We start from the raw sequence: 72,089 nt of genomic DNA, 5'->3' as shown, positions 1-72,089 counted from the left end.
CCCGTTCCCGGCTTGAGCGGCGTCGGCGTAACCAAGGTCATCCCAAGGTCACGTGACCCCACGTGACCCCCTGAAGGTCACGTGACCGTGGGGGTCACGTGACCTTGGGGTCACGTGGGGTCATCTTGGGGTCACGTGACCCCCAAGGTCACGTGACTCCTCCAGGTCACGTGACCCCTCCCAAGGTCATCTCAAGGTCACGTGACCCCAAGATGACCCCACGTGACCCTGTGAAGGTCACATGACCCCCAAAGTCACGTTGTGACGTTGCTATCCGTCACAACACCTGAGTGTGTGTATGTTATAGAGGGTCGTTTCAAATTAGGAGACCCTGTGAATATGAACAAGTTTTACTTTGAGAATTAGAATAAAATTAAGAAATCGGGAAGAAAACGTAGGAAAAATAAGAAAGTAAACTGGAATAAATGAAGAAGAAATACTATCTACACGAAGCAAGAGTAAATGTCATAGTCCGTAGATATCCACAGATCAACGTAGGTGACTCAGTCAGTGTTCGTCAGCATCACTCACAGTCAGCCGTCTTCCTTCTGTGTCTGCTCGTCGCGGGAGAAGAATGGAGGTCGACGTCGATGGAGGTCGACGACTCTTCGCAAAGTCGCGGGAGAAGAATGGAGGTCGACGACCCTTCGCAAAGTCCCAGGGTCGATGACGGCGTCTGTTCAGGCTTCCGAAGGTCGGCTTCCACCGCCTGCCCAAACGGCCCTTTTTGTTCGGTCCTCTTCTTCCTTTTTTTTTTCTCTTCTTCTTTCTTCTCTACCCCCACCGTCGCACCATTCTCGCACACCACACACGCTCAACCCAAAAAAAATTTTCCTTCTAGAAAACTTAGACATCTAGAAACAAGAATCCCCTTTGTACCTTCAACTAACCGCCTAAACATTCAATTAAGTTCTGCGGGAAACTAACTTTCACACTAAGAATTCAACACTATGTCGCGCCCTAAAACAACCACGGGTAACTAACTATCTGTCAGTATAAGAGAACTCTGTTCACACTGGTCCCCGACTGCGGAGGGCGTAAGAATGGGACATTCCAGAAGGTTCTGGGGGTGCCATTGGCAACTCTTCTATACGTTCAACCGAAGACATTGGGGGCATTGTCTGCTGCACATTGGTGGTCATTCTCCTGGTCACGTCGAGCTCTTCGAAAATCCCCGGTGCGATCTGCTCTCTATCTGGGTACCCGACCGTTGTTCCTTCGTTTCCGGCAGGTCCCCGTGGCACCAAATTGTGAGGTAAGGATGCGAAAGAGCATCCCTCGTCTTGAGAGCGTTTGTGGTGGTTGTCTGCTAACTCCGGGATTCGCGTTTCGCCTGCCGTCGTTTTCCTCATCCTGTTCACGTGGAGCACTTTCCGCTCCCCAGTGCGGGCATTCTTGACACAATACGTAACCTCAGATAGTTTTTGAATCACGTGGTACGGGCCTTCTCACTTAGGAAACAGCTTCTTTGATATTCCTCGTTTAACGGCCTTTACTTCAATGTACACGAGATCGCCTATGTTGTAAGTTGCTCTTTGCGAATTTCGATCGTACAGTTCTTTTCTGTGTTCAGCTGATTTGGCTAGTTTCTCTCGTGCTGTTTCATGAGCCATTGTAAGTCTGTGACGTAGTTCATGGCAGTAATTCTGAGGTGTATCGTAATTGACAGGTGGTAGCTCATATAAGAGATCCGGCAAATCAGCGTTACGTCCGTATAGTAAGTAGAAAGGCGTCTCATCTGTACTTTCATGTTTGGCTGTGTTGTATGCGAACATACAATATGGAATCCATTGGTCCCAGTCTTTCTGGTCAGCACGCACATAGTGGGATAGCATTGAGACCAAGGTTTGGTTAAGTCGCTCTACGGCTCCGTTGCACTGGGGATGATATGCTGTTGTTTGTAGCTTCCGTATCCTTAGCAATGTGCATACATCCTGGAACAGTCTTGATGTAAAATTAGGGCCTTGATCTGTCAAGATTTGCTGAGGCACCCCATGGCGAAGGATTACGAGTTCCACAAACTTTTTAGCAACAGTTTCGGCTTTCTGGTCTGGCATCGCGACGACTTCTGAATATTTGGTAAGATGGTCTACAAACACCAGAAGATAACGATTTCCTTCCGTCGTAGTCGGAAATGGCCCCACAATATCCATTCCTGCCCTTTGAAATGGGTGTGGAACCTCTTCGAATACTTGTAGAGGGGCTCGCCTTCTGTTGTGGGACGCTTTGTGACGTATGCACGACACACACTGGGCACAGTAGTTCTGTACCTTCTTTTGCATTCCGTGCCAGAAGTACTTTTCTCGGACCCTTTCACTTGTCTTGCCCGTCCCTTTGTGTCCGGAGTAAGGTGTGTCATGATATAGTTGGATCACGTAATTTTTTAGCGATTCGGGGGCAACAATTCGGTTCTTCACAAGGCGGTCTTGCTTCAACGTAGTCTGCTCTCTCCGACAAAGAAGGCCTCGAGAGTCGATAACATAGCATCCGAACGTCTTATCCGGTTGCTCTTCGCACTTGGAGATGAGCGTGATTAACTTTCGATCCTCTCGCTTTGCACCAATAAAACGATCGCCATCACAATGTGGTTCATATTGAATAACTTCTCTGACCACAGCTCTGCTTAATGCGTCCGCGTTCTGATTCATTTTTCCAGCCCGATGCTCCACTTCAAAGTTATATTCTTGCAGCAGTAAATTCCAGCGTGATAAACGAGAACTGGGGTCACGGGCGTTCATCAGCCATTTGAGTGCACGACAGTCGGTTAACACCTTGAACTTTCTTCCATACAGGTAACACCGGAACTGCTTGACTGCCCAGACTACCGCCAAACATTCTTGTTCCGTTGCTGCATATTTTTGTTCGGCCGGATTCAATTTCCTGCTTGCATATGCAATGGGGTGCTCGTTTCCTTCGAACTCTTGCGTCAACACGGCTCCCAGTGCACTTTGAGAAGCGTTCGTTATCAGAATAAATGGTTTCGAAAAGTCTGGGAACCTCAACAGAGGAGCTTGCGTCAGTTCATGTTTCAGAACCTCAAAAGCCGCTTCAGCTTCCGTGCTCCAGCTGAAAGTGACCTTCTTTGACATGAGCGCAGTCAAAGGTTTGGCTTTTTCGGCAAACTCTGGTATGTGACGCCTGTAATATCCAATGAGACCAAGAAATTGGCGAACTTCTTTGACTGTTGTTGGTCTTGGAAATTCATTAACACAGCGCGTCTTTTCTGGATCTGGTCGAACCCCGTTTTTCGACAAAATGTGTCCGAGGTACTTCACTTCTTGTTTAAGAAATTGACATTTTGAGGGTTTTAATTTCAGTCCTGCCGCTTGTAGTCTCCTCAGGACAGTCTCGATATCTTTAAGATGTTGGTCGAAGCTCTGGCTGAAAATGATGATGTCATCTAGATAGACGTAGCATGTCTTCCCAAGAATGCCAGCCAAAATTGCATCCGCCGTACGCTGAAAAATGGCGGAGCTATTAACCGATCCCATTGGCATCCTCTTCCACTGATAGTGCCCACTTGGTGTATTGAAAGCGGTCTTCTCTTTATCGCTCGGTTCCATCTCTATTTGCCAGTAACCGGCGGCCATATCTACGACAGAGAAGTAGTGAGCAGACCCCAAGAGAGCAAGCGTTTCCTCAATATTGGGCAGTGGGTAAGGATCAACTCGAGTCACTTTGTTCAAATCTCTGTAGTCGATCACAAACCTGAATGACCCATCTGCCTTCTGTACCAACAAAGCAGGAGCGCCCCACGGGGATGTCGAGTGTTCAATTATGTCCTTCTCCAGCATTTCCTTGACCTGCTGTTCCATATCTTCTCTCTTTGCATAAGGGATTCTATAGGCTCTTCTGTATACAGGTGCGTCTACTAAGGTTGGCACGCGGTGCTTTATCACGTCGCAACGTCCAAGGTCTAGTTTATGAAGAGAGAATGCGCTCTTGTACTTTGTAAGAAGATCTAGGACTGACGTTTTTTCTTCCTCTTGCAGATGGTCAAGATCGAATTGCTCAGTAGGACGCCACCCTTCTCTTGCCTGTGCGCTGCAACGCAAAACGGGCTCTCCAGTCGACCCTTCGTTCACAATACTTATGAAATCTCCAACTAGCTGATTCTTGGCTACACGAAGTTCCTGTAATGTCAGGTTGGCCATTCTCACCGGTACCTCGCCATCGCTATTGATTCGAACGGCCACATCTGCTCCTAATAGTCCGTGTGTACCTATTTCGCGCATCTCTACAACACCATCTCCTGAAATCGGCATCAAATGCTTCACTCTGGCAAGCGCCATCGTCTCCGACATTGGTGGTATTACACATTCCCTCGTAAGAAATACAGGAGAACGTACACTTTCGGTTGATGGTACATCAGATAGTGCGGGGTGATCGTCGTCTTTTCTCCAGTTAAGAATAGGGACGCTTTGCCCTCCTATCCTAAGAATGCCCTCCGATGCCAGAATATCTATGCCATACTTTCGCACAACATCTTGGCCGAATATTCCAGCAACTGGAAGCATAACATCGTCCGCGCATGCAAAACAGGGATGTTGAAAAGTAGTGGTTCCTATCTTGAAAGGAACGTCAAAACAACCGCTCGTTTTCAATGGCTTCCCCGTAATTCCAATCAGTTCGGTGTGGGCATGCGCTTCTGAAAGGCTGAAAGGAGCACCTCCCTTAAGATTTCGTAACACAGACTCTTTCATGAGCGTTACCTTAGATCCAGTATCGATAATAAATTCGGCCACTGTTGTTCCTACTTGGCACTGAACCATTGGACTGCTCTCACCACATAATCTAACTAACCCCGCTTTCGTATCGGCTTCCTTCTAGATGGGGTCATTTGAGAGGAGCCGTTCTAGTTTTCCTGGCGTCTCCCCGTGACTTGCCCACCTTTTTTTTTGACCCCGTCCTTTTCCCGTGTTTCCATCACTTCGAAACATCAAGGCCTGACAATTTCGTGCAATGTGGCCTAGTTGTCCACAGTTGAAACACCTGGGAGAGTAACATCTCTGTGCATAGTTCGAACTACTCTGGTCCCTAGTCTCCCGAGCTGCCGTTCCTTCCTGCAGCATTGCTTCGATTCGTTCAAGACGGCTTCGCACTTCTTTAAGTTCAGAGTCATTTGCAGCTACTGTCCGTACCGCTTGGTTTGATGTAACCTGTTGGTCATTCCTCTCCTCCTTATGTGCTAACGCTGACAGCCTCCTCAAAGGACTTAGGATCTCTAGAGAGAACAAACCGCCTCACTGGATCTCTTAGGCCATGCACATATTGCGTGAGCATTTGATCTTCCAACAATTCTCTAGCAGCGTCCTCCTTCTGTTTGGCCCGTTCACCTTCGTAAAGGACCAAAGTTCGCTGCCCCAGTCTTTGCACACGGGTCGCGAAGGCTCTGACATCTTCATCTGCTTGTTGACGAGCCCCCATAAACTTCTCAAGTCGAGCGCTTCGTGATTCGCTATTGAATCGTCCAAGGAGCAACTGTTTGAAGTCTGTAAATGATGCGACGGATTTCATCCTCTCTTCATGCCACGCGAACTCGTATGCCCTCCCTGACATTTTGCACTTGGCAATTCCTATTTTCTGCGTGTCGTTCCAGCCACCCACCTGTGCGACCTGTTCGAGCACTAAAATAAAATCGTTTACGGAGGTTCCGTTACCATCCCCGGAAAATATGGGCACCATTCCTCCCAATGCCAGTACAGTTGCCCCCAGAGATCCTGTCATTGCTTGTCCATTCCCTTCTCCAGGGCCTGAGGTTGCTTGATTCATTTTCACAAGGCTCGCAAGTAGGAGGGTTGCTCCCACCACTTTAGGATGTCGAAATTATTTGAAGTATCCCACCGCTGCCAGCATTTGTGACGTTGCTATCCGTCACAACACCTGAGTGTGTGTATGTTATAGAGGGTCGTTTCAAATTAGGAGACCTTGTGAATATGAACAAGTTTTACTTTGAGAATTAGAATAAAATTAAGAAATCGGGAAGAGAACGTAGGAAAAATAAGAAAGTAAACTGGACTAAATGAAGAAGAAATACTATCTACACGAAGCAAGAGTAAATGTCATAGTCCGTAGATAGCCACAGATCAACGTAGGTGACTCAGTCAGTGTTCGTCAGCATCACTCACAGTCAGCCGTCTTCCTTCTGTGTCTGCTTGTCGCGGGAGAAGAATGGAGGTCGACGTCGATCGGGACCCCTTCGCAAAGTCCCAGGGTCGATGACGGCGTCTGTTCAGGCTTCCGAAGGTCGGCTTCCACCGCCTGCCCAACCGGCCCTTTTTGTTCGGTCCTCTTCTTCCTTTTTTTTTCTCTTCTTCTTTCTTCTCTACCCCCACCGTCGCACCATTCTCGCACACCACAACGTGACCCCCAGGTCACGTGACCCCTCTGAGGTCACGTGTCCCCTCTGAGGTCACGTGACCCCCGAGGTCACGTGGTCTCCTCCCCAAGGTCACGTGACCCCTCCAGGTCACGTGACCCCCAATGTCACGTGACCCCCTGAGGTTACGTGACCCCTCCCAAGGTCAACTCAAGGTCACGTGACCCCAAGATGGCCCCCACGTGACCCCCCAGGTCACGTGACCCCTCTAAGGTCACGTGACCCCCGAGGTCACGTGGTCTCTTCCCCAAGGTCACGTGACCCCCCGAGGTCACGTGACCCCTCTAGGTCACGTGACCCCCTGAGGTCACGTGGGGGTCACCTTGGGGGTCACGTGACCTTGAGGTGACCCCCACGTGACACCCAAGGTCACGTGACCCCCAGGTCACGCCTCCCCGAGGTCACGTGACCCCCCTCCCCGAAGTCACGTGACACCCCCCCACGAGGTCACGTGACCCCCCCCCCGGAGCATATTAAAGAATGGGGGGAGGAGGAGGAGAAGGAGGAGGGGTCTACCCTCCCCTCAGTACCCTTCCCTCCTCCTCCTCAAGAGCTGCGCTCCAATTCGGCGTTACAGGGATTTGTAAACGGCTTTCACTTTTTTTTTAGCTGCTCCTCAAGATACTTTTTATTCCTCAAGGATTGCCTGCTCCGTATTGAGTGGTGTTCATTCGACAATTATATTTGTGTCACTTGTTAACAGTAATACTTTTTAGAGCGCAGCTCTTAGGGGCCCGTTCCCGGCTTGAGCGGCGTCGCCGTCGGCGTCGCCGTCGGCGTCGGCGTAACCAAGGTCATCCCAAGGTCACGTGGCCCCCAAGGTCATACCAAGGTCACGTGACCCCCAAGGTCACGTGACACCCAAAGTCACGTGACCCCCCGAGGTCACGTGACCCCCCCGAAGTCACGTGACACCCCCAGGTCACGTGACCACCCCCAGGGTCACGTGACCCCCGCCGAGGTCACGTGACCTCCCCGATGACGTCATCGATGACGTCACCGGCATCCGCATCGTCATCGTCATCATCACTGATGACGTCATCAGTGACGTCACTGATGACGTCATCAGTGGTGATGACGATGACGATGCGGATGCCGGTGACGTTACTGATGACGTCATCAGTGATGATGACGATGACGATGCGGATGCCGGTGACGTCATCAGTGACGATGACGATGACGATGCGGATGCCGGTGAGGTCATCAGTGACGTCACTGATGACGTCATCAGTGATGATGACGATGACGATGCGGATGCCGGTGACGTCATCAGTGACGATGACGTCATCGGGGAGGTCACGTGACCTCGGCGGGGGTCACGTGACCTGGGGGTGTCACGTGACTTCGGGGGGCATCCGCATCGTCATCGTCATCATCACAGATGACGTCATCGGAGTCCGCATCGTCATCGTCACTGATGACGTCATCAGTGACGTCACTGATGACATCATCGGCATGGCCACGTGACTTCCCAAGGTCACGTGACCCCCCCGCCAGGTCACTTCACCCCCCAGTACCCTTCCCTCCTCCTCCTCAAGAGCTGCGCTCTAATTCGGTGTTACAGGGAGTTGTAAACGGCTTTCACTTTTTTGCTTTTACTTTGCACCAAACTGTGAAGTTTAAACAAAATACAGGGCGGTCGAATCTTGGAGAACTTGAGAACGACACTCCTGTGAGACTTAGTTCGGCTATCCCCCTGAGGCCACTAGGATCTTTCTTTTCAGGTATCCCTCCCGTACACACTAATAGTTCTATGTAACGTCGGACTAATATGTCACATTTAGACCTTTCAACACTTCTATTCTCGGAACAACTTTCTGAGGCAGTCCAGCAACAACGAAAACATGTTTGGGAGCCTCAATGGTGTGTATACATGTAAAATGGGTTGTGCAGCATTTTTAGAGCGCAGCTCTTAGGGGCCCGTTTCCGGCTTGAGCGGCGTCGGCGTCGGCGTAACCGCGCGGTGCATCATGGGAAATGTCCCATAATGCACCGCGCGAGCCCCCCACTAGGGTCACGTGACCTCGTGGGGGGCACGTGACCCCCCGAGGTCACGTGACCCCGGTGCATCATGGGAAATGTCCCATAATGCACCGCGCGAGCCCCCCACTGGGGTCAGGTGACCTCGTGGGGGGCACGTGACCCCCCCCCCCTCGAGGTCACGTGACCCCCCGAAGTCACGTGACTCCCCTGAGGTCACGTGACCCCCGCCGATGTCGCGTGACCCCCCAATGACGTCATCGTCACTGATGACGTCACCGGCATCCACATCGTCATCGTCATCATCACTGATGACGTCATCATCACTGATGACTCACCGGCATCCACATCGTCATCGTCGTCATCACTGATGACGTCACCGGCATCCACATCGTCATCGTCATCATCACTGATGACGTCACCGGCATCCGCATCGTCATCGGCATCCGCATCGTCATCGTCATCATCACTGATGACGTTACCGACATCCGCATCGTCATCGTCATTATCACTGATGACGTCATCAGTGACGTCACTGATGTCGTCATCGGCATCCACATCGTCATCGTCATCGTCACTGATGACGTCACCGGCATCCGCATCGTCATCGTCATCATCACTGATGACGTCACCGGCATCCGCATCGTCATCGTCATCATCACTGATGACGTTACCGACATCCGCATCGTCATCGTAATCATCACTGATGACGTCATCAGTGATGATCAGTGACGTCAGTGATGACATCATCGGCATTGGGGGTCACCCCCAAGGTCACGTGACCCCCCCCCCCCCCTGGTTAGTTTAACCCCCTCCCCAGTGCCCTTCCCTCCTCCTCCTCAAGAGCTGCGCTCTAATTCGGCGTTACAGGGAGTTGTAAACGGCTTTCACTTTTTTCACCTTAAGTTCAGTAGATACCGCTAAGATGTAATCCTTGACGTTGAAAACTTGCAAAAACATCCATTAGTTTGCCTCTCCGCGAAATGGGAGACGCAGTCAAAAGAAAGAAATGAAACAGCTTTCCCTCCTCAACTCGCAATTAGAACTATCAGCCACGTGATTTGATGCTAATATATACACCGTCAGTGTTTTGATCATAGTTATACGCAGGGTTGGCAAAGCATAGAGCATGGGCTGATCTTCAGACATAGTTTAAGTTGGGCTATAATGCCCGAGCCCCACTAAAGCGACAAACAGAAACAAACGACAGCGGAAAGCCTTAAACCAGAGTCTTTGGCAATTTGACAGCCTTTGTAGGATAAAGTAAGGCTATGCTCAAACACGAGCATTATGCACACGAGCGTACCATTTGCAGGCTTGTAAACACACGTGCTAACTTCACGAGCACCGAACAACTCAAAGCCGTATAAAGGTACTATCGCGAGCATGCTGCATGAGTCTGAGGTTGTCGCTGTCGTTTGTTTCTGTTTCTAGCTCTAGTGGGACTCGGGCCCATTATGATCTTTGAGTTGAACACGAGCCGTTACCCGAATGTTTGGCGATGCTGGTTGTCATGAACCAGAGAATTCGACTCAGGATCATGACAATCGGGTACATAATGGTGTCACGTGACTCTCAGTGCGAAGTTCTGATGTCATGTGACGTCACGGTATCAACAACGTTAATAGATCTAGCGACGTCCTCAATTTGAATCGACTTAACGTGGTGAGTCACGTGACGTCACGGGGTCACGTGATGTGACATTACTTGACATCATGACGTCACGTCACGTGACGACGTGACATATGGCTCATAGTTCCAATAAGAAAGCGCCGCAAAAACCCAGGAATTTATACATTGCAATTCTGTATATGACGATTTGATCAATACGTGGAGGAATGCATGTGCCAATTTTTTCTTCCCAAATATTAAATTTGTAATACAAAAAAAAATACCGTGAACCGTCTTGAACCGGTTACCGTTATATTTTTTTCCGGTTCAGTTCCGGTTCAGTTCCAAGATGGCGGCAAAGATTTCGGTTCGGTTCAGTTCCGGTTCGGCTCGCAATAACGGTTCGGTTCCGGTTTTCGGTTCGGTTCAGTTCCGGTTCGACACCCTGGCTGCAACGTTAGCGCGCGCGGCTCGAGAGCGCTGCCACGTTAGAGCGCGCGCGACTCGAGAGCGCCGCGACGTTAGATTCGGTGTCAGTAGAGCGCCGGTCACGAGACCGCACAAGGAGTCCAGCGCGAGTGGCCCGACCCGACCGACCACTGGTTCGGACATCGCGTGCTTTATGTGAAATAGGCGGGGATTTATGCCGCGGAATTCAGAAAGGACATTACGAATGAGTCGACGAAATTTTGCATGTGACACCAAGAAGTGTTACAAAAAGCTGCCAACAGAAAAAAAAAAAAGAAAAAAGAAAATGAATACCAGTAGCATTCATTTCCGCAGTAAAACACGTCGCAGCTGACCTAGCTTCCTTAGTTCGTTGATTTTAGTTGATAAAGTTCACCACCGACCTGACTAATTTTTATTTGAAATTATTTTAAAACGTTCAAAAAGAAAGAAACCTGTAACATGCTTAACCGTATTTTGGGGTTTTCAAGATCAATTTCGAGACGGGAGCTCTCGTGCAAGGTGTCATACGCCAACCATTCATACTGTCACCAATGAAAATTGTACTAAACGCTTAATACGGGAACCCGTGCCGACAATGAAAATGAAATATGCGTAGCAGAGGGATAGAGCGCAGGAGCGAGACCGACAGCATCCGGTGTGGCAGGCACCATTTGATATGCGCCTCTCGGAATCTGGCTGCTATAGATCTTGACGCATTGGTTGTGTCTCTGGAGACGTTTTTTTGTTAGAAAAAAAGCTGACCATCGAGTTCTACAATCAATCCTTTAAATTTACTACCTGTGGCATTATCCTTTTGTAGAAGTTCGGTCTCTATTCATGTCCAAAACTTTTCTGTTCGAACTTTTATATATGTTAGCGCTGCGGTTTTTTTTCCGGTATTCATATATTTCTAATATCTTGAGTATCCGTTTATTTCTGAATCAAAGCACTCTCATTGAGCCCTAGAAGATCGGACTACTTTCTAGGAACGAAGGTGGAGAAGCTACGGTTATGTGGAATGCAAAGAACGGACAAAGCGATAGAGAAGTCTTTTTTCTTTGTGGACTGTTTTCTGGGACATACAGAAAGGGCCTTTAGGTTGTGTTCTATCAACAACAGAAGGGGACGTCGTCACCGTACGAATGAGGATTTTGGCAAAAAAGTCTCAAATATATTTTACTGATTTACAGGGAAAATTTTCCTGTATCCTTCATAACGCTGGAAAGCTCTGCATTCGATAAATATATGCTGAGTTTCCCTTCGATGAGTTTTTTACTGATAGTTTTTTTAGCGCTGAGCTTTCTTCCTTACGGTCATGTGCGTCACAATACTATTTAAAAATTTGTGAGGGTCGTCTAAATAGCCACGAAATAATTCAGAGCCCGAACGCCTGTCAGGAATAGACTAAATATAGCAAAAAGTAAACTATTTATAGTATATCCGAGAGGCGCACAGTAGCACAGTGGAGAAATATTATACCGCATTCACATGACCGTAAAGGTACCTTTAGCTAAGGGACCTTTATTCTCTGCGGCCAATCAATTAACGATCTTCCGCGCGTGGCGTGTGCTCGCAACCCAAGAGCACGGGCTGATTCGCCGTTAGCAAAGGGACTTATGTTAAAAGTACCTTTATGTTGACCGTGTGAATAAGGTATTAGACTCGCTGCTCCACCCGACTGCTGACATTTCCGGTACCTACATGTCCCACCCCACTCCCATGCCCACTTCTCTCGCCCATTTCAGTAAACAATTGGTTAAAGAGTGTCGTACCCGTTCTATTTTTTTTTATTAAAGGCATATTTAATCAATCCAAAATCACCAATACTCCGATCCGATTAATCGCACAATTTGGTTTTGTCCGTGGAGCCGCGGGTACATCCCATATTTTGCGATGTTCGCTCTACTGGGGTGCGCGCTCGTGTCGCGCGCTCTAACGTCGGCGCTCTAGCGTCGCGCGCTCTAAAGGCGCGCTCCCTGGCTGGCTGAGCCTTTTACTTGTATGGCTAGGCCTCTCCCATATTGGGCCGCCATATTTGTTTTAGGGTGTTAGCAGCTACATGATTTTCTTGAGCTCCGGTAGCAACACCCTTACACGAATAAAGAGGTTAGCCAGAGGACGAGTCATTTACACGAATAAGGGTGTTGAAATTTTAAGTGTGTACGACGGGGTTTAAGGGAGTTGCGAATTCGGAAAGCTTCTTCCGCGGTGCCATTGTGACGAAGGAAAAACACATTTTTCCGCGGTGTCATTGTGACGAAAAGAAAACACTTTTTCTTTTGACGAACTTGGGCACGTGTACGACGTGAAGGAGGTCCGTTTCGACGGGCAATTGTATGTCACAGCACGCTGTACTCCGCTGACGAAATTGAGCGCGCCCGCAAAAAACGCTGGGCTTCGTGGTCATAAGAGTTTTCTTAGTGGACGTTGAGCGCACTGCGCTAATGGTGTACGTTTATTGCATTCTGAATCAGCTTGACAGCAACCGGGCGATTGTTTTCGCGCGTTCCGCGATTCCCAGCATTACTCTCTTCTTGTAGGCTGATGCAAAGATCCTAGGGTGGTTTGGCTTGTGTGGGTGACCTCGTTCTGCTTCTCGTTCCCGGTGAAGTGTTCACTACATATCTTAGAGTTTCTTTTTTGTACGTGTCTATATTGTTCCATTGTCTCTAGAAAGAGTTAATTGTATTATTCGCCAGCGGATTAAAGCAACACGCGAACTGCAAGGTGAAAAACGCCACTAACTTGCATCGACGCACATGTCGCACCCAGGTTGCGCGGCGCTCTGCATCGAAGAGAAGCCGGTAAACTTCGTGCCGTGAGCGTTCTTGCACGTTCTGTTGCAGCCGACCACACAACAATTAATGTGGCTTTTTTGGTGCAAAATAGCAGTCTCAGAAACTGCAGCGGAAACCTGCTACAACTCACAACCTGCGCAGCTACTGCAGATGCTTCCCGATGAAACCCACCCGTTTGCCGCAAGGGGCGCCCTGGTTGGGGCTTGAATTACGTCCGCACGGTTTTTATAATGCGGGTGGATTTAATTTTCAGTTATGCCTCCATGTTTGTAATTAAATTAACGTATTTATATAAATTATAAAGTTAATTACTAAAAGTAATTCTGAACATAATTATATCAAACACTTATTCTTTCTTAAATTTACCCCCTTCGCAGGAACCAAAATTACACCACCCCTTATCTGTGCCATACGTATATTTCACAGGAACGATTTGGTCCGCCTTTCGTAAAACATCCTGGATGTAAAGCTGAGTGCACCTCCCAAGGATATGCCTTTCATATAGTATGTATTTTAAAGAAATATACAAAATATGACCCGCATCATTATCGTATAAACTGACATGGAAACCCCAACAGCAAAATTATTGTGGTTACCAACTTCTATCTGGATTTCATTGCACGGTGCGCATGGATACTTAGAAACTGTAGGCTGGTTTGTTTTTCGTCACATAATGTTAAACACCAAGATACCGACTGTCCCTTGTTACGTTTCTCCGGGAGAATCGACGAATCCGGAGACCGACGTTTATTTGGCAGCGTTTATTGTTCGGCAGCCGGAACCAAAAGAGCGCAAAGCTTGCCGGCGATGCCGCTTATATCGGCAGCAAGCACCAGAGGTACGCCCCCCTGACTCAGCAGTTCTGCTGCGGCCGCGACAGCGATAAGCGATAACATCGCATCGTAACACCCTATACTACTCCCATGATCTTCTTTCGCTTCGATAGACCTTCCTCGTGGGAGGGCTTTGGGGTTTCGCGGTAATGTGCTGCATACTGCTCTTAACCGCCGGCAGCAGTGGCGTCCACCGATAGTCCTCCGTGAAAAAAGGGCAAGGGAAGGGGGGGGGGGGGGGCGTATCAGGAAGCAACGCAATGAAACGCAAATATCAAACTAAGGTAGGGACAGCATGACCTAGCTTCTATGCCCTACGACAGAGCATCACCGCTGTACAGCAATTGTCAGTTGTAAACAAATGTCTCCTTGCAGCCGACTTTGTGCGGCAAACCCTCTTTAACGAAAACAAGCTAGCTCAATTTAAGTAAATCTTTGCTGTCGTTCATCTCTTAAAGGGGTACTCCGCCGATCTTTCGAGCTACACCAACCAACTCTATTTTCAGAATCACCGGTCTTTACGATTTCCTGTATACTAATTCGTACCGCGGAACTCAGAATAGTTATTGTAAAATCGGCAAATGAAAATGATGACATATATCCAACAATCAAATATACCCTCGTTTATTCAGTGCCGTGACGTCAGGGGAAGGCATGGTTGAATGTTGAGCGGACAGTCTAAAAATATAGACTACGCCGAGAGTTTGTCTCGTGCTGCTGCGCGGGTGCTGGAGGAAGCTCACGAAGCGCTTATTTGAAACCATAAAACTGCTTGTAATCAGTGGGAACAAAATCTACATTCCAAAGGCTGAACCAATGCTTTCCCCTGAGGTCACATTTTCATTGTTGCCAATGGAGGCTCTCATTTAGAAAAACAAGGTGACGACCAATATTGGAAATTCAATAACTCCGGAAAAAAATATTCGGCCTAAAATTTGGGGAATTATCTCAGAGAAGTTTGTTGGTATGTTGAGCAAATGTTCAGGCAAATTGGGGACTGCGAAGAAAACCCCGCAGTACCCCTTTAATGGAGGTTACACGTTACTCAATGTTTTGCCATCAAAAGTTAGTTCGTCACGGTAAACGGTTAAGGAGAAATTAAAGAAAATAAAAAGTGGAGTCTTTTTTTCAATATTGACGTGCAATTAATTGCTCCACATTTAAAGAAATTAGCTCAGTCTCTTTATTAATTACAAAACTACAATAAAGGCTCGGCATATTTTACTTATATATTCGTACAGTACATATAAAGATGATCATTTTGATATTTTTTGCTTCGTTATAATTATTGGGAAGTAGTTAATTGAATTCATCTGTCCTTAAACGGTGTTTCTTTGACGTGTTTAGTAACTTTGTTCACATTAAATTTTTTTATTGTCGGTTTTAATATTCTGTGTACATGTTCTAAACCTTTCATAAAATGAATCAGAAAAAAGATAAATACTACATGTACGCTTCGATGTAAAAATGACGGCTTGGCGAAGCACCATAGCGAAAGGCATGGCAATCCCCACGTTTCGAGCTTCGAAGGTTTATAACTCTGGAAGAAAACTTGCTACGGCGTTCGCATATAGCCCAATGCTCCTTCCAAGAACATGGCTTCAGCATATATGTTTTAGATTAATATAAAAATATGACCCGGAAAATCAATGTACGATCTGACGTGAAAACACCTAGAGGAAATATGTATTTCACTCGTTTATATATAGAATGCTTTCTTTTTACATGTAACAGATAAAAATAAAAGTGGGTGACCTTTAGATGGGTGTTGTGTTCACCCTGCATTGAACGCACACGGCGGGCGCAACAAGGAGCAATATTCATCACGATCCGTCAACTAATTAACTAAAATTGCCTAATGAATTTTCTTAGTATTGGTTTTATGATTCGTGTTCCAATTCCATATTTAAAGTCAATTACTAATAATGGCTAGACCCATTTATACAATTCGCGAAAAGGGATTACCCTTTGACAGATTTAGCGATACGTTTATGAATGTTTGTCGGAAATTCAAAGAGTGTGTGCATGGAGCGCACTTCGAAAGGACCTTTAGCAAACCGTTAAGGCAGGTTCACACAGCGCCGTTTTTTGACGTCATGTTACGTTACGAAAGCTTACGGACAACTCACCGGTACATCTGTGCCTCATAATGCGCGTGTCTACCACGCGTTTCGAGTTTTGGAATAAGTGGATTGGAGCATTACTTATAAAACCAATGCTTAAAAAGCTCATTAGGCAATTTGAGTTCATCAACCGATGGTTCGTGATATAAACATTGCTTCGTTTAACGTCCGCGGGGCACGTTAAATACACAGTGAAGACAGCACACAAATAGGGGTCACCAACGTTTTTTTTCTCTTTCGGTCTCTGGTAAAATGAAATGGCCTTTATATATCACAATGAATGGTTGCGTCAACCCAAACGGTGCAAAAATGTTTACAATATTCGCAAAAAGTGCAAGACAAACAAAATAAAGAATCCAATAGCTTTCAAACGTGGTTTATTGTCGTGACATTGCGTCCCTTCACCCACTCGCGTTTCAATTAAACCTGCTTTTTAAAACAGCATTTGTGTTAGGTTGTGATCCCTCTGTGCATGTAGGAATGGGAACCTCTTTACAGCCGTCAGTGGTGGAAATTGCAAATGTTCTTGATCCGCAGAGCCTTGTAAACTGATCGTTACATTTCCTACCGGTGGGATCAATGCTTGCTCTGACCATATCGCATGATCTCATGGCTTCATCAACTGAAAAAAAAATAATTAAAGTTAGATCATTCGAATGAAGTTTCCAAGTAAAAAGAGCTAAAAATTTAATATAAATATATAGTTAAAAAGAAAAATTGGGCGTTCCTAATGCACCATTTCATTACGCGCTTGTCTTGTTATTTTTTATGCCGCGCGCACTACTATAGAGAGGTAAACCGGTTGTCAACCAATCTGAAAATAATATATTTTACTTTTGCAGTCCACTTGATATGTGGTAAAATAAATATTTTTATAATATGCATTCTTACAGATTGTTTGAAGACGCGAACAAAAACAGAAAGGGTGACCAATTTTGTCTTAAAACGACGAATTGTTTGTATATAAGTCAAGCAACATTAAAACAAGCACAATATATAATAAACCTTGAGCATTGTAGAATATTGTGAATTAGGTGGAAACAATATGTAATATACCACATGACTCGTTAATCTTAATTAAAGAGTAAATATTTAGATTTTTCTGCAGGCCAAGATAACATCTATAGCTGCGTACAACATGTCTGCTCGATGCTCATGAATTGCAATGTTTTTGAGTGTTACATACTTTTATTATTTAGATTCTAAATAAGAGTGCAAGCTTCTCTTGTCATTTTTAATCTCTCCAGCACCAAGAACAAGTACACAAACAGAAGTAACAAGAAAGACTACATTCTGCTACGTCCAATGGAAAATATTAAACGAGTAAATAAATATTAGCACGTTATAGTGAACTCCTGCTAATGAAACTCATCCCATGAATTGCAGCAAATAGAATAACTTATTCATCTAAACTTCGTGTCATAAATAATCGGGAATTAGAGTCATACGCATTATAATCTCTACATATAGCTTCACAAAAATCACATTCTTATAACCTAATTGTATTATAGGATGTACTTCTTAAAACTATGGCTGCAAAGCTCTTGTCAAATTACTTTCTTATGTAGAGGAGGTCATTCTGTTCTAGTCTGGCGCCCCGAATAAAACTTAACTTCGATTCAAGTTTAACTGAAGTGCGAACAGAACGGCATTTTAGATTTAAATAATGCAACAACCAAAAAATATATGATTCCCTACAGTACTCTGCAAGTCCTTTAAAATTAGACTAGGCGACGCAACGAATTTATTTGCATCTTATGACTCCAGCGAGTTCACAAGTGACTGTAATGCCCTTATTTGCTAAGAGCACTAAAACGTTTATTAATTCAGATGGCTCACATATTTTCACAAACCACCTGACCATCAGGTTTTCACAATAAAGCTAAAATATGTGTTCCATTAGTTTTCACGGGTTTAACTCGTAAAAAGCGAAAATAACCGCTTTTTTTCCTCCCCCATGCGTTTTGTTTATAAACCCGTGTCGGGACAGACGTTTTCCTGACTAAGAATGATATCCACGTGGTTTAAATAGCCTTCGCCAAAAGGCTTAATTTTAAGAAATAAATTGTACGATAGTGATTCACTTAAGATCTATCTCTGGTTTCAAAAGTTTAACTGCATTTCTAATTTCTTTTCTTGAATCTCAGAATAAGCATTTTTTATATTAATGTTTATTTATTAACACTGCAATCCCTAGCTGGGATTATAGAACGTGAGTACATCGCTTCAAGTAGAACATGTCAGAAAAACACAAAGAAAGCAAACAGCAAACAAAATATTTACATTGGGATAGAACTAATTTAGATGGGAGGCGAACAACGACAATGATGCCTGCGCTACTATATTGTTAGTAAGGTTATTCCAGTCGTTTAGTGTTCGCGGGAAGAAGGAATCAATAAAGCAGTTATTACTCTAGCGAAAAGGAGTTACTCTTCGGCCATGCCTCTGCCGAGTGGCATATCCAGGGAAGAAAGTTATGCGGAGTTTAAGTTCGTCTGCTTCTTGGACAGGGGTTGCGACAATGTCAGGACGCTGAGCCCTTATTGGCTAATTGAGAAAAATAGCGAGTAGTCCTCGAGGCACCTAGCATTGAGGTCTGTCCATTATCCTTCCAAACAAAGCCAATCAGAAGTCGACGTCGTTCTGACGTCACCGCAACTTTTGTGCCAGAAGCAGATAAACTTCCTTTCCGCATTAGTTCAGGTAGGTCATATACCCTATAATGCGCATTAAATATTTGACACAAAAACTTCAGTCGAGAATGCCGATTTCTTTGGGATAAAGGCGGTAAGTTTACTCTGGATAAAAGTTTAGTTAAAAAGTACGTCACAAAATCATTAGAAGTAAAGAGAGTGGCCAGTTCTGCACGCGATCAAGCTTATTAATGTAATCTTATTGTATGAAACCCGAATGATAGCCGAGTAATGTAATGTTGGAAGGACTGTAGTTTTATATGAGAGGTGACGCAATTAAGGGTTAGGAAGTTTAGCGCCCTTCTAAGAAAGAGCAACTTTCGCTGAGCGTTAGATGTCACGCAATTAATCTGCCTTGTTCAGGTAAGATGTTGATTCATCAAGAGTCCAAGGTGTTTATATTGTGCTTCTTCAAATATAGACATATTTTTGGCATTGTAAAGAAATTTTAATAAACGTTTTGGTAAATCAATTTGTTTTAAAAAAGCGTTTTTATTTCAATGTTCTAATTTATTTGCCACTCCGTATACCATGTAGCCATATTTAAAAAAAGCCCTATTTAGCAATGGTTAATTTTTAGGTACAATTTACCTCCGAGTAAATTACACAATCATCAGCATATAACTTGATTTTCACCGGAACATCTTGTAAAATGTTATTTATAAATAACAAGAAAAAGAGAGGCCTCATTTCAGAGTCATGGGCAATGCCAGAGTGAACAGAAAGTCTATCGGAAGTATGGTCACCCAAAACTACGAAGTGTCGACGGTTCGAAACATACGCTGAAATTTATTTTACTAACTCGGTGTTCCTACATATTCTTTTCTAATTTGTACAATCCATTTTTGTTTTAAACCTTCTCAAATGCCTTTGAAAATTTCCTAAAACATCGTCCATTTGTTTACTGATATTTATTGCTGAGGAGAAGTCCTGAACAAGTTTAATTAATTACGTGCACACAGAGAAACATTTCCTGAATCCATGCTGATTTTCTGTCAAGATATGGTGCTCGTATAGAAATTTGATAAATTATTATGTATCTTATTCTCAAGAAGTTTGCAGGCTGTTAAAGACAATAAAATATGACGGTATTTTCAAGCCACTGTCTGTTTTCATTTTTATGAAGCGGTTTGGGTCTCTGGCAGTTCTCCAGTCATCTAGAATTTGATCCTCTTACAATGAGTTTCGAAGCAAAATGAACAAGTATTTTGAGACACATTCAGCATACCTTAATAATTAGTCATTGAGGATATGGTCAGGACCTGGAGATTCCTTAAAAGGGGGGTGGAACGATTTCCGGACTTCGGTCAAAGATTTCTGGAAGTTGCTCTATGACACTTGTGAAGTAAAGAACAGAAAAGGTATTTCGCCTGTGTGTTCTAGTTGTTGCGTAAAAAAAGATAAATATTGGCATTTCGGGCACCCCTCAACTCACTCCCAGCTTTCAGGGTCACACCTGTTCCCCCTCCTAGTGACGTCATTCGGAGTGCCGTGTATGTTCCCGTGTGCTATCTCGCAGGACGGTTCCTTTCACTCTCTCCGCTGACATTACCGGGCGTTATGCTGCAGCTTAGAGCCGAGCGAGGTCACGTAATCTTCTCGCCGCATTCCCCTCGGCTGCCCACTTGGGGCTGCAGGTGGGGGAAAATGCTCGACTTTTGCTTTGCGATTATGCAGTGGAATCGCGACATTTTTAATGAAGGAGGTGTTTTTTCTATCCTCCGGGACACGATAAAAAACGTAAAAATGACGAGATGCAAATTCTTTTAGTCATAAAATTGTTTCACCGCCCCTTTAAAATCGAGTTTCAAAAGCATATTCAATATACCATATTCACTCATTTAAATATCAGGCAGGCCCGGGGGGGGGGGGGGGGGAGGGGGGTGGTGCGCATGAACTGGGTAACACATCATTGTCGTGCGTAAAAACCGAATTTAAGCGTTCATTAAAGGTATTCGAAATTATTTTTGACCATGTGTTAGATTTCGACTATTTTCAAAAGTATCAATCATTCTAAACAATCGCCAAAAATATTTTGGTGGCGTGGATATAAAGTTTGGCAATGATTCGCCGAGATAACGATTTGTTTCTATGGTTAGTTGGGCGTGAAGTTGTGAAAAAAAAGAGCAAGACATATTTTATTCAAACCTAAAGGGTTTGTGCAAGTTTTTATAATTTTTATCGTTTCATTTGTCTTTTCACCTGTAATGTTTTCCTAAAAATTCAGGGATTCTCGTCATTCTGCTTCTTAACACTTAGTGATACAAAAAGTTCAATACATTCATTTGGCGTAACCTTAAACGAGTTCCAACTGTAGTTGACATCCCCAGTGTTATTAGCAAAATCATCAAATTGAAAGAAAGAAAATCGTTCATCGAAACATTTTTTGCAGGAGAGAAATTGGGATAACACGGTGGAAAGTCTTTTGACCGTTTTTGGTGATGTCCTTGACCCCCTTTAGCTCACGCATGAAGTACCCGTAGAGACTGTTATTCAATTTTTAGACATTAAGCTCACCCTCTCTGAACAGCAGATGTGTTGGGCATACCACCCAAGGGCCAACAAGCCGTTGTTACCATTTAACTCTTCCCACTCTAAATTAGTTAAAAGAGGAATAGTTAATTTGTGTTTTACGAACGCCCTCAAAAATTTTTGCCACCATGCAATGTTCTTGAGCCTGAGTGAGCAAAATAAACGCTTGCAGCCTGCCGGGTTTCGAAAGGCTGTGAATGTATCTGTAGCAGAAGGCGTACATAAGAAAATAAGAAAGGACGTTAGCCCGCGCCCAGAGGCAGGTCAAGCGAGACTGAAAGTTGTGGATGTACCTTACATGCAGAGAACAGCGCACCAGTCTTGGAAAAATAGCAAAACGTGTAAACGTAAAAGTTATTTCCTCTGCACCCGAAAAGCTCGCAAAAATGTGCAAGTTGACAGACCCATTCCGCAAGGTACCAACGGGCTGCCCAATCAAGCACAGGAGTCCGTTTGTCGCGTGTACGAAAGGGGTGGTGTATCGGAATCCGCTTTCATGTGGCAAGATATATGTCGGCCAGACAGGCAGATGTTTAAATGTAAGGCTAAGGAGAACACTACCAGAAAGTGAACGGGTTTCGGGATGGCCATCTGTCATGTCACTGTCATGACTGCGGGTGCTTCTTCTACTGTTCTCGCCAGCCACAAAGATAAGACTGTCAGAGAGATTATTGAGGCAGACGCCATAAATAGTCCCGACACGTGTTGTGCTGTGCGGCTTCAATTGACTTCGGGGAAAAAGAGTTAGTGTACTTGCGGTCCGTGGCGGGGCCACGGATTGGTTGAGATGTGGTGCGGTGACGCAGTGCGTTTCTACGCTGAGGCTCTTGAATTAAATCAGTTGAAAGTTAGCGCTCTGTGGTGTCTGTTCTTCCTATGTTCCTGTCTTAAAGCACAATCATGTTTTCTCACGCACAATACCAACTCGCCCAACAATCAGCACTTAACACTTCAACTTGTCCTTTTTATTTACAAAAAAAAAATCTGTTAAAATTAGTAGCACCGCATTGTGATCGGAAATAACCGGAAATAGTTCACATTTAGCTTCAGAAGACTGGCGCCACTTTTCCTGGGATAGAGGGATTTTAATACCATCGCCCTATTCGACGTTTTGCGTATGGCGCGTACTTCGCTCGCTTTCCTGTAATCCGTCTTACACATGTCTGCGGTAAAGACAAAGAGACAGGCGCGTCAGCGTCCTTCCACCCTTAAGCAGAGACTGTTAGATTAGAACTCGATTTATTATCCAAAAATAAAAAAAGAAAAAAAAATGGTGATTGGATTGGAGAGGGCACCAGGTGAACTGAATTCGAGGTTTGGGTGCTGGGAAATCAGGTTATATGAAAGAGCCTACTTTGGCCACAGTGATAAAGTCCAGCAGGCTTCTTAAAATTTTTCTTTGTTTGTTTTCATTCCCAGGAGGGTGAGTCCGGCCTTTAAATGAAACCGCGTCTTGGGGTCTATATTTTACTCTCATGTCTTGATATTTCAGACATTCCGAGATCGAGTGTTCGGTGTCCTTGACACTCAGGTCGCGGTGCTGATTATCTACTCGTGCTCCATAAAGCGAGGCGAGCCGGAGATAGGGTGGCATCCGTTCTTACTCGTGTGAGCAGCACTTCCCCTCTGGGATCGCACCCCTTCGAAAGGAGTCCGAGAAGATCCGGTTCGGATAGGCACTCATCTAGCCTCGCTTTTATGTCTTCTTTGATCATCGCCCTCTCCTCAAGCGGGTCATAATCCTAATGTTCCCAGTCGACGGGTGACAAAGCCCGCTCCTCAGAACGTGTTGTCCGGTCGCACCTGTGATCGATGCGTGAATGCGGCAGCTCTTCGTCTCGTTGTCCGGGGAGAGCTACAAGAGACACGCTGGAGATAGTGCTGCGCCTATATTTGCGGCCCCGCCGGGGGCACCTGCGTCAGTAGGTGTTTGGTGAATGAAGTCATTACGTACCCCGGGCCATGCGGGTACGCCCGCCCACGTCTGGCTGTGCGTGGCTTTCCCGTGTCTGGGGGAAAGGGCCTTCTGGCGGTTGAGCCAACCCGCTGGAGGTTTGGACCCTTCGGGGTCCCCCGGGTGAGGCAATACACCACTTTGACCCCTGCTTCTCATAGATGGGTGTACGGATGACGCAGTCAGTCGCCTCCTCTTCTACTATTTCCTCCCTTCTTTCACTTTAACTTTTAATCCTACTTTCCCCTCTCGTTTCCCTCCATTCGTGGCTTTTCATTTTTTTTTGGCGGCAAGGTCCAACCTTGAGGGGAGAAGGGCGCTAGTCTAGACCCACCCTTGTGTATCGCATCAGGGCATGTGCTATTGGAGTATCGTGCACAACAAACCCATTTTTGTTGTGCTGTTATCCATTCCCATGTTGGGGTCCATGATGGGCGGCAAACCGGAGATATCGAATATCTCCCAGTTTTCTATCAGTTTCAAAGCAATATGTTCTTCTGATTGAACGAAAAGAGATCGCACTGAAGACACCGCCCAGCTCGAAGGAAGCGCTCGCCGTGGCTACCTGCAGAGATCCTGGATCTTGGGGGTCTTACGTGCCGCCATCTATCGGTTGTTAAGCCAATTAGACGCCTTTCGTTCCGCTTCAGGATCTCTGATGCCATTCGTTCGTAATGGCCTCTGACATTTTTCGCGCTGTCTGCTTCGGCCTGTCCTAACGTTCGGCGCAATCGCCCGAGAAATCTAGGTGTTCATACTTTCGTTGAGAGATGAATGCCGCAGTTAGGTATTTCAAGATCTCGATTTCAAACTTTTTCCTCAGCTAAGTCTGTTCAGTGGAGTATGTAAACCTTGCTGCACGTTCTTCTGCCATCTCTGTACAATATCTTAGCTCAATACGTTCACAAACCAATTTATGCGGTCTCTTCAAACAGCCATCGTTCCCTTTGCTTCGCGCTGTGTACCTTTCAACCTACTAAGCTTGTCATTGAAAACACTGCGATGATTCTAAAAAAAATTAGACTAATCATTTGACCGAACTCTATAAATAATCTGAATGGGCAGGATTACGTGTTCTAACAACTGAATATGGGGAAGTTTCTTCAAATTTAACATATCATTATTAAAGCATGACCTCAAAGTTAGTTCTGTTTTTCTGGTGTGTTGTTTGAATCTAAATTATCTGCGCGGTAACAAAGTTCAATATATAAAGACAAACAAATAGAACCGACAGTACAAATTGTTTCTGGGAAGTCTCAAACTTTTCAGACAATCAGCCGTAAAAAGGTAGAATAATCGTCACCGGCTTCTTATGGGGATGGCCTCAAAGAGCGGAAAAACCCGATGGGCAGCCTGCCCCAGAAACCTTCAAGAACGTAAAAGCAATATAATTACTGGGTTAGACGTGATAACTCCCTCTACAGATTAAGCATAAGGCATTAACACTCCAAAATGTATATAAAATATGTGTGTTGTTTTAACTTTCTCAACCACGCTGCTTCTAGTATATCGTGTTAATCTTTTTACAGGAAAACTTCGAGTATTGGAACAGGAGTACTTGTTATTTAGATCAGGTTTTTCACTTATATTCGATGTCTGCAAACGCACAAGACACAAAAAGGATTTTCACCCAGAAACCGATAAATATGCCAATTGTTTCCGGATAAATTATTTATTACGAATAATGAAATGTGCTTGAAAATAAGACAAATGAAAGCTGCTTTCAAGTTAATGCAATTTCATCTGCTTCTTGCTCTCTATAGCTTGACATTGCGCCACATTGTAACACACTTTTAGTTTCTCTTTGTCTCTTTTGGGCCCATTTGCTTACGACCAAGCTTAGGACCGTTTGCTTACGACCAAGTTCTTGTGAACTCTTACGACGATAAAACACATCGGTACGCTAGAGATATCCACGATGCAACCATGGAACTGCATTTCACTGAAAGGGGCGGATTGGTGGCCGAGTGGTCTAGCGCACACCAGCTCGGATCACGTGGAGCGAAAGTTCGTGCTACAGAGCCCAGGGATCCTGGGTTTAAGTTCCATCCCTGCCCCTTTCGATCTGGACGAGCATCGTACCGGCGTGCGGTCGTGTATAACTACTGCTTGGTGCGCGTTAAAGACCCCAGGTTAGCGATTGTACTGCACTGGCTAAATTGCTCATCTACAGCTGAGAGACAAGTCGCGTGTTGAGACAGACGACTTGTCTGTCTCAACTCTAGGAGGTATAAACATACACACACCCCAATTCTTAGTTCACTGGAACGAAGATTTAGCTGTATTTACGAGATAAAATGCACATACTTACTATGTATGGGGAAGGTTCATTTATTACATCGCAAGATGTTTTTCAAATTATAAATGAATTATATAAAAAAAATAAATGAATTATATAAAAAAAATAAATGAATTATACGGAAATGACAAGTGTTCCAAGGACACCCAATATATGGCGCCAGTGTATTTTCGCCGTGAGCGATTTTAAGAGGTTTTCAGGCACACGGTCGTAAGCAGTCGGAAGTGTCCGAAGCAGCCTTAATTTTACATTAAAACAATGTAAACCACTGGTGATTTAATTTTGAAGCATGATCTGTGCAGGGCAGGCGTCACTTTTCTTAGCAGGATCAATGCACATATTTGTTCAGATGCATGCCGCAATACGTTTATCCCTTCAGCAAGTAAATTACGTTTTGAATATTTAAATTAGAAAGAAATGGCGCGTGTACTTACCTGGGGTTTTCCCTGTATGTTGAACGATGAGACACTTTTCTTCCTCGTCGACATATAGAACTGTCATGCTACCAAAACCTGCGAACGGAACAAGCTCACTCACAGCAAGTTTCATCTTTCTTACCAACCTTTCAAGTTACGATCGAAATATAGATACATATATCTGGGCTAATATACTCCTCAACGGCTCAAGACCCAAGCATTATACGGGAAGCCAAACCAAAAATGTAGCCGAGGCTCAATCTAAAACAAGCAGTAATAGTCGCCACCTGCATGCAGGGACGGACGCAGGTATTTCCAGAGGGGGCCGTAGGGTTGGGAGGGGGGGGGGGGGGGGGAAGGGAGGTGTCAGGTGTTGGTAAGCGTACCATATTTGTAGGTTGTATATGTAACAGTGTTATATCACTTATTCATTTTTCTCACGCTTGCACTTCGATGATATTTTAAATTGAGCATCTGTCTCCTTAACATAAGGCTGTGGTTGAATGAGGTAGTCAAATGAATTTTCTTCAGATTAGACGCCTTACACCGCTGTGATTGCCTAACTTGCCAAGTGATAGGCAGCCATAATAAATACTAACCCATTATAAGGGCGCTCCACTCCACCACAAAGGTATTCTTGGACTTTCTACTCGACTTTGTCGGGGAAGGCAAACTACAGGATTCTATTGAACCGCGAGAATTCCCAGTTCCCCCATCTCTTGTCTCACCACCCCATCTCCCCCCTTTGCCCACGTTCCTTTCTGCGTTGTCAGTAGAAGAGAATTTAGGGAGAGCCATTTCACTAAAGGAATGTTTAATAATTATATTCATATTAAATTAACCAATCTTAATAACTGTCGAAACTTACAAGTTAAAAAGCATTGAATTTGCAATGGAAGGTTGCCAGATTCACACTTCATTCCAATAGTTATTGTATGCAAATGGAGAAGCTTAATTTATTGAAGTATTGCCACGGCATACATGAGCTGAAACTTCACGACACGTGGAGCGTGGTACCAACAAAGCCGCTTGTCGCATTTTTCTGGAAACTGTGATGTGCTCTAAGAAGACAATTCACTCATTGCGTCACTCAGCACGTGCGTGTAACTTTCGCTCACTCTTAAAGGGTCCAATGAAGCGATTATTCTGCTTTCGCTGAATACTACTCTAAATAATTTACTAATGTTATTGTGGGAATAAACTTTCCATAGTTTTTCCTTCGGGGCAATGGCAGTCGCCATTAAAATTCGCCAAATATGAGCAACGTTCATCCCCTCAATTCGGAGCCAAAAACAAGCGGTCAGGTGGCCTGGTGTCTATCCCATGGCGCCAAAGGTAATCATACCCACGAGCTGCGGTTGTCAAAGTAGAAAATAGTGCCACTAAATAAGCTAAGCTTCAGAGTAACGACACTTGCCAATATTGTGGCTTAAAATAATGGTTACCAGTTATCTGAAGCTTTATATGAAATCGCAGGAAACACGTTTCCGCCCTCCAGAAATGTTTAGGCAGTTTGAGACAGAGCAAAGAAATATTGCATGAGCTTCCTGACACCGAATGTAATGCCGAGGAAGTCGCACTTTTGAATGATGACGATGGGCAGTTGCGTTTGCTCTGCACACGAACCAAGATGGCGGTGCCAAAACAATGTCGGGGAACAGAGTGCCGATACTCCAAGCGCAGCTCATTTAGTGACTCTGGAAGAAAAGGCGCGCTGAGCTCCAGGCATTTTTAGAGTTCGGCTGTCCTCATCACCACAGTGGTTGGACACGAGCCACTACCCGAGTGCTCGCCGAGGAATTCATTGTTACGAGCCGAAGTCGAGTGCTCACGCAGTTCTTGTCCATAAGACGCGATCGACTGTTATCGGGCGGGTGATTTCGATCCTACAATTACGTCATCAATCTGTGCGAAGGAAAGACTGGAAAACGATAGTCCCGTTTTATCTTCGAAATTTTACCGCAACAAAGAAGCTTGTGAATCAGAGGCGATATGTTCGAGTATACTTGGGCCGGACTAAAACCAGCACGCCTCTGTAAAGTCATGAACATTCCACCTTGATATCGTTTCATGACCCCTTTACGCTGAGTCTACAGCAGCAGCTACAAGCGCGAGCTAGCCCGCGCTTCGGACTTTTGAGGCGTGCCAAAGCCTTTTCTATACTGACAAAGCCTGGCAGATCACCACGAGAAGCGGCCGCCAAATTGAAAAGATAGAGCAGCAGACAACGGACGAGAGGAGAACTACGTGACGGGCGCCCCTGTGCGGCGAGACGCCAAAACACACTTCTCCCGAGCAATTGAATGTCCGCCCGTGCTCCTCGCTTTCCTCGCGCTACCGCTTCGTTTCTCATCGGGTTTGAAAACCAAGTTTTGGGTCATCGCCGCTGCAAAAGCTGTGCTCTGACTTCCAGGTTCTTCGAGAAATGCTATGTGCTACCAGATCCTCGCGCACCAAATCTGCGATTGGGCACTCTATGGCTCCGTCATTGAGCTGCCAGGCTGCGTGAGTATAGAGGAGGCTATGGACGTGCCTCTCTATGGCGAGAACTCGTTCTGCAGAAGAACGTTTCGAAGCCTCGACCTCGTGCTCTCGCGTTCGTAGCATAGGATACAGTATCGGCTTAAAGGGAAACTGAAGCAGTTTTATATTTAAGGAAAAGCACCTAAATTGTCATTATGTGACCTGCAGGATTATGAATATTGAGATTATTTTCTTTTTGGTGCAGGGGGGCTTCAGAAAATCATTTTCGAAGTACTTATGAAGCCCACCTTTCCCAGAGCGCGACGTCATATCCAGAGTTTTCGGGATCTCAGCTATGGCATGGATCCAATTGTACGCGCTGCCAACACCAGCATCACGCGTTTGGTGGCAGGAAGATCTAAGTACGACGTAACGGCTGATCGGAGGTTTTTGGTGTATCTTCTCGTTTAGTTACATATTTGAGGAAAACGAACGTGAAATTAAGATACACAGAACTAAATTGCTTTAGAATTCACTTCTACCTCGTTTTTTTTTTTTTTTTTTTTTTTTCCAAAATCTTTTTAGGTTTTTTTGAAGAAAAGTCGGAGTAGAGTTGGAGACAGTACTGACAGCACTTTCCGGGTGGATACCTCGAAGCTCGTGCGCCAGTTTGAAATAATTAACATACATAGCTGCGATAAGCGGTGCTCGTCTTACGCACTTTTAGCTCCGGAACGTTTTTTGCTGAGGGACGAGCCCTAGGTTGACCTTCATCCCCACATAAATTATTTATTTAATGGTCGCGAAGGGCCGTTTAGTTAAGTCTACTTTTGCCTCTCTAATGATGATATGTATGGCGCACTTCTTCCGGAATTCTCGACGGTTTCGATAAGTTAGAAATTACGGCCGTAATTTCCGGATATTCCGTAATCTTAGTGCAAACGGATATTCATCCGTGTGCACTAAGATGCGGACTAAATATTGTGTGAAACTGAAGAAATCATTTCGAGGAAGTGATCGATAGATATATGCTGTGTCATGCATAGGTTTTATTTTTTGATGAAAGAAGGGGTTGTCACCTCCACGTGTTCGCTACAAGACAACACGGAAGTGCAGAGTAGCACTACGGGCGTAGTTGGAGATTCATCCTGGCCACAGCGTGCATCACAGTTTGCAGAACAATGCAGCAGGTGTCTCAGTTTGTTCTATGCGCAACGCGCCGTGACATTTCAGCTCAGGTAGCGGTCTATAATATTTCATATGAGTTAGTATCTAATCATATCTTTGCTTGGGAAATCACAAAACCAGTAGAAATATTGAGCGAGGTGGGTTGACTGAACAAGTATGATGTAGTCTACGTTTGCGACATTATTTCTTATGCTTATGTACACGGTGTCAGAAATCCTGAGGCTAGCTCTAACATTAGCCATAAAATTGGGTCCTGCCTATAGCGACCTGAAGCTTCCATCAAATCTGCATATTAATGGGGCATTTTAGTTTATCAAATTTGGAGACATAGCTCTTTTTCTGTGAAGAGGGGGACCAACAAAACTGTCAGGATCAGCGGCAGATGTCTACGCAAACGTCCGAGCAAAGCAGGGAACGCACCCGCGATGAAACCGAGCGGTACCGCAGAGCAGTTTTCAAGCAACCGTCGCTGACGTCCCAACATTATTTTGACCTATGTACGTTCTGTATCTCACATCCTATTGGTTCAGAAAACTTCGCGCGGTAAACCTTGCCGCGAGCGGCGGAAAAATAAGGATCGCGACCGTTTGTTTGACCAGTTCGGTTTGTGTTCAGTTCTGTGTGCGACTCGAACGCTCTTCTGAGTACGTTCCAGTCGTCTGCGCAGTTATTCGAAGCCCTGTGAGTGACACAGAAATTCTGATTTCACCACTACCTCAACCAGCAACCGGCAGGTTTTCATGAAGGACGGCGACGATGCCGAGAAGCGGCGCTACGACGCCGAAGTCGGTTTAAGGGTCCGAATTCAAACTTGAAGGCTTGCCAGGCTGTTTAGGGTCCATTAAACAGTCAACAGCAGGAGTGTAGAAAAATCCTGAGACGGTACACTTTGTACTGGAGAGACTTTTGGCGTCGTCGGATTTCTCGAGGCAGTCATTTGATGCCGCCGGGATATGAAGAAACGTGAATTGTGTGTGGGTCGGAATTTCGGCTTTGCCGGGATAGTATCTTGGACTTTATCGATGTGAATTTACTACCATGCATATTGCTATTATAAAGCTGAGTGGCAGCACTTTTCACAGAGCTCGTTTGAATGTCACGGATATTTTCACCGAATAACTATTTAATTCGGTGTTACCTACTTTCCATAAATTCAATAAAATATATCCGTGTAATTTCAAACGAAAGCGCTCAAGTGTCTGTTATAAAAGCTGGTCACGCCTCACACAAGCGATTTGCGGTAACCTTTCTTATCCAGTTTGGGTCTCTGTGTAAACCTTACCTAGAACTTCGTACTACTGTTTTTTTTGTTTCACAAGTATCACGCCGTTTGTTTCCAGTCGTCGCAGCGAAGTTGAACATATTGCATTTGAAATTTTCAAGGACGTTTTGTACAATATAGTACGTATCGGGACAATTCAAATATCTTTAATTTCAGAAGGGACTGGTAACTTGATTGAGTATAAAAGAAAAGCAAACACGGCGTTGCTAGTGTTCTTGACGTACCTTTCGGTAAAATGTTCTCTGCGAGATCATTTCCTAAATAATAATACGGTGGTAGTACAATGACGTATCCGCTGTTTTTAGAGCGCAGCTCTTAGGCGCCCGTCTCCGGCTTGAGCGGCATCGGCGTCGGCGTCACTGTTGGCGTAACCGTAACGCGCCGGCATAACGCGTCGGCGTGACGCCTCGGCATCGCCGTCGCCGTCGGTGTAACCGCGCGGTGCATTATGGGAACCGCCCCATAATGCACCGCGGTGACGGGCGTTGCATTATGGGACGTTTCCCATGATGCATTGCGCTGGAGGGAGTGGAAGATGGAGGAGGAGCAGAAGGAGGGGAAGGAAAAGGAAGGAGGAGGAGGGAGGAGGAGAAGAAAAGGGGGAGGAGGCGAGGAGCAGGGAGGAGTAGTTGAGGAGGGAGGTGGAGACTCATACCGTCCTCTCCTCCCCCTCAAGAGCTGCGCTCTAATTCGGCATTACAAGGAGTTGTCAACGTCTTTCATTTTTGTTTGTTTTATTTATATCTGAATACTTTAATTGTACATATTTGTACATATTTTGTGCATATTTTGATACATGTGAAAAAAATTATTGGCCTCGCTATTACGTTTAAGCATCACAGTTTACTTGACACATGCACCGTGTCTGGTGCGTTAAGCCCAACCTGATCTTGTTCAATCTATTATTCCTTGTTTATACAATCTTCAATTTAATGTACTGTAATATATATGCACTATTTGGGTTTCGGAAACCCACTGGTACTTACCAGGTTCAACTACCATTGTTTCAGGGCCCGTTTTTTTGTATGTAACCACAAAGGGATCCCTGTAAAGCAGATATCACCAATGACTGAAAGCGAGTGCAGGCTATTACAAAATTCAAATCACAAAAAATAAAGGTTTCAGTGAAATTGTGTAGTGTAACTCAAGAAGTAATTTATAGAAGTTTTTTTTCGAAGCTTCGCACGCCTTTAGGGCATGTGTCGGCGTTGTTTGAGTGCAGTTGACGTCGTTCAGATTATTTTCAATCCGCCAGGACTCCGACTGCAATTTTTCACCCCTACGCAATTTGAATGCATATATTTAAATTTGACTGGGACCTGAATATAAAGCTGTCATCAAAATGTTCCGGTGTTAAAACATTCTATGAAACATTTCTGATATAGAAATGTATCGCTCTTTTTGTTGCTGCATAGGTGTTTGGATATTCTGAAAAAATACATTGGTGTAACCGATGAGTTAAAAAAAAAATGAAAGCCGTTTACAAATCCCTGTAACGCCGAATTGCAGCGCAGCTCTTGAGGAGGAGTAGGGAAGGGTACTGAGGGGGGTCAGGTCACCTGCGGGTAGTCACGTGACCCCGGGAGGGTCACGTGATCTCGGGGGAGGGGGGTCACGTGACCTGGGGGGTCACGTGACCTCGGGGGGTCACGTGGTCTCGGGGGGGGGGGGGCACGTGCCCTCGGGGGGGTGATCTCGGGGGGGGGGGGGTCACGTGACCTCGGGGGGGGGGGTTACGTGATCTCGGGGGGGGGGGGGGGTCACGCGACCCCCCCCCCGGTTACGCCGACGCCGACGCCGCTCAGGCTGGAAACGGACCCCTAAGAGCTGCGCTCTAAAACATATTACTCTTACGTTAATTTAAATGTAAGCAAGTCGTCCCGTAAAAACTGTCTAAATTAAGAAAAAAATGGACATGTTAGGATCATCTTTTGGTTTTATATTTTATCAGTCTGGTGGCCCCATGAAAAATGTAGTTGAATATTTTGTATTGTGTGGTAGAACAAACAAATTATAACCTAATAGAAATACGCATTGGCAGATTTAAGCTGATGATTAATGAAAAATAATTTTTAGTTTTCAATTTTTATCACCTTTTTAAGCACTAAGTGGGCGATTTTCGAAGAATTTCATAGAAATATTATTTCAAAATATCACCATGCGCGACTTCGAGCAAGCATGCCCGTGGCCGAATAGTTATCGTGCTTGGCTCCCACACTAAGGCACGAGGTTCGGTGCCTAGGAGCGGACGTACTAGATGTCACGTGACATGACCGTGGAGTTTGACACCACGGTCATGTCAAACTCCTGCAGTCATTGACTCCACAGGGCGAGACGTTCTGAGGGGTCGTTTAGATTCGCGGGCCAGCAGTGCGAGTGGTGGTCCCTAACAACCCTGAACGGACTTCCGTAGAAGTACGGGCGAAATTTGGTAATGGCCGAGACGACGGCCAGGTATTCTTTCTTTGGCGTAAGTAATGACCCTCCACCTTGGGGAGTGTTCGGCTTGCATAGGCGAGCACCCGCTCTGGTCGCTTCAGCATTTGGACCAGCACCGCGCCAAGGAATATGTTACTTGCGTCCATGTGAATTCCTGTTTGTGCATATTGGTCCAAATGAAAACAGGGGGAACCGCACTTCTTTGTCCCTCTAGGTGTTCGATGGGTCCTCGCAGTTCAGGATTATCTTTTAGGGGTGCTGCCATGTCAATGATATCTAGTGAGCCGAGGAAAGCCGAGGCATATTGGTCCAAATGGTCCAATGTGCAAGGACGGAAAGTGTTTGCAGTCTTCGTTTAATGTCGTCGAACACTCGCTGGTGCTCTTCTGGCTTCTGAAACTTTACAGCATATTTTGTAAGGTAAATTAGCGGCCCAGAAAGCTTCGAAAAATATCCAACGAGGCGCCTCTAGTAGGCACTGAGGTCTGGAATATTTTTTCGACCTTCTTGTCCGACGGCAGGGAAAATGCGGCAATGGCGCGCGACTTCACGGGGTCAGGACGAACACCCTCGCTGCTCACGACGTGGCCTTAAAACTTGAGCTAACCATAAGCGAACCGATATTTTGCTGGCTTGAGATTTAATCCACCAAGAACAGCTCCAAAAAGGATTTCCTTCCAAAGCCCGGCGCGTCGGCTAAGGTGTGTGACGGCTCACGCGAGAGTGATGACATGCCTATGCTCTCCGTAGAGTATAGTGATGTTACGGTGGCATATTATAGCAATTCATAGACGAAACATCATTTCCCCAAACGACTCCTTATATTGTCGAAATAAGTTAAAACAATCTATACTTAAATGCTTCATCCCATGCATTATATAAGTGTGTTCATAAACATTCCTCATATTTTTTTGTATATTAAGTACGATTTTTTAAATTCTGGTGGCATAAAATTATCCACTTTGAAGATTTACCTAATGGTTAACGCAAACTTGGGAGTTTTTTTTACTTATTAAACTACTGTGCGGGACCTCTAGAAATAGTTTTATTATGATTTTTTAACCAGACAATGAAAATAAAGTTGTATTTTATTAAATTGGTAAATATTGTGATTAATAATGTTCTGTTCGAGTTATCTCCCGGTACCTCGGAGAAGCCGTTGGAAATGGCTGCTGCGATTCATTTAAAAAAATCCACGGCCTCCTTGATCGCCACCGAAATCGCATCTCCGGCACCACTTATAAGGCCACTTATCTAAAAAGTGAGGTGTAACAACCTGAGCAACCAAGCTCCTGTGCGATATCTGAATGTTGTATAACGACTATTACTCTAGTGTGAATCCCAGCTGTTATGTGATGTTTGACTTTAATTTGTCATCGCGCACTTCGTTAGCCAAGTAACGTCAGATGGTCTGCTTTTCTTTGTGTGTACAATCCTCGAAAACATCTTCGTGTTCCTGGGTTCGCGAAAATGAATTTCACATCGACGAGCCTTTACCGGTCCAAATATAGCATTAATTGTCCGGACCATATGCCAAAGTTTCAGAGCTTGTCGGCTTCTGATTAAAAAGTATGAGACAGTTTTCAAAAGTTAGATTACAAATACATGGAGAAGGATGGCGTCAGCTACCCGGACAAGTAGGGTTTCCGTATTAAAAATTTCAATAAATCGGCCATAATATAGCATTTCAATCAGTCAACGGTTTTCTTTGGTAGTTTCGTATCTTGTTCGAATTGTTAGTTATATATGTGGTCAAAAAAGAAATGTACAACAATGCGTTTTTTTTTTTTTTGCTGTACATATTACACTGTCTTGTGTTCTTTTTTCTAGGGGGGGGGGGGGGGGCGCGGGGCGGGGAGACGCTGCGTTTATTTTGATGTCAAGTGTTAGTGGGAGCTTAGTTAGGCACGATTTTTCTTGTTTTTCTTAAAATTTGATTAAACATGCTATATAAAACGTTATACAAAACAGTTATTGACCCGTGTTTATTGCGAAGTCCTAATTACTTTTCGCACAAGCCTTCTCACACCCTTCTTCCGTATTCTACATTGTGATAGCTGGGCTAGAGTCTACATAATACTCTGTTTTATGACTAACCTTGCTTTGATGTCAAAACAGTAAGATTGTGCTGATTTTTAGTACGAACTCTTACGTAGGACAAAAAGAAAGACACTAATAATGCCGAAATATGTCGGCGTCCGGTTCAGCGTAACAAGGTCATTTCTACGCAGTCGACTAATCGACATTCATGAAACCGCACACTGTATTAAAAGAAAGTATTTCTTTACGTGTGACGCTCTTATTTTTAGTATCTTTGCCTGAATTGGATTTATATAGTGGAGCAGTCAAGAAATCTACTATCTGGATGGATCACCTGCTTTTCCGTTTTCCAGGATTGCAAAGATAGCCGTTTTTACTAGGTGAAATCTTCTCCAATAGTCTAGAAAATCCCTGCGAGGTTCATTTTAACTTATAGTTTTTTCTAATATTTATATCACGTGAAATTAACGTAATTAGTGTTGTTTGTGATTCCATTAGTTGTGGAATACTTACGTAGCAGTTCCGCCAAGTGTCTTAAATATCGTGCACAGTTGTGCAGCATTTGCGGTGGCAGATATTCTTGTAGCCTTCACGCAAGTTTCAGTTTTACCTTGAGTAGGTAGGAGATTGCTATCATAGGTGCGTTTGATAGTGTAAAAAACCGTACCCTCTTCATGAGATTGAAGAAACTGTAACGAACCAGAAAAATTTAAAGCAAAATTGTGGCAATTCGAGTTGAAGATACGTACTGAAAAAAAGAAAGGCTGCATATGTTACGTCGCGATTTTAAATATCTCTCTCTCTGGGGCTGAGAGTACAATTACGCGTTTATTGCGCTGTCTCAAAAACCTCTAGTTTGTTCTTTACTGCATATTTATGTAGTCTACGAATAACGCTGGTTTGCGTACTTCAATATTCATCTTGTTAAGGTTTTTCGCAAGCGTTTTTTCTCCTTTCATTTTGAAGTACTTAGATGTACTGGATATATCTAACGCATTCCACTGATATGTTTTACCGATCCCCATTCGTGGCTTATTGTACGATCTTCAAAGTTTTCTGAATTTTATGTGTTTGTTAACCTCCCATAGATGTTTAATACACACTGCAACGCCAAGGACAAGGACAAGTTAAAGACGTAGACAGGACAAGCGCTGAAGTTACAACTGAGGTTTAATGAAAAGGTAGTAATTGAGAAGAAAGATGTAACGATTATTAAAGCACAGTCGAACTACTTTGTAATTAGCCTCCGACGTGTTATTCATTTTAAAATTGATACATAATACTGATCACTTATTCTCAAGAGTATAGTGATTAGACTAAATACATGAGACATTCAAAGTTTATGCGTAAAATATGAAGATGAAGGTAACTCTTAGACGATATTTACACTAAAAAAATGTAAATCAGGGACACCAATTGGAAAAATCGAACTTGTTCGTCAAGAGGGGAATCAATACCGAAATTATGCAGACCTGCTTTTCTGACATATTCACTTGAGCCTCATATACTTCTCTAGTCGTTTGGTTATGAAACTGTTTTGGTACTTTCGTGACAGAAAAAAAAACTTGGGTGTAACCACAGTACCCCACATTCACGGCTAAAAGGAATAGAGCATGCTCCCGGAGTCTCACGCTCACATACCTCCCTGACTTCCAAATACACTCTTCTGCGTGATAACGGGATTTTGTAAAAAATGCTGCGGCGGCAGTCAGCAAACTTCAGTGCATGATTGATCTTACATTCGTCAGGATATTCTTGTGGCTTGCTGATCTTTGGACACAGTCGTCTAAGTTTGTCAGGTGCAGTAAGGAGGATTGGTACCTCCAACCTCGCGGCTTCTCGTTTTAGGATGCGGGACACGGTGAACGTAGGGCAATACGACAGGTCGGATTCATTTTTGGTGCCTATTTACGCTTTTATATGGTTTCAACATGCTCTTGACGACATTGGACATTACTGCTATCGGATATCCTGGAGCTTTAAGTCTTTGAACCTTGTTGTTGAAACTCTTTCCTGCCATGTGTTGGCAAGCCTCTTTTAGTGTTGAGCCCAAGGCACTAGCAAGAACTCCTCTTTCAACAAGTTTGGTGTGTTCTGACTCATATCGAAGTAGTCTTTTCTTCGATCGTGGGAAATACATCCACCACACTTTTTCTTCGTGGAATGGTATTCTTAGGTCAAGGAATTCCAGGGTCTGGTTTTTCGGTAATTCGTGTGCGAATTCGAGTCCCCCAGTGTGTTTGACGAAGATATCTTGAATGGCTTGAAACACGAAATAATAGAACACAGATGGATGGACACACACACTCACGACAGTTTTTTCAATTAGCAACCGACGTTTATGATGCCTCCTCTATAGGTCAGCGCTACTCTAGCCCAACCCTTGAAAAAGAGGAAGAAACCAGCGAAAACAAAGAGGATAACCCTGTTGGAATCAAAAAGAAACGAGATACTTAAATTAAAATGAAAAATAAAAAGCAGGTTTCATATCTCCCCTAGAAAAAAAGGAAAAAAAAAAAAAAACGCCACCGGAAAGAAAGAAAGAAAAAGCGCAGAACCAACTTGAGCTCACCGCCTCAACTCCTCTCTCAGAAACTCTACCTCTGCCTTGGTTAACCTAAGGGAGGGTGAGACATAGTTCAAATCATCTCCGGCTATCCTAAGTGACTCAATAATTTCACGTCCTAGTCTGTCCTTGTGCCTCCCAATGACTCGCGAAGCTTGGAAGTCTGGCTCACAATTTGAACAAATGCGGTTGTGCACCACGATCCGATGACAGTTCTCTAAACGCACAGGATATCTCGAGGAATTGTTCCTGGAGGTGAGTGTTGAGGCACCTACCGGTCTGTCCAACGTACCTATCCCCGCCCCGCAGGTAGAGGGAATACGGTACACAACCTTATCGTTGAAGGGGCTGAATGGGTTGGCAGGCACTGTTGTCGTTGACCTTATGGCATAGTTGTTTTAGGCGCGTCTTGCACGAGAAAATAACAAAAGTACCATACCGCGATGCGATGGTCTTCAAGCAGTGAGAAGTGCTATGGACATGAGGTATAGTAACTATGTGAGAAGTCCTCCTTCTCGGAGACCGAGAGCTCGCGGAACCTATGATTAGACAAATGAGGGTGGTCGAAAGAAGATATTTAGGGTACCCAGCCTCGAGGAGGCGTTCTTGCTGCATTTATAAGCTGAACTCAACAAGGTGGACGCAGGACTTAGCACGGGAGGAGAGAAAGAGTGACCAGACCATTCCATGCTTGACCATTTTAGAGTGCATACAACAGAAGGGGCTACAGGTTCTTTAGAACGTTGCTGGAAAGCCCAACATAAACCGGAAGGCAGAAGATGAACGCGAAGATCTAGGTACTGCAGACCTTCGTGCGTACGATCTTCTCTTGTAAATTTGAGACCTGCAGTATACCTAGAGTACAAATATCTAGGTCTGCAGTACCTAGATATTCGTCTACATCTTCTACCTTCCGGTTTATGTTGGGACCGTGAAACTGCTTGTAATCAGTTGGATAGAAAGCCTATAGTTCAAAGAGTGAACCCCTGCTTTCCCCAGACGTAACTGTTTGATTGTTGCCGGTAGAGTTTAATTTTGAAAAACGCGGTGAGGACCAAGATTGCAAATTCAATTACGTTGGGGAAAAAACCCTTTTACCCCAGTATTTTAGTTGCTATTTAAGCGACGCTTGAGGGTGCGTTTAAGACATTTTCATGCCAATCAAGGACAAGGAAAAAGACGCCGGAGTACGACTTTATACTCCGTTCACTCTTAAAGGGTTACTCCGTCGTTTTCTTCACAGTTCCCGATTTGCCCGCAAATCGGCTGAATTACCAGAACATTATCGCTGAAAGAATAAGCCAAATATTGGGCTAACGTAAAAATGTTTTTTCCCGAAGTTTTGGAATTAACAAATTTGGTTCTCACCACGTTTTTTTTTTTCTTTTAAAGTTACAAATTTTACTGCCAACTATTCAAAATATGACATCAGGGGAAGGCAGGGCTTCACTTTTTGGACTGTACACTTTGTTCCGAACTCTTTACAAGCATTTTCATGGTATCAACTGAATGATTTGGAAGCACCTTCTAGCACACGTGCACCAGTACAATACATATGCTCGGCATAGTCCATTTCTAGACTGCTCGTTTTGTACTGCAAGCCTATCTTCCGCTGACATCAAGCCACTGACAAGCGCGGGTATATTTGAATGTAGGTTTTGTCATCATTTTCACTTGCCGATTTGACAATACCTATTTTGATTTGCGCAGTACTAAATAACATACCGAAAAGGGTAAAGGCGGATGATCCCGAAAATATAGTTAGTTAGGGTAGCTCCAAAGTCGCACGGAGTCCCCGTTTAAGCATAGACTTCAACCAAAGCTACAAGCGCAAGCTAGCCCGTCTTTTAGAGAATACATGCATTCCTAACGCGCGTACTCGTTCTGCGGAAGAACGCTTCAAAGCAGAGACCTCGAGCTCTCGCGCTTGTGGCAATTACTGCAGTCTCAGCTAAAGGATCAACGGAGTATAAGTGATGTGCAAGCAGATCCAAACTAATCATTTAGAAAATAGTTCATTACTAACGTTCATAAAACATTTCACTTATCCCATTGGAACTCACAAGACAGTTAGCAAGTACTTACTATTTTTATCGGTCAGTACACAAATTGTTGCAGCCAACGTCCCTTAGAAATTAGTATTAGTAGGCTCTTAACCTTACCGACCGGTATCAATAATCCGCACTTACCTCCAGTGCATTATCAGAGTACTCATCCCATATGGTTTTCTTATTCATCATTCCGAAATATAGAATCTTCTTAAAAAATGCAGCCCCGCTCCTTAGAAGCCCCCATATAGCGCCACACGTATCTACAATTCGTTAAATTTAATGCAACTCGGAAATAGAAATATAACTGTACAATTTTCACTTTCGAAGGATTTACTGCGGCCCTAACTTTGTTCAAGGTTCATTGTATCATTTGATTGGTTATATACTTGCACTAATTACCCGGGCAAAATGACTTGTATTTGTCGAAAATTATCCTTGGAGGAGGGGAACAAGAGGGACAAAGGACAAACATAAATCTCCAAACACAGCTAGGTGACTGGTTCTTGACCGAAAAATTCTGCCTGATCCGGGTATCGAACCCGGGACCTCTCCATTTCCATTATTTTCGTCATTCTTCTCCAGCTCGCTTGCGCCTTTGAACTTAATTGCATTATTACTTGTATTTGTGTTCGTTACTCGCCCGGAAAAATAGCCTTGTAGCAAACTGTTGACTACTATTCTTTTCAGTCTCGTCAATAAACATTGTTTTTTTCAAACGTGTGTTACGCCCATACTTTATTTCACAATAACTTGGCAAAGTCCAAACGCTACAGCCCCTTTGAGCCGATCGGAAAGACGAAGTGATGCTATGTGACATGTAGCGGAGTGGACACGGACCCGTATGGCAGGATAAATGCACTTTACTTTGGAACCGAGAACTGCACTGCGAAGACCGTTCTTCATACGCACCAGAATCCGAATCCCTCGATTCACGTGAGCCCAGCACGGTCCTATATTTCGAGTCTTTCTCACCTTCTACGCTACTACATTCCTCCCTCCTCAGGCGAATGTGAAGACATCAGGTGCTTTGCATAGTCTGGCCGGGTACCGACGAACCGCAGTGGACTCGGACGCATCAGCTGTTTGTTGCAGAGTTGTGTTCGATGCATCTGCTTCTGCTCGCGGAGGTTCAACTGCGCAAAAGTTGTCCACCGGCGTTGGGGTGTACAATGCGGTCCAGTCTTCTTCGCATATTCGTTTTTTTATCTGATATGCGTGCACCCGGTGTCGCTTGTGACCTTCCGTCTGTACTTCAAACGTAACTCGTCCTTCTTGGCTGAAACTTTGCAGTTTGTATGGAGTTTCGTTCAGCTTCGGTTTTCCGAGGCGATGCCAAGTCTGAATGTCCAGAAAGGTGACTTGTGAACCCGTGTCCATTTGGAGTTTCACGCGCTTGCCTTCAATCTGACATTCCAGAAACTTGCCATCTCGATCGGAAACGGACTGAACCCTGGTGAGTTGTCCTTTCCAGACTGTCCTTTTCTGCACATCTTGGCAATCTGCCCTTTGGTTCCACAAGCACTGCAATCTTCAGACTTGAACCGGCACTTGTCTTCGACATGGTTTGTATTCCCGCAACGGAAACATTGTCTAGCAGACCTGTGCAGATCTCTCACCTGGCTGACTGCGATGTGTGATTCTACGACACTTTTCAATTGACGGGACTCTTCTTCCGGTCGAAGAAAGCTTTCCGACAATCTGAGTGCAATGTCGATCGATAACTCTTTCTCTTGGACGAGACGTGCCCTCAAGCGTTGATCTCGAAGTCCTATTGCGAAAGCAGTGAGCAACGAACATGCCCGAGCATCGACCTCGTTCTCATACTCGCAGTTGCAAATGACTGATCTTAGTCGTGCTAGGAATTCGGTTGGTGTCTCACGTTCATCCTGGTGTGCTGAAAACAACTTCGCTCGTTCAAATTCCTTGAAACGCTTCGGCGAAAAATGAGTGTCCAGTGTTTTTGTCATTTCCGCAAACGAAACTTCACTGACCTGCCTCGGCTGAACCAGAGAGTGCAGCAGCTTGAACGTCTCGGACCCCAGAGATGCAATCAGAAAGTTCCTTTTTGTGGCATCATCTATTTTTCCGGCGATGTCCAGAGATGCTTGGGACCTTATTTTGTATAAGTTCCAGTCCTCTTTTTTCCAGGTCGAATGGTTCTGGTCGCATGAACCGGAAGACGTTCGATGTTGCTCGCTGCGATGTCTCGCCCGATGCATTCATCATCTTGAGCCGTTCTCCAGGAATTCTCCAGGAATCCTCGTCGCCAATCTGTAGCGGAGTGAACACGCACCCGTATGGCAGGATAAATGCACTTTACTTTGGGCCCGAGAACTGCACTGCGAAGACCGTTCTTCATACGCGCCAGGATCCGAATCCCTCGATTCACGTGAGCCCAGCACGTTCCTATATCTCGAGTCTTTTTCGTCTTCTACGCTACTACATGACAACCATCCGCAGAAAGAGAGCACTTTGATGATATTTTGTCACGTCCATCTTTCCAACGTGCATACTGGTTCAATGGGACAGCCTTCGCCTTTGCCAAATAGTCGTGAAAAGGAGTAGAGTAGCTACTACGCTAACTACCCGAGACCATTCTACTTTGGACATGTATTCGACAAGAGTGTTATGCCAGCAATCACTGTGAACTCGGCTGAGAGCGTATTGAACTCGAATGCTGCATTAGCGTTCGACGTGAACTGGGATACACTCATATGCTTTCCGCCTAAAAAATATAGTGACAGTCAATGTCACATGATAGGGCTTTGTAAAGGGTATATGACATGTGTATATAAAATGTTCTGCTATATAATAATGCCAATATTCAGAATCATCACATACTATAAAACTAGGTACTCAGATGTGTTAATTTTTGTAATTAACAAGTTACACAAAGAATCGTTTCTTAGGGGTGTAATATTTGTTTCCAGAAGCTGGGCCTGTTCTATTCTCGTGAATGTCAGTGTGCTAAGATGTTATTGTTATGTGAGTAAATTTTCAATATCGTCTCCACAATCCTTCGAAGGCCCTTGGAGGGAATAGGTGAATAAATAACATTTTCACATCACTGGAGTTTGTTTTTGGGATACACCATATGTTCATTAGAGGTCGAAAGAGTGCAGCCCCCCTGCAATAAGTCTACCGGCACCGCCAGCCTCATTTGTCCCTTTTATTCATAGGGGGGGGGGGTCGAAGATTTGAGTGTCCTCGAGAGCGCCACTGCTTCATTGAACACCACTCTTCGAGGTGTTGACTTTGAAAGAGCAAAGGCTGTAGTGTGAATATGATGAGCTCTTGGTTAGAATATCAAATATGTTTATTTTCACCTGATTGTATGGTTATTCATTCTTATCAAACGGTTTCATGACAAGTTCATTTTGCAACAGTCTTGTACCAGGCGTTCAATCACAGTTCCTGTCATCCGTGTTGTAGGATGACGCTCCAGCTCCTGGCACGTGGGTGTTCAGTTTGGTCGAGTGTCATTGGCGACTGACCCCCTGGTCTTGCTGGCAACTACCTGCCGGCTTGTGATCCTACGTCATGCGCGGCCACTAACATTCGATGTGCTGAAGCTACGGGACTGGCTTGGATGTCCACGTTATAAAAAATATAGCTGTCCACAAAACACTGCACCATGTAATCCGCAAATGTTGCTGGTAGTCTTCTATGCCAGTGCCGCAAGCTAGGTCGGGCATGCGTTGCTTACGTGGCTTTTCCATGTTATCTACCGCTGAGTTTATGGATGGTGACAATATCTGTTTGCTAGCTAAGCCACTTCACTTCTATTCCGCAAAGGCGATTTCGTCTGCATGCCGCGACCACTGCAAATGGTGTAAGTCTCGCGTAGCAACCTGAACTCGGGTAATGCTTTGTGTATAGTTTTTGAAAACGACCAACCACTCTATTTCTTCTAGCCACTCAACTGCCTTCTCTCTTAAAGTTAGAAATCGTATACAAAGTGTCCCTCGTTAAGTAGACAGAGATAATCGGTGTCGCCAAATTATTATTGGCTTTGGAAGACATCCGACACCAAATCAGCTATCACTGCATTGTTGCTCACCTGCGTTGTCATGCTTAGTCTAGAAATATGTATCGTGGTTTGCTCTTGTCAAGAAAATGAGCACCTCGAGGGGATGGGGATCGGGAGCTTCGAGGTGGTGTCGACACCGGGGACCGAGGCCTCCGAAGATACTCCTAAATGCTTTGTGGTCGCTCCCGGAGACATGCTCGAGGGCCGTTCGGCACGAACCTTCGCAGGCCCATTAGTCGGTACGGACACCTCTGGTACGTGGTCGGCCTCACCGCAGTGGTAGTAGACCTGTCTTCGGTAGGCCGTTCGCCACACTTCCGTTTACCTTGGTGTACGTTGTTCAACAAAAACATACACTGGTTCTTTATGACGTCAGGAATGCTGCGGCATTAGGGTCTCCCGTCGAGTTTGCGTCGAGTACAAACGGGCAGCCTGTGGCGGTTGTATTGCCATTGCGAGGTGTCACCCTCGGTTCACTCGATGCCGCCTTACAGAAAGAAGTCTCCAGTTAAAATTACCATTGGACTTTTTCGCGAACAACTTCGGCAATTGAAATGGAAGCTGAGCGACTGGCGGCAGGAAGTATTTTTCTGAGCTCCTCCCAGACATCGTAATCGCTGATGTCATAATGCTTGGCAGACTGGCGTTGAAGTTACAGCTGAACGACTGCAGTGTGGAGAGTGGAGACGAAGGAGTGTCGTTGATGGTGCGCAGCTCAGGCCTGCAGGGCACATACGATGCTGTAAGCCTCGGTGATTAACCATTCGAATGCTGTCTGAGTGAACGGGACAAGGCCACCGAAATCTGTTGTCCCTCCCGCCCCGCATGAGGATTCTCAGCTTTTTCTCTTCTGTAGCCTGAGAATTCGCGCGGTCGCTGAGCAGCAACACATTAACCACAAATCTGGTGACACTGCTTAGGGCTCTGCGTCCTGGAGCGAAGTAGGTCTGCGGCTCACTTTCCTTGATGTTGGTTGAAAAGGGTGCGCTTCAGGTTCGGCCTTGAAACAGTCCACGATGTCAAGGAGGATTCGAGGTTCTCAAACCAGTGCATGGCATTTTTTTCCAGCTAGGAGTACACGTTCCACAGGCGCTGGTTGTCTTTCCACCCGTTGTGATGGGCGAAATGATCGTATTGTTCAATCCATGCAGACCTCAACGTCTTAGCCCTCGCCGTGGAAGGGCATCGGGTGCGAGGTGCGAAGGGCATGCAAAAGCGGTGGGAGCTGCCGTGGCCTGCTCCGACAAGTTGGCCATCGTTAGCTTAGTCCACTTCGGTTTTTCCTGCAGGAAACCAAATTCCGCTGCTTCTTTCTGGTTGCAGTGACTGGTTCGGGGTTTAGCTTCTTCGCGGTCTACTCATTGCGCTCACTTTTCTTCTGGGACTCGCTCGTCTTGCGAGTTTTCTGCCGGGCTCGGGATCGAACTTGGTTCACGACTCCTTAGTTTGTGCGAAGAAAAGGCACCAGGTAAAGTACCCAGCACCTCCACTGGAACCGACATAGGCAGCCGAGTCTGGCCTGGTACTTTCCAGATAAGCAAAAACTGATAAAGGTAGGGACTGGACAAAACATCCGGGACAATATAGCAAAACTTACTGGGGAGCGTTTATCTTGAACAGAAAGAAAGTGGATTCTTTAATGGCAAGCTTCCCAAATGAGCCCTCTCCTTCGGTGTCTTGAGGACTGCCATTGGCGGACCGAACAAAAACGGATGTGGGACCCCTTTTCTGGCATTGAACTGCCACGACTGTACTTCGTGAAAGCTCAAGTCTACGCCAGAGCTATTTAGAAAGCAGCACAAAATCATCAGGCACGCCACGGAAACTACCAGCTTGAAGCAGTTCTTCGGTGCGCTGTACAACCGAAGTGAGCTACCTGCCATTTGAACGAAGCGGTATAACGACTTAAATTTACGTAACTCAACTGTGTAATCAAACTTATCGCAGACGCCTCACTCCACACTTCGAAAATTTCGATGGTCAACGAGAGCGCAAAACCGCTCGTTAAAATTTATTCTAGCGATAGCGATATCAATCTGAGATTCAAGCAATGCAGGACCGATTCTGTCTCTTTTTTCTCAATGTCCCCGCCGATAGCCAGCGAAATGCGCAGCGTTCCTGCGTGTCTTCAGTTAATACCTACGCGAGAGATTACGCTGAACTTTGAAGTCGTTTTCGACTGGCTTCAGGTCACGTCTCACTCATCTGAAATCAAACTCATTGGGACCAACAACACCGAACAACGTATCCAATGAGGTGCGGCCCAGCTGGGGCAAGCACAGCCTGGGCGCTGCCCTCTAGCCGGTGAAGTCTTGTTTGTGTTTGCGTCACATTTGCATACTATGATGACGGCCAAAGGGAGGGTTCCGGTCCGCACACTTTTGTGCGCGGACCAGGACCTAGGTTTATCGCTGTAAGCCCCTCTAACTAGTTTTCCTAACCTATCTACGTCTTTCTTAAAAATACATTACCTCAAAAAGTAGGTCTGCTTTTCCCTTGTAGGCAGCGTCGCCTCCTCCAGCCGGGGAAGACATTTGAGTGGACAGAATTGTACAGACCACGACATATGCAAAGTCCCGCTGCATCTCCACTCAAGTTGTAATCTTGATCTTTCCTGGAATCTTACTCGCTCTTTTATTTCATAAAACTGTGACACGAGAGCGCTGTGCAAAAAACCGTCTTTGAATTGTGCCACGCAGCTGTTGATGTAAATGTGAGATAAAAGCCACATGAAAGCGCACAAGCGTCTGCGTACCATTTAAAGGGCATGCATAAACATTATGGTTCTCCAGAAGCAGGTTTGTGCTTAGAAATATCGATGCAGTAAATTGAGTGTTTAAAACATCTTGGATTCGCAAAACCGGTGGCGCGTCTTGAATGAGGTCTGGATAATAGATGTGTCACAGAATTTCATAAGCAGTGCTAGTGAACATGCCACCTAGGTATTATCTGGGTAAAAGAAATTACAAAATACAACCTTGAGCGAAAATTAAGCGCACTTCTTTGGGCATCTAGTAAGGTGACTATAAATATTGAGAAAATTGATTTTTGCGAATCGAATTTCTGCAGAGTTTTTAGTATAGTTCGCTTAGTTTCAAAGCATATCTTATTTAGCAGCATTCCTGAAAGGCAGATAATAGAATATAATATTTCTTTAATGCGTTACAATGATATATACAAAATAGTCGTAGACTGCAATAAAAACATGATTTTATGAAGTGTCTTATTTGTAAAATGGGACGATTTCGACTTCACAAAAAAAAAGCGCAAAAACTTTTTAGTTTGTTGTCCGTTTAAAAAAGGGCTCAGAATCTTTGCATGGATGTGAGGTTTGTAGCACTGCTTATTTTGTTACCTATGTTTTGTTGGTACAAGTTGTGCATTCTATTAAAATAAATTCAGCGTATTGTTGCTTAAACTAAAATTGCTGAACATATGCCACTTAGGTATTATCAGCTCTAAACAAATAGCAATATAAAAGCTTATATTTAAAAAAATAGCCTGCTTTCTTGTGAACCAAGAAAGTTTGCTAAATTTTTACGAAGCCAACATTGGCGAATTAAACTTTTGCGGAGTTTTCAGTCCACGTTGGCTCCAATTTGCCCTATCGCAACTAGGATTATATGTCAAGTGTGAAATGTGTCAGTGATTTTTTTATAAAGAACTAACAGGGGAAAGTATGGAGACAAACAATAGAAGGGCGGCGATAAAATGTCATAAGCCACAGAATTTTTTTTCTTTACGTGTTTTCAGACTTGTTTTCCGTCTGCGTTGCTCTACTTCCGTTACGCATTTTCAAAGCGATTTTGATCCTAAAAAGATTGTTCCTGAGCCTTTTTTTAACTAGCCGACCAAACTACATTTTCAAAATTTCCAGAATTTACTCCTGCTGGTATATTATTTATTATCTCAAAATTTAAACTAGTCAATAAGAAAACAGCAAATGAAGGCGGTGTCAAAACCAACATTGAAATTTTACCTAGCTTTAATGTACACCCTAAGAAAAAAAAGTAGTGCATTTGACTACATTGGGCTAGAAAAATGTTGCCACCAAGTGTAACGACCCGGTAAAAATGACGACCCCATTCGTAGTCAAAAATGTCTGTAGTCAAAAATGACTACCAACTAAAACAACTTTGCGGCCAGTTAGTGACGCTTGATTTCACCGGTAAGGCCTAGCGAACAACACGGCTTTTCGGCCCAGTGAGAGTATAGAGCGCATATGCCTATACTACGTCTCTCAAGCGCCACCATTTACACTAAACATCCGTCCCCAACACCGGTACCGTACCCATATCTTGTAAGGACGGCAGTGTGTGTGCCGGGATCGCCACGATTGTCTCTGAAGGCATCTCGCTAGATTTACTGTAGTTGAAACGCCGGCGGAGAACGCGAAAAAAAGAAATCGTTACACAAGGAATGGACATGGTGACTTTATTGAGCACAACGTATGCTTGCCATGTGCGGCGGCGAATCGCTGGGCACCTTCGTCGACACCAACAGAGACGTTCAGCTCGCAACCAACGCTACCGCTATTTTGTTTTTCTTCGACCACTTTTTTTTGTATGTTCGCCTGTACCGAAGTGGTTATGGCAGTAAGATCTAATCTCAATATTTAACGGGTGCCGCACATGGCTAATGGCACTAAACATCACCAAGTGAAAGTCAATGCGTGCGTACCGTCGTAATGCCGTTTGTCCTACTTACTACCTTAATAGCGCTCCGCTGGAGCCCGTGCACTGCTATAAATACCTTGGCGTCCACATTACATCTGATCCTTCATGGAATATTCATATTGAACATGTTATTAAAAATGCTAACCACATGCTAGGCTTTTTAAGAAGGAAGTTTAGTTCTGTGCCGTTAGATCGAAGCTGGAATACGAAGCCTCCGTTCGGGACCCCGGCATGGAATACCTCGTTCAATCATTGGAGGACGTCAAGAACAAATCCGCACGTTTCGTACTTTCCAACTACCACTGTACTTCTTGTGTAACCTCCATAAAACTATGGTTATCATTACCCACTCTTGCTTTACGTAGACAATATCCTCGTCTGTCCCTTTTTCACAAAATTTATCATAATCAGGCCATGCGTCACAATCTACTAACCCCTCCATATTATATTTCCCGTCGTTTAGACCATAAGAATAAAGTGGGCGTCTTTCTATGAAGACACTAGTGCATTTTTTATTCATTCATTCCGCGCACTTCTGTAGAATGGAACCACCTTCCTCATGATATTGCCACCATTGATGGCCTATGCATTTTTAAAGGTGCTTTATCTAACTTTTTATTTTTTTGATATATGACTCCGCTTATTTCGCCTGTTGTTATGACTCCGTATTTCCCACTCCCATCTGCAATGTCTTCGGACCTTGAGTATAAATAAATAAATAAATTCGTTCGCGCGTGTGCCTCCGCTTCGCAGCTCCTGGAAACCGAACGAGCATCTAGGTGGCTTGGTGGCACAATTATTACGATTGCTATCGAACTGACAGGTAGAGAGGCCAGTAGGCCAGCTGTTTGTAAATCAGAAGGCACATAACTGCTCAACGGTAAGTTTCTTAAATACATACACAACACGAACACCAACCAACATACCGAGCACTGGTAAGGGCAAATGCATGTTAGCAGTACAACAGCGCACAAACTACTCCAACACAACCAGCCTCATCACTCTCATTATAATGCTTACAATATCACCACCGTACTCACCCGATTCGTATACATGGTATTTAACATTACTAGAACACTCACTTGGAAAACTCACTTCCGACACCACGACCACTTGCGTCCACCGAGACCAAACTCAATACGATAACTGCGCCGCCCTTTGGCGACGAGTCGAAAAATAAAAGTTTGCTTTACATCACTACTGCGAAATTACACTGCCAGATGGCGCCACTGGCTCTTGGGCGACTCCACCTGAACTAATAATTTCCTTGACGTGAACCAATACGTGCAGCCGTGCTATTCACGCTGTTGCGGCTGCGGGAGAAATGGGGGCGTTGCGATCGCCTTTAGTAAGGTTCTTGGGGGGGGGGGGGGGGTTTAATAGAAAACAAAAGATTAAGTCAAAGATCGAAAGCGATTCTTAATCGCCTATTGGCCAGTTCTAAACCTGCCTTGTAGCAACTGAATTCACCCTAAATGTTTTATCTTATATCTGGATTACTGGAATTTGCGAGAAACACGAATACATATTCCAGCTGTTGAAAGATATGATTTTGAAATTGTTAGAAATTCAACTGGTATTATCAAAGCTCACAACGAAGTAGAACGCTTGTGCAATAAAAACACACAAAGACTGTAATTAGAGACGATTTTGTTTGTTCAAGAATGGTGGAGCTAGAACAGATTGATGCTCAGTTTAAAAAAAGGGCCAAGTGTATAATATTTTATTTAGATAAAAGGAATATTAAATATGACGACAAATAAATGTCGATAGTTTTTCATAATTAGCAAATAAATGCAGTCAAATATCTGATAGTAATAATCTACAACGAGTTACACTGGCAGCAATATATTGACAACCACTTAAAATGGGAACGGCACTCCAGGTGCTTTTGCCCAATTTTCTACAGACTTATTTGTCTGAAAATGAAAAGAGTACACATGAAAAATACAAAACAAAACTTACTCCTGTCAAAAAGGATTCGTGCCATGACATTGAGAATGACGTTTCACTAGAATCAACGTCACAACGGAGACCGTTTTTTTAAAGTCTGATTCACCAAATTCTCTTCATAAATTCTAGAACGCAGCGATTGGCTCCTCCATTGCTAGAAAAGTAGATGCTCCAGAGGGCTCAGGTTGTATGTTCTGCATAGACATTTCAGGTCCTCACAGGAAAAAGATATATGAAATGTTAATACAAAATTTGTTGTGTCGGATTTAAATCAGTTTCAATTATTTTTTCGGCACACTTTGACATTGAGTATAAACAGGTAGCAGTTGACATATTTATGTGATTGTTGAATATTAACTTTAACACTCATTTTGTTTTAAAATCTAACGTTTTGTTCAGAAATGTTCTACCTAAACTGGGCATGAGGGAAATAAATATATATTGCTTGATTTAAACATCATATTATTAAAATAGACAAAACTAAAGGCAGCTCAGTCATTTTTGAAAAGAAAAGAAGAAAAAGAACAAAGACAACGGACGAAGGGGACAAACACAAAACGTCTGTAATGACGGGTCTTGTGTTTGTCCCCTTCCTCCGTCGTCTTGCTTTTTTGTGTTTTTTTAATGTGTAACATGAAAGACATGATTTTGTCTCGACCGTTTACTTAGTTTTTTTTTACATCAGACATTGTCGCAATTTCAAAACTTAATTAGGACACAACATAACCAACTACTTGTCACACGAAAATGAAGAGACAGGAAAAAATACCCAACGTTTATGACGAACGTTTTTTGTCGGATAAAGGAAGTGATCGTCATGCAGTAGTCAAGTAGTTTTTCCGAATCAGAAATTGCTTATTTTCAATAGTCTTTACTTTTATAGTATAGCATAGAGTTTTACATTTGTGCTTCTTTCTCTTAAATAAATCAATCCGCCAGCGCCTTCCATTCCCAAATGCTTTAGAGCTTAATCGAATTGTACTGGTTTAAGATAGGAAAGTCGCGGTTCTAATCCAACTTTGAAAATATTTAGACTTCATGTCAAAATAACTTAAAAAAATGTGACCAGTTAAGGCCCACAACATAAGGTTATTCATTACCAAACTTAATCTCAAGTTCACGAATACAAGTATTTGGGTATTTTTTTCACGCCTAGTCTCAAATGGGATAAGCACATCAGTTCTATTTGTTCTCGTGCTCTGCAAAGGCTAGGATACGTCAAGAGAACTTTAAAATCTTCAACTAGCGAAGTTAAAATAACGGCGTACAAGACCTTGATTAGACCTATCTTAGAGTACGGTTGTGTGGTGTGGGATCCCTATCTAAAAGGTGATATAAAGCAGATTGACGCAATACAATCAAAGGCAGCTAGATTTATTTGTAATAGATATGACCGCAATTTTTCTCCTACATCTGCCATGACTGACATAGGACTTACGCCTCTTGATTCTAGACGCGCTGTAGAACGGCTCAAGCTCCTGCATAAAATAGTGAATAATAACTGTACACTTAATCGAGAAAAATATGTTAGTTTTGTTACTGAATCACGCACTAGAAGCTTCCATCCATTAAATCTTGTACCATACAGAGCCCACCTTAACTGTTTTAAATATTCTTTTTTTCCTAGAACGATAGAAAACTGGAATAACATAAATGGATCCATTCGTTGTCTCGATTTTGATAAGTTTGTGTTAGAAATACAGTAGGTGCTCTGGTATGGTGCCTGGAATCTGTACTTGAAGTGTATGTGATTGTTTTTGTAATCTTTTGATATTGCATTTTTCAAGGTTTTCTAAGTTTTGTTTGTAGGGTGTGTACATCTTTAATCGATTGTCTTTTTGAATGTATATGTATGTTTTCTCTCCACTCCTGCGATGACCTCATCGAGGTCACAGTATTTTGAAATAAATAAATAAATAAATGTATTAAATACTATATTTATTACCTCCTCGGTAGCCGTCATAACAGTTCTGTAAGCCGTGCACTTTCGGAAAGACTCGAAGTGGCACGCGTAGCCCATCATTCGCAGACAGCCGCTAACCTAGTTTCTGAAATCCCACAAAAGTTTCCACAGTTAACATTTCAGACGTTTCATAGTCCTGGCATAGAAACGCAGACCTTACTTCTAAAGTTCGAGAAAAAAAAAACATTTCTACCCTGGTAAAGCTTGAAAAGGTTGAAATGTTCGCAGACGCTGGTTGTTCACATGAGTAAGACGTCTGTCTCAATTCGTAGGTGCAACAAGGTGGCATTTGGTTTTCTTAAAAGTTCTCGAAAGAGGAGTCGTAATTTGTTGGATTGCACGTCTCCCGTGGACGAAGGAGTACAACGCGAGCTAACCGTCAAACTTGAAAAGCGCATTAAACGTATGCTCTAGTAAGGTGCGTAGAATCCAATTCGCACGTTTTTGAATTATCTGGAGGGCATTAAACTACGCATGACTGTAACGTTTTTAGTTCAAAAATGAATACACTGCTCGTTCTAGGCTGACAGGAACTTTCGTCCATAAGATGTCACTTAACAGGGGTAATACAATGAAGCTGCCAAGGACGTAATATAACCCGTCTTGAATATCGTGCGCCCGGAATGACGCATTTGACGCACGGCGGCGAGCAATCTGTCTATAGTCCAGGAGCAGCGGCGAGTTATTAGTTTCCTGGACAGGCAGAAAGTTAAACCGGCTGAAAATGTGAGAAGCTGGCGAGCACATTATGGTAAACAAGCGATGCCACGGACAAAAGTGTAGCAATTGTGACAACAGTTTTGCGAGGACGACAGTGGATGACAAATTAACCACACGGAGGCACTCGTTCAACTGCAATCATGCAGCCTAGTTTCTTTGTACGCCAAAAAACACAATTAGGGAGCTGGGACAACATTATTCTGCGATTGTCAGATTTTTTTTTCTTGTAGGGACGAATGTTTTGGCGAACCTCGAACGACCCTTGTAGTTTTCAACTTTTTTCGGATATAGAAGCATTTCATTTTCGGAAACGAGGAATAAAAAATTGTCTTTATGGCTTGTTACCTTATAAAAACTGCAAACTGGGTTCTGCCCCTATTGAATATAAGCCAAAGGGCCCATCAGCCTTGAAGGATTATGGGACCGCACAGGCCTTCAAAACCCTTCAAAAATACCCTTCAGGTATACCCCTCAGAAAAAACCCTCCAGCCCCACAGCCCTTCAACCCAAACCCCTTAGCCCATCAACCCTTTAGACGCCCAAATGACTGAACCATAGACAAAAATTCAGTTCAAAACGATATTGAAAATTTATTGCGGACATTGAGTTGTACATGGGCATTAAAACTCAAAAAGCGATAAAAACCAACGCTTGTTCAAACCCGGGCGCAAGCAGCTGTCGATGAAACAGATCATATCAAATAGGAACGACTAACTTCTTTAGCACAACGAAAAATATCTTTCAAAGTACTCACAATGCCGTTGGGTAAATTCCTGATGTACGGAAGTTCAGCTAACAAAACGGAGCAGGTGCACCTCACAGTCTCAGTAAGCACGTTTAGCGAAAACCACGAACTCGCAAGCAGATCCCGTCACCGTTGAGAAATTCCGAGCACAGTCACGGTTTGGTCCACGATGTCGTCGGGGCGGCGTCTTCCGCGTATTTTTCGCTCGCTGGATGCTTCTGAGGCCGGTCGGACGAAGAGGCGCAAGGATCAAGGCGGGACAGCGTCCGTCATCCACCGTCCCAGGATCCCAGGACCCACAGTGCTATGATCCCGGTGCGCAGGCACTGCCAGTAGGCCGACACCGGCTACCATCTCCTTGAATGCGCTGAACACGATGGTGCTCGAGCGGTGCTGAAGGCGGCCAACGCCGAACTGGGGTTCACCTGCGGAACCAAAGAAGAAACGGCACGGATTAAAACAGACCAAGGGGCGAGCCCTCAAAGCAGTGCTTACCTTTCTGGATGTAGGAAACCGGTTCGTTCCAGATCTCCATTGCGGTGAGAAACAAACCGCCCACGAGCGGAAAGAAAATGGCTTCTGACTTCTTCGGCTTCCTCACACCACTCTCTCCCGCCGACCATTGGAGAAGCGTGCTGTCCGGAACTGGCGGTATTGCACCCTCTCCCCATTGCCGGGCGGAGAGAAGCGCAGTGTGTGTGTGTAGGCATTGTAAAAGGGGGGGGGGGGGGATTTGTTTTTGCCTGTTCGTGTTTTTGGCGATGACGAAAAAGAGAGGACTTCCGACTCTGGTGGAAAGCAAAATGGTTTTGTTCATTTTTTTTTTCTTTTTGGGGACCGTCCCCCGCGGGAAAACCGGTTCCCGGCACGAGTCGCTGCCGCGTCGCCCTCGGAATCTCCCCAGCGTCCCTGAATTCGGGCAACGCGCTGCTCTCGGCTTGCCCTTTTTTATTATTATTAGTGCAAAAAGTAAAGCTTGTTCGCCTCAAAACGCCGCTCGGCCAACAACACTCGGCCCGCGCCTTGTCAATTCCCCACATAGGGCGATCGAACCCGTAGCCCCCTTGGCGACCGAACACCCGGCCAGTGACAAACAGGTCGAGGAGCCCAGTTGTGTTTGATAGAAGAGCAGTAATAAAAAACTGACCGTACACACATACGATCGACATTCTCCAGATAATTATTTGTTTTCCCTTTGTGAACAATACGTAGCTATTTTCTAATTCTGCGACATGTATTTTCTCCACCTAGGCCGTGTCCCCACAGACATTTCAAGAAACTTGAAATTTTTCCCGGCCCCATTAGAAAAGTCCTTGACAGGCTTTCAGACATTTCAAGGCATTGTAAAGGGGACTTCAGACATTTCAGGAGAGCCTCTGACGGGGACAACGAACCCACCAGGAAATATCAGTGCACCTCTCAAACATCACAAGAATTCCTGAAGTCCCTTTCACACCTTTTAAAGAATTCCTGAAGTCCCCTCAGAGCGATTTTCAATAGGGGCCAAAAATAGAACAATACTTAACTTGATGCGCAGCTCTCCGAAGCACAATATGTATAACGAAAATAAAGTTTTAGTGCAGACAAGCTGGTGGATGTTTACCATGGTAATATTTACCTGAGACTAGGAAAGAAAAAATGACATTTCAGGTGGTAGAAAATACCCCCCCAAAAAAAGAACAGACAATTTCTCTAGGTGCCTGTTCGTTCCCTGTTGTGCCTCCCTTTTTAATGAGACTGGGGTAGAAGAGACCCAGGCAGCACCGAGTTCTGGGCCAAAACTTGGCTTGCGACTGGGAGTTTAGGGCATTAAAAAGCCCGAAGAAGCCAAAGTAGAGCCAAACCTGACCTCCCTTGGCAACAGTCTGGGTATTTTGGCCCTAATTCGCCAAACAAGTGCCAAATTTAGGCTTCACTGCCTGGCAGTTCGGTTGGTTGTCATCTGGCATTTTTGGGCCTAAATCGCCTAACAAATGCAAGATTTAGGCTTACTGCCCGGTAGTTCGGCACATCTTTGGAATTTTTGGGCCAAAACCGCCAAACTAATGCCAAAGTTAGGCTTCACTTTTTGATAGTTTCGGCTGTCATCTAGCATATTCGGGCCAAAAGCGCCACAGATGTGCCAGAGTTAGGCTTGCTACATTGTAGTTCGATTGACATCTGGCATCTTTGGGCCCAAGTCGCCAAACGAGTGCCCAAGTTAGGCTTCGCTTCCCGATAGTTCGGCTGTCATCTGGCAGCTACGGGCCAAAGTTGCCAAACAAGTGCTAGAACTAGGCTTACTGCCTTGGAGTTCGGCTGATGAGGTATTTGATGTACGCGGGTGGTCTTCATCATCAAGTTTTATTCGGCCTGCCACTTTATATTATTTTGGGTGTCTCTTGATTTCAGCAGTCCAAAGGTTGGCTGAATGTTTTGACGCGGCTGGATCAGGCTTTGCTAACGCCAATTGTGCCGGATGTTGTACTCGCGCGTAGGTATACACGCCGATATCGGGACGCGCTGTGAGACTGGTTCGTCATTAAGGCGCGTTCACACCGGCGATGCGATCAGGTCGCGCGATAACTTTCATTTCAAAAGCGACATCGCAGGCAAAAAACGACGGGATTTGAGCAGTCGCTTGCTGACCCCACCTTTTGAGATGCGCTCTAGTCGCGGAGTGGCCGAGCCAATCAACGGCGTTCTGAGCGAGAGTTTTTGAGAAGCGACTCGCCAACGAAGGCGTTGGACTCGCTGATCGCGCACGCCAGATCGATCATATAATTACTTTTTTTTTTTTTTTGCGATGCGATTTAGTCGGATCGCGTGACTGCTTACATCCCCGGTGTGAATCCGCCTTTACAGAAAGTGCTGCCATTGAGCTAGCACTGCGCGAGACTGATGTGCGTACGTATCCACAAGAGGTATCATTATTAGGCGGCGCATTGCAAAAGCGAGCGTGGCTCTGTGCGTGTCTTGCATTGTGATTGAGCACTGTCAAATCCTAGCGATAACAAAGAGCGGAAACGACCGGGGCTCCGTTTCGCGGCTTCCGCATCACACTCGGGGAATTAAAATGAAATCCCGGAACTTGTACTATTTTAGCGTGTTGGTACTTTTTAAACATTTACAAAGTGGATACACAAAAGGGACGATACAGACAGGACAATCTTCCAACTTCAACAACATTTACTTTCGGCTTCTAGCTCAAAGCCCGCCCGCTCCGTTCAAGTACGGGAAAGAAAAATATTGGGGGAAGGAGAGGAAGCGGAGGAAGTGTACGCGATCCCCCTGTCCTCCGGGGCCAGGAAAATCGGGCAAACGGGGCGGTGCATCAACAACCTACTCCGGGAACATCGAATGGACGCCGAAAGGGGTGCTTCGGATTCGAAGCACCCGATCGTCATTCACGGGAGAAAATGTCGTCCCCACTGCGCTCCTAATTTCGCCGGCACAACAGCCATGGAAGGCCACTGCGAGCGAGTCGGGAGAAAAATAATTGAGGTCTATCGGATGGCGACAAGCCCGCAGAACATAAGCACCCCTTTCATTTCGCTCTCAAGAAAGGAGATTATCTTTCTGAGGCCCACAATGGAAGCCGAACGATGACAGACTAGGCAAGGCGACAAGGTCACCGGCAGAACCGGCCTCGCCTTTTGCAAATCCTCCCCACCTGCTTTTGTGTCTTCGTGTGGGTGTCAGTGAGCGCGACAGCCGCTTTAAGCAAATCAGAAGGGTGGAGCGAAACGCGTGACCCGGCGTGACCTCTCTACGTAGGACGCGTAGGACCAAAGCGTTTGGACGAAACTTTGTCACGTGACTTTCTCTGTCATGCTGATGGGATCTCGTGCTGTTGTTTTCGCCGTTTGCCTAGTTATAGAAATAGGCGGGCCACGTAGGTCCGGTTTTCGAACTGCGCTCTTCAATGCTCTGTTGCTTTCGTGCGTTGCAGACGCGGCCGTGTTTTTTCGTCATAAACGGTCGGAATACATCCATGCCAAGTTTTCGGTAACAGCCATTTTTTTCACCGGAGTTCGTGGAATTCTTGTGATGTGTTTGTTGGACACGCTTTGAGAAAAACTGCTCTTCGCCGACGACGAGACGTCAGTTGAATGTGCGCAACCTTCTTTCTCGAATGTGCTTGTGGTGTGCCTGAGTTGGATTATGCATCTATCAAGGATTAAATGATAGCGCTCTTTTATTAGTAAGTGCACTGCAAGCATCATTCTGATAGTCGTCCTGCTTTCCTCTCAATCTCCGCGGTTGTTTGTGTGATGAGTTTTGCTTGGTACGAGGACAGTGTTACTTCTAATTTATAATTTGCTTTTGGTATTACAAAGAAGTGTGACCTTTGTAAATATGTCGAGAATACAGTGTGTGTAATGATAGTGGTTTAATAAACTTCTTCGAGCGATCGATAAAAATTTGTTTGTCCGTATATGTGATTGGATATGCAACAAATGATATGCAACGTACACATACTTGCACGACGTTCGGCCAGTACGGAGCAGACGCATCATAGAGTAGTCGCACAATATTGCGCGAGCGCTAGGCCGGGGCAAAACAGCTGTACGGCAATACCTGCTGGATATCAAACGGCGGTGCAAAACTGGACATTTGAGCGATATTGGAACTGACTTTCGGTCGGCACTGGCACGATACTGCAAAGCATTGTCGTGCGGCTTGGGAACGGAGGTGATGACATCGTACCATCGTGTTTTCAACGCTTATTTAATTTAATTCTCTTCTGGAACGCGTGAAAGAGCACTCCTGTGACACACCAGAGATATTCAAAACTTGGGCATTCATCTCGGCTTTCTTTGCCGCTTTTGGCACTTATTTGGCACTTTAGTGGGTAGCCAGAGAAGACCCAAACTTCGGCATGCCCCGAATCGCCGAATTAAGATTTACTGCGGTAGTTATGGCTCAAGTCTGGCACTTAATTTGGCAGAGCTGTGGCGCACCAGAGAAAAGCTAAACTCGGCGTGGCCGAAATACCGAAATTAGGCGTTGCTTTGGTAGTTAAGGCTCAAGTTATGGCACACTTCGGCACTCCTGTGGCGTACCAGAGAAACGCCAAACTTTGGCGTGTCCGAAATACCCAAATTAGGCGTTACTCTGGCAGTTATGGCTGAATTATGGCACCAACTTTGGTGCTCCTCTGGCGGACCAGAGGAACGCCAAACCTTGACGTGCCCCGAATTCTCAGATTAGGATTTACTATGGCAGTTATGGCTCAAGTATGGGACCAGCTTTGGCGCTCCTCTGGCGGACCAGAGCAACGCCAAACTTTGGCATGTCCGAAACACCCAAATCGGGCGTTGCTCTGGCAGTTATGGCTCAAATATGGCACTACTTTGGCACTCCTGTGGCGTACCAGAGAAAAGCCAAACTTTGGCAAGTCCAAAATACCCAAATTAGGCGTTGCTCTTGCAGTTATGACTCTAGTATGGCACTACTTCGGCACTCCTGTGGCGGACCAGAGAAAAGCAAAACTTTGGCACGTCCCAAATACCGAAATTAGCCGTTGCTCTGGCAGTTATGGCTGAAGTATGTCACCAACTTTGGCGCTCCTCTGGCGGATCCGAGAAACGCCAAACCTTGGCATGTCCAGAATTCCCAGATTAGGATTTACTACGGCAGTTATGGCTCAACTATGGCACCAACTTCGGCACTCTTCTGGCGTACTAAAGAAGAGCCAAACTTTGGCATGCCCTAGGATCGCCCAACTAAGTTTATAGTTATGGCACCGTAATTTGGCACTGATGAGTGCCATGGTGCAAAAACCTAACTGCGCAAAAGTTGGGCCCTTAAGTTTGCCAGACCTTTGCCCGAATTGGGCATTCCTCTGGCGTGCTACCTGGGGAAGCATCAAAACGCAGAAGGAACAGAAAATAGACAGAACAATGTCTCAAAACGCCGCCCTGTCTGCTTAGAGACTCTATCCTGTCTTTTTTTGTTCCTTGTACGTTTTGATGACTCTCTTCTACTCCAGTCTCAGTTTAATTCATCATGGCTGTGTTTACGCTTTCGACTATAGTCCCAACAGTGCCTTACGTTTATAGTCACCAACGGCATAAAAAAGAACGGCCTGCGTTTTTTTAAGCAATCCTTGAATGTATACATCATACGTATACAGTAAACGTATACAGCATAGTAACGTATACAGCATACAGTAAACAAAAATGACATGTGGAAACAGAGCGTTTACACTCTAAAAAATGCTGAAAATTCGAAGTCACTAGCTTTTAAGAAACGTATCTATATGTTTGTTTCTCCGGCGAGTGAACCTAAAATTATAATATGCACTAAGGTTGAAAGCTGGGCTAGTTGGTGATCGTTGTACATAATGGAATAAAACAGCGCGAAGATAGAAATAGGAAGAGTCTGGTGTGTCTCTTCCTATTTCTATCTTCGCGCTGTTTTAACCATTATAATATGCGGCCGTTTTCCAACCAACGTCCTAGTTTAGCTTTCATCTTGTCCAATCCCCGTTTTCTTCTGGAGTACACTGTAAAAAAAATGTCTGTAAGTCTACTTTCCCGCAAAACGCTCGGAGAGCCAATCAGCGTAACTTACGGAGGCAGCTCAGCGAATGACGATGTGGAAACCAATGTTTAGACCAAAAAACGCAGTCTGGGTTGTGACATTAAGCAATGGAAAACGTCACACTTTCATTGCTTAATGTCACAACTCAGACTGCGTTTTTTTGTCTAAACATATGTTTCGGCATCGTCATTCGCTGAGCTGCCTCCGTAAGTTGCGATGATTGGCTCTCCAAGTGGTGTGCTTGAAAATAGACGCACATACTTTTTTTTATAGTGTATGCTTATCTTGACGCAAAAAACGTTTATCGTAATTTAGCTGCGCGGTTTAGAATGCAGCAGTTGGGCACGCCCTAAAACGGGCGGGATGTGCGATTGGGTAATGGGTCCCTTGCCGTGTAGCGATTTAAAGTATTACTAGAAAAGGGCCGGTTGGGTTCTACTCTTTATGTTTTAAATTTTTTTCTTCCAAATATTGTAAGCTTTCACGAGTCAATTCGGTAACAACGAAAACAAACGGCGGTCGATTCTGAACAATTTATTGAGCAAAAATTGGGCTCGGCTGGTAGACTGGATTTCTGAGAAAAACCATGCACCTTACGCATTGTCAGGGTTGTATGCAGTGGTGGACAAAATACTCGATAAGAGTATTTAAGTTAAGTTACTAAATACCTGCTTCATAAAATATTTAAAATACTACTCAAGTTACTCTTACTGTAAAGTATCTTGAGTAGAGTACAAATACTTACAAATGTAATTCAATTACTTTTGAAGATAGATCCGTATTGTGTAATTTGTATCGACGTCAGTGACAACGACTATTAGCCAGCTGCGCAAATTTGGATTACCAGAATGGTTTATTAGCACGCAACAGCTCAAAACGGAGAAAAAAGTTAAATAACAACTTTGCCAACAATAAAAAAGAACTTTGGTGATTTGGGAAGAGCAATGAGTAGAAGGAAAAAAAGCCGTCGTTCTTGGTGTATTTGTGGAGTTTTCAAAGGCTTTTGACTTAGTAAATCATGACATCTTGCTGGAAATGCTTAACTGTTACGGTATCCGAGGACGGCTTTTATTACTTCTAAAGTCTTATTTATCTAATCGAAAACAGGTTGTCCAGAGTAACAATATGCGATCAAAGGCGCAATCAGATCTGTGTTGTGTGCCACATGGTAGCATATTAGGACCACTACTCTTCAGGGTTCATCTTAACGATATTGTAAAGATTAGCCCCACAGCCAAATTTATAGTATATGCGGATGACACTAGCATACTTTTCTCTGACCATGAGATTTATGAACTGATAGATCGATGTAATAATGCAATGAAAACACTCGAAAACTGGTCGGCAGCTAATTCTATGCAAGTAAAGGAAATAAAAACAGAGGCGGTTATATTCAAACCCAAAAACAAGCCCGTTCCTACACATCCAGAAATCTTCCTTAATTCACGTCGTATAAAATAGGAAGATAATTTCAGGTGTCTTGGTGTCATATTTTCCGCCGACATGCTGTGGGACGCTCATGCAAACTACCTGCTAACAAAAATAGCTCAAATTACTGGCATAATTGGACGCATTCGATACCCCCTTCCCACACAAGTTAAGTTGCTTCTTTACAATTCACTGTTTTACTCACACTTAAACTATTGTCAACTAGTGTGGGGGACAACTACACCTTCAAACCTACAGTTTATTCATATATTACAAAATAAATATGTTCGCCGGATCTATAACGCCCTTTATGAAACACCAAGTTCAATTATCTGTCGTCGTTCTCGCGATGTCAGGGCCCATAACCTATACAGATATCGTTTGATATCTCGCTATAAATATAAGTCCGCTGAGCCCGTTAAATCCACAGTGAAGACAATACATACGCAGGGTTCATAACCTTTTCTTTAAACATTCTGTCACAAGTTAAAATAAACAACCTGTATATACCGCAATGAGTGACTGTGCCAGTCCAAACGGTACAAAAATGTTTAGAATGTGCGCACTAATTGCAAGGAAAACAAAAACGCCTCCGATAGCTTTGAGGTACGGTTTATTGTCGTGATATTGCGTCCCTTTACTTAATGACGTTTCAATTAAACCTCCTCTGTAGCATTTGTAATAGGTTCGGGGGTTGTAGTAGGTTTGGGGGTCGTAGCAGGTTTGGGTGCCTCGTTGCATATAGGAGTGGGGACATCTTGACAGCCGCCAGTAGAAGAAGTTATGATTCTTCTTGATCCACACAGCCTCGTAAACTGTTTGTTACATTCCTCACCGGTAGAATCAAGGCTTGCACTGACCATATCGCACGATCTCAGGGCGTCATCAACTGAAAAATAAGTTCCATAATTCAAATGAAGTTTCCAAGTAAAAAGAGCTAAAACTTCAAACTAAGTACAGAGTAAAAATTGAGACGGCGAGTTGGGCGAGTAGGCTGTCCCTTCTTAAAGTTAAGCGGAAAAACAACAAGGATAGAAGAAGAGAGGAGGACTGGACGAGGGCCTACTATATATACTAAACTTTACTTTGAAAAAAACAAAAACAAAAAAAAACACAAACGCGAACACAGGCTGAGGTACACATGTACACGCGAAATATTTTGCATTCAACATGCAGATAAAGAAGTGGGCAAAATAGCACGTTTTGCTATGTCACACGTTCATTTCTGACATTTGAATATTATTTATCTCTCAGGGATAGCGACGAAGCACTGATAGAGACATCGGTGCCATAAGATCTTACCTTAGACTCACCCAGAATTTCGCGCACACTTTATGTTGCGCCACTTCCCGTTATTTTTGTTTCATTAAAGTTTGGATTCCTCTCCCATCGGTCAGAATATTACGATTGAACCAAGGACTAGCCTCAAAGGCAATGGGTCCAAACAGTTTTTGTGTGTTTCGAAAAGAAATCAGGAAATAAAGCAATGCATGACTGAATGAATGAATGAATGAATGAATGAATGAATGCACGGTCAAGTGGCCAGGCGGGGTCGCTTATTTGACGCAGAGTTTTCTGATTCTATCGTTAATGCATCACCCTGTCTGGCCAACAAACACCCTCCCGCATGACAGGGGGATCTCAAACTACCGCGAGTGTGTCACTGCCGCCATTTATGAGATCACCCTGTCATGCGGGAGGATGTATGTTGGCCAGACGGTGAGATGCATTAACGATAGAATCAGAAAACACTCTGCGTCAACTAGGCGCAATCCCCGTCTGGCCATTTGGCCATACAATTTGATCGCTGTGAGTGTGACCCAAATTTTAATGAAACAAATATAGTGGGAAGTGACGGAACAAAAATTGTACGCCAAATTCTGGCGGCCTTTAAGATAAGACCCTATGGCACCGATGTCTGTATCAGTTCGCCCTCGTTATCCATAACAGATAAGGAATATTCATACCTTAGAAACGAACGTGTCACATTGCAAAATGAGCTAGTTTTCGCACTTTATCTGCAGGGTGAATGCAAAATATTTCCCAAGCGCATGTCTACGTCAGCCTGTGTTCGCGTTTGTGTATTTTCAAAGTAAAGTTTACTTGAAAGTACTCCTCGTCCAGTCTGTATCCTTTCTTGTGTCCTTGTCGTGTTTGTCGTCTAACTTTTAGAATAAAGAATAGAACGTTCCTAATTCACCATCTCATTACGCATTTTCGTTGTTATTTTCCATGGCGCATTACACAGAAATAAGCCGGTTGCCAAGCAACCTCAAAATAATGTATTTCCCCTTCACAGTGTAAGTAATATGTGGTATAATATATAATGCCTATAATAGGCATTCTTACAGATTGTTTGAAGACCGAAACAAGGGGAAAAAAGGTGGTCAATTATTTTTTTTAAGCCAATGAAATGTTAGCTGTATATTACCCTCGATTTATTTGTCATCTTTTTCTTACAAATGGCGCAGAAGATTTCCGAAACAAACGAGTTGCATGCTCCTAGCTTCGCATCCGGGTCGGGCGCTTTGATGGCTTCAGGAACAAAGCAGCCTTGTAAGAATGCCCTTCAAACGACAATAATAATAAATATTGGAAACTGACGGATCTCTGCTGGAGACTCCGAGGCACGGTGGAGCAGTCGTCACGATAAAAAAAAAAAAAAAAAAAAAAAAAAAAAAAACTAAAGAAACGAAATAAATAGACTCATGGTCGTCAGCGGCGTCAGGAGGCCTTGCCGAATGCGGAACATAACGGTCTCGGCCCATACGGTATAAATTGTGCATTCATTCCTCCTTTTCTTTTCTACCACGTCGAATGCTGATAACCATTGTCGACATTGCTGGGATTGGACACGGGGCACTACCCAAATGCTTGTCGAGCTATTCATTATCACGAGGCCAAATCGAGTGCTCATGGAATTCTCGGGTCCAATCTATGAGCCATTTTCAAGTACCTTCAAATACCGGCATTTAATAATTTTTTTTATTACACCGCCACAAAAAGGTTTCTTGGCCAATGACGTAGCGTGCGAGTATACTTGGGTCCCACTACAGCCAGTAAACGCGTGTAAGGTGAAAAAAATTGCAGTAGCTTAGCTCGGCTACTCCAGGATATACGTAGCGTGAGCGGTCGGGCACGTCGCTCAGCCTCCTGCGACGCCACTTTGCTAGACGTTCCTCCCTTTGCTCCGGTGTCTCCGCAGCACCATTAGCCTTCTTCTGTTCGTTCTTCCTACGCTCAACCGCTAATTGCCCGGCAACTACTTCGGGATCCGATGAGTTAAGCTTTTCCGCTCTTCTGCGGCGCTGAGCAGCAATTTCGCTCTCCTTCTCCAAGGCTATACCACACTGGCAAACGCCCAGCTATATGTATCGACACTGACTACGGTGACGGGGCCCCTCACTTTAAAAACTACACTACGGTGACGGGGCAACAGCAACCGATACAAATGTCCAATGGATTGCCCATTCCGGAAGTGCCTCGTGGTGCTGTGGGTGCAGCGTCGGCTTCAGGAGCTGGGGGTCGGCGGTTCTAATCGCGTTCTGGACGATATTTTTTTTTCAGTGACTGCTCCTCTCTCATGCGCAGCACGGCTCTCCAGGAGCCACGCGAAATTGCTCAACCTCGGCCAGTCTAGCTCACGCTACTAAATATTCCATTTAAATATCGTTGCACCACACCTTTAAAGCACAACCTAGAAGTTAGTTCTGTTTGTCTGCTGTGTTGTTGTATATAAATTAGCGGCACGACAACAGATTTCCCTATATAAAATGACAACTCGAACCCACAGTAAAAAAAATTTGAAAGCCGTTTACAACTCCCTGTAACGCCGAATTAGAGCGCAGCTCTTGAGTAGCAGGAGGGAAGGGTACTGGGAAGGTAAGTCAAATGACCTAGTGGTGCGGGAGGGGGGTAACGTGACCTTGTGGGCGTCACGTGACCTTGTGGGGGTCACGTGACCTTGGGGGGTCACTTGACCTTGTGGGGGTCACGTGACCTTGGGGTGGCACATGACGTCGGGGGTCACGTGACGGTACCGATAACGTCATCAGTGATCATGACGATGCGGATTCCGGTAACGTCATCAGTGACGATGACGTGAACGGGGGGGGGGGTCACGTGACCTCGGGGGGGGGGGGGGTATCCCCAGGTCACGTAGCCCCGGGGGGTCACATGACCTAAGTAACCATCGTGACCCTCGTGAGGGTAACCCTAGTAACTCGTGTGAGGGCAACTCTCGTGACCCTCGTGTGGGTAACTCTCGTGACCCTCGTGAGGTTAACTCTCATAACCCTCGTGACCTTTGTAAGGGTTACCCTCGTGACCGTCGTGAGGGTAACCCTTTTGAGGGTAACTAACCCTCGAAATCCCTCGTGAGGGTCACGAGGGTTAGTAACCCTCGTAGCCCTCGTGATCCTCGTGAGGGTAACCCTCGTGAGAGTAACCCTCGCAACCCTCGTAACCCTCACGAGGGTTACGAGGATTACTCGCGATTACGCCGACGGCGATGGCGACGGCGACGCCGCTCAAGCCGGGAACGGGCGCCTAAGAGCTGCGCTCTAAAAAATGTTTCTGGAAACTCTCGATCTTTCCAGGCAATCACCGAAAGAAAGGTCGAAATATTGTCACTGGATTCATATGAAGATGACATCACAGTGCGGTAAAAACGCGGCGGGCGGCCCGACCCAAAGACCTTACAGAACGTAAAAATAATCTGGTCGTTCGGCTACCACTCTCGGTACTGATTAAGCATAAACAATTAACACTCCAAAAAGTATATACAAATATGCGTTTTGTGTAAACATCTTGAACCATACTACCAGCCGAATGCAGCTCCGGAGTTCCCCGGTGGGCCGATAGGGGCGCCGCGTCGCTGGCTTCTCTCTCGTACGTCCATCCAAAGAGCAGATTCGTAGGTCTACCCAGCCGACTCCGACCAAACTGTTATGCTCATATTCGCCGCTATGATTTTCAGCGCAGGCGACGTGTATATGATCTTCGCTACCGAAAGCGAAGCACTCTGGGCTCTTCCGACCAATCAGTAAGAGCGAAGGGAAACGACCGTTTTTGTCTTTTTTGTTTTGTTCGCGCTCGCTCGTCACTCCAAGCTTTCAAACCGTTCCGCGCGTGCTAAAGTCGAAAGTGCGGATTTTACGGCAGTATTAGCAGTACGGTGCGACGCTGCTGCGCGCTTATAATAATTAGAGATGTACGTCTCTAATTTGACAGAGATTCTGCCGAGTGTTTTGCGTGCCTCATGACGGCGTATTACGGAGTCTACAGCGCGGCGAAGTAACTCGGAGTGCTCATTCTTCCGCTTTCCAACAGACGACAGGTGAACCTCTATATCAATTTTTTTTTTTTTTTGTCAGCGTTCGAAACTCGATTTTTCCATGAGAGCATCGAAATGGATTGCGTATGCAAATCGCCAGGACTTTGGGAGCCTGCCCGGCTTGCCGACGAGCAAGCTGCGCCAGCGTCGTTTGTGCCACGAGCGCTTCGGCGCTACCGTGTTTGCAAGTTGCAGGAAGATTCGTTTGTGGAAAAACGCGTGCCCCACCGTTCTTGTTACGAATCCGTTGCTGCAAGGACTTGCTCCTCTGGGCGAGTTGCTGTCAGAGCAATCTTCAGTTAATTTGACAGCTTCGTGTTTATATGTTAGGATAGAGTACCGATAAAGCACCTACAGTCAGAGATGTAGTCACTCCAAAACAGTAGTTGTTTTCTTTCTTTCTTAATTGCATTGCCTATTAGCGAGTTTGTTTATGGTTTATTTATCGTTTATTTTTATGCAGCTCACCTGCAAGCCTTTTCCTTTATATCGGGGTTGATTTGTTTGTTTGGGTATTCAGAAGTTTAGTTTGTGGGAGTTGTTTTAGAGCCATTTAGATAATTCGATGATAAGTGATTTTCTCTTAGTTTGTACATTAAAGTAATTAATTTCGTTTGACATATTTGACAACTTTACTGTGTTTACTGCCTACTACAGTTCTTGATTCCCCTTTGAGGGCGGTGGACTGCCAACGGAGTTTGTAGATACGTGTTTGAAATACCGCAACTCATTTGAATGGGGTTCAATAAAAAAATACATTTCAATGAACGTGCTGTTTCTGTTTGATTGCACTGGTAATATCACGTGAAGCGCAGTTGTTGTGAAGTGTATCGCGCGCGGCTCGTCTGCTAGACCGGTGCCGTGCTGGCCGCTCACAGCGGCCGGCGCGGCACCAGTCTAGCAAACAAACCAGAAGAAAAAAAAACAAAAAAAAAAAAACAGAAGAAACCGGGGGGGGGGGGGGGGGGAAGGAGGAGGAGGGCGCACGGCGCACGCCAACGGCAGTGCTGGCGCCATCTGGCAGTCTTTCGAGTCCAATTTTAGTCTCCGACCAGACGTATGTTCGCCTTCCTGCCACTAGCGCCTCGTGGCGCTAGTTTTTCCTTACCATGGTGGAGGCTACAGCTGCACTCGGCTGATACTACTTCGAGTGTGTGAGATAACCTGTATCAATTTCGGTTTACGGGAAACCGCACGTACTGAACCAGAGGGGTTTTGTTATTTAAGTCAGGTTTTTTCCTGATATTCGATGACCGCAAATGCCGGAGGCGTGAAAAGGATTTTCACCGACATACCGAAATATATTCACATTTATTTCCTATAAAATTATTTATTCGGGAAAATAAAATGTGTTTGAAAATAAGACGAATTAAAATTACTTTGAAGCTAACACAGTTGTTTCATCTGCTTATGGCTCTCTATTGACATTACGCCGAATTTCAATACGAATTTAGTTTCTCTGCATTCCTTTCTGAGCCCTCTTGCTCACGAACAAGCTTACGACTGGTGGCTTTCGACAAAGTTCTTGTGATGTCTCACGACGATAGGACACATTGGCACGCTAGAGACATCCATGATGCAACCCTGGAATTGCATTGCACTGGAGCGAAGGTTTAGCTAAGCTTATGAGATCAAATACGTACTATTTATGGGAAATGATTGTTTTAAAGATTGCCGAAAAGTTTTCAATTTATAAAACAAGATGATGCCCGAAAATGAAAATGGCATATATGAAAATGACATGTTTTACGGTTACCCGATAGATAGCGTCAGTGTGCACTCTCGTCATAAGCAGTTTTCGTGCATTAGGTAGCCAGCAGTCGCAAGTGTGGGAGCCAGCATTATTTATACACTAAAACAATGTAAGTCAGTGGTGTTTTAATACTAAACTGTGATCAGCACAGCATACGCCTCATTTTTTCTTAGCAGCATCAATACACATATTTCTTTTATAAGTATGCCGCAATTTTTTTACTTTTCAGCAATTACAGTTATCTTGGTATTCATATTACCCATAACATGTCATGAAACATTCACACTAATCACATATCTGCTAACGCCAACTCCGTGCTTGGTTACCTAAAACGAAATTTTACAATAGCCCCTGTGTCATGAAAATTTCTTTTATTCAAAATACTGGTACGTTCAAAACTAGAATACGCTCAAAAAATCCGGGATCCATATCACTTAACACTTGTATCTAACATTGAGGCCGTTCAAAATCGCGGCGCATGATTTATCTTTTTATAATTATGACCGGACAGCGAGTGTCTCGTCCATGAAAAATAACTTATCCCTGCCTCTGCTGTCTTTGCGTCGCTAAGTTCCTCGTATGTGTCCTTTTACCAAATTTATTACTCTAACCCTATTCTAAAATAAAAGGTTTCTTCTTCCTCCCCCGCATATCTCAGCTCGCCTTAAACCATCCATGGGAAGTAGGATTTTCATCAGTGTCGTACTAACACCTTCATTGACTCCTTCATACTCAAAACGTTTACAGAGTGGAACTAACCTTCCAACATCTTTAGTGTCCATATCATTTCCAGATTCGTTAAAAAACTCCGATAACAAATCATCTTCGTTGGTACGAACCTTGACTGCTCATGTATTACATCGTTTGTATTTGATTTTTTTTAAACTGAGTTTTGTACTATGTATTGCCCTTCCCACCTGTAATGCCTGAGTGGCCCTGAGGGTAATGAAATAAATTAATAAATAATTACGTTTTACGTATTTAACTTTTAAAAATGCTGCCTCTACTTACATGGATTTATTGACATATGTTGAACGATGAGACACTGTTCGTCTTTTCCGACATAGTGAACTGTCATTCTATCAAAAACCCTGCAAACATAACACAGTTAACTCACAACAAGTTTGATTCTTCCTTACAAACCTTTCAAATTACGAGCGAAATAAAAAGAAATATATCTGGACTAATATCCTTTTCAACGGCTCAAGAGCCAGGCACTATACGGGAAGGCGAACCAAAAGCGTAGCCTAGGCTCGCTCTTAAACGGGCCGTAAAAGTCGGCACTGCACGTAGAAAATCCAAAACTTTCATCAAAGGTAGATTTTACTGGTGGATTTGCCTTATAAAATTACAAAGGTGTGTCTCCCTTTCTGCAAACACTAGGCGCAAAGAACTTGCCAGGGACAAACGGCGGATGACGATTGCCGACGACCGAGTCGAGTGGTGATGCTCGTTTCGCTCACGTATCGATAGATGGCGTCGGGAGCAGCGTCGTGAGATATAGCTAGGGTTCCGTGTTTTGGGATAAGGTCCGAAAACTCCGAAATACGCCCACCGGTAAAAATTTTTGATCAATTCGAATTTACCGATAAACTCCGAATGTTTTATGTGCCAATGCCCCCCCCACCCCTCCCAGCCCCCCCCCTCGCCCACCCCCCCCCGCCCCCCCCCCCCCCCCCCCCCGGGCCGCAAAACAAAAGTAAAATGCTTTTTTTATTTTACAATTTGATCAGCGCAAAGTCAATGGTCCTGGGAAAACGCCACTATAATTATCTTTGAAATCTCAGGGGCCTTGCCGCTTGGTCTGTTCGAGGCCGATTCAGGGGCGACAGGTCATTGTAAATTCGGGTGAAGACAAAAGCCACTCTTTTGGTTTCCAGTTTGAGCCACGCGATTTGTGATTTAGAGAAAGGAGAGGGCATGCTTTTGCAACAGTGAAAGCTATGGACCATAGAGATTGTATAATATAGAGAAAAACGACAGTTGAAATTTTATTCCATCCTTAATCCCCCCACCTCGCGCGGCCGCGGGCTAGGATTGATGGATAGGGTGGGATGACTACGAGCTTCTTAGCGAACTGCCTCCGGGAGCTTATTGATTTTAAGGTATCGACGGTTTATCGAAGCAACACTTGTGTGGCGACTTTTGTCGTGGGACAAACTAGTATTGCCAATGGCAATGGCACCGACGCCAAATTCCACTGAAGAAATTTTAATTGATACAAGCGCGTTTTATTTTTTTATCTGGCATACGTTTACATCCGGTTATTATTTACATATTTATTTTCAATATGAACCACTGCGAAAATTAAACTTCGAATTTCGGAGAATTGGGGATCAAACAAATATAAACTCCGATAAACTCAGAATCTTTCGGCAAAAAATTAACTCCGAGAAACACCCTCCAAATTTTGACGAAAAATAAACACCGAGAACACGGAACCTATAGGTATAGCCAAGCAGCGTAATAAAGCAGACGGCACGAAGACGAAACCCGTTGGCAGCAATAACGCCGGTCACCATGCAGCCGCGTTTTTATTTTTTTATTTTTTTCATTTAGGGTTTTGTTAGCAGTGTCCGCATGCAACGGCGCCGAAGCGACCGTATCTGTGGCTTTCCTGCACGCAAGCGAAGTATATACAATTACTCTACCCCTTCCGGGTCAGTTTGCCGACCGGCGTTGTCTACTAGTGAACATTTTATGACTTTTTTCCCATGTGCTTTAAATTCATTCCTCGTTCTTTGCCATGTCTGACTTGAAAGGACCCTCCATATTCACAAAACGATTTTTTTTTTCAATACTTTTTTTTATACTGGCGAACATAAACAGTCACACGGGGTGCGGTTCGGCGAATGCTTGGG

At 44.6% G+C, this 72,089-nt stretch overlaps 1 protein-coding gene across 1 annotated transcript; it reads right to left on the bottom strand.

Moving 5' to 3' along the window:
• Window positions 1-16,534: 16,534 nt before the first annotated feature.
• Window positions 16,535-46,733, bottom strand: LOC120842743. The gene is made up of 5 exons (XM_042294138.1): window positions 46,599-46,733; window positions 35,994-36,169; window positions 31,978-32,046; window positions 26,087-26,154; window positions 16,535-16,796 (listed from the first exon to the last, which is right to left on the bottom strand). The coding sequence occupies exons 1-5, from the start codon at window positions 46,710-46,712 to the stop codon at window positions 16,591-16,593; spliced, it is 633 nt and encodes a 210-aa protein (XP_042150072.1). The 5' UTR covers window positions 46,713-46,733; the 3' UTR covers window positions 16,535-16,590.
• Window positions 46,734-72,089: the final 25,356 nt, after the last annotated feature.

This window comes from Ixodes scapularis, unplaced genomic scaffold, assembly GCF_016920785.2.
Source record: "Ixodes scapularis isolate PalLabHiFi unplaced genomic scaffold, ASM1692078v2 PGA_scaffold5__190_contigs__length_132052651, whole genome shotgun sequence".
NCBI lineage: Eukaryota > Metazoa > Arthropoda > Arachnida > Ixodida > Ixodidae > Ixodes > Ixodes scapularis.
The sequence above is the reverse complement of the archived record's forward strand: the minus strand, read 5'-3'. Positions and strand labels throughout refer to the sequence as shown.

What these genes read in the sequence shown, in the direction of transcription:
- LOC120842743 (XM_042294138.1), bottom strand. Translation starts at nt 46,712, where the DNA reads ATGCAGCGGGACTTTGCATATGTCGTGGTCTGTACAATTCTGTCCACT. An exon ending in ACACTTGGCGGAACTGCTAC is followed by an intron (nt 32,047 to 35,993) that starts GTAAGTATTCCA and finishes TCTGCTTTACAG; the next exon opens with GGATCCCTTTGTGGTTACAT. An exon ending in ACATACAGGGAAAACCCCAG is followed by an intron (nt 16,797 to 26,086) that starts GTAAGTACACGC and finishes TTTTTTTTTCAG; the next exon opens with TTGATGAAGCCATGAGATCA.